Source organism: Aedes albopictus, chromosome 2 (genome assembly GCF_035046485.1).
Source record: "Aedes albopictus strain Foshan chromosome 2, AalbF5, whole genome shotgun sequence".
Classification (NCBI taxonomy): domain Eukaryota; kingdom Metazoa; phylum Arthropoda; class Insecta; order Diptera; family Culicidae; genus Aedes; species Aedes albopictus.
Window position 1 is genome coordinate 483,151,721 of NC_085137.1, and position 72,089 is coordinate 483,223,809.

The window sequence follows — 72,089 nt, forward strand, 5'->3', positions numbered from 1 at the left end:
CCCAAAACTATCGATTAAAAAGAACCTTCGATTTATTGATATAATTCAGCGGCGGGCGGTGATGTTTAGGGCGGCGCGGTAGTGGTGGTCATCTACCACAGGTGGCTGTAGAGGGACGCACAGACGGATGAGCCGGGTGACACACGTGAACGCCGGTTTCGAACCAGCTTCGGAGGGATGGGAATCCGTAGAGGTAAGTGCAGGCGAATGTGCCGGGCGACACAGGAAGGGGCCGGTTTCAAACTTCCATGGTTTGCGGGCTTACGGGTGAATGAGAGCTTGTGTTCGCTGGCTCGGACGACCGCCCAGGGGATTTCGGAATCCACTGGAATTACGGGCAGGAACGGGGTAACGCTCCGAGGGTTTAGCAGGAGCTACGTGGCCGGCTGGGTGTCTGGCTTGAGGCCCGGTCAACAAAAACGCCCGGGTCTCTGGGGTCAAGCCTTGATCATCGACGAGGATCACTGGGTTCTTAATAGTGATCGAAATACACGTCGGCGAAACAACCTCGAACAGTCTCAAGTCAAGTGGTCGGGCTGTCACACGTAGGACGGATATTTTCCAAGAAAATCACTTGGACACTTTGTTGGAGAATAAACTTCTGGGGATACTTCCTCGCGGTATGGTCGTCGGTTCTCTACTGCCCTCCTCTAAGCTGCCTCGCTGTTACATAGCCCCTACCAGCACTTAGTTTTTGATGGGCTGTGGGTGCTGCGTTTTCCTTCATCCGCCCAACTGACTGCCGTGATCGCTCAGCCACCCCATTCATTGCGAGGTGCGTTAGTAGCGTTAGCCCATCAGCCGCCCATCGATTCAATTTGGACGTTAACTTTTACAATACAATTGTCCCTACATGTCTACATCATTTTAAATAACACAAAATGTAACCGTACTGTAACATTGCATAAAATCTAAACACCAAAGAAATACAAAGTAGGTACGCAATACTACAGACTTGAAATTCACAAAGAAGTCACAGAAATTTCCATAAAGAAAAGTTTCTGGACCGACCGAGAATTAAACCCATTACTCTCAGAATGGTCATGTTGAATACCCACGTCTTTACATCTGTGGCTAAGTGTATGGGCCCTCCGGTGGAGCTGTAATGATGGTTCAACAAAATAAATCAATGCAATTCACATCACATCAATTTCTGAATTCCAGAAAGTGCCTTCTACGAAAAAACTCCATTAGAATCTCCAGAAAAAAAAAACAGCATTGTGTGATAAAATCAAAATCAAAATATAGTGCTTTTACCATCTACATCTACACTTTGTGATATTCAATACTATAAGGTACTCTCTCTTGATTGAAAAGCTGACTACGTCCTAGATTTTATTTGAAGTAGACTTTCGTATACAATTCACGAATAAGTTTGGAAGTTTCCAGCTATACCAGATAGAATATAGAAGAAAGAATTTTAAAATGGAAAAATAAAATCCAAGTTGGTAGTTAATAGAGGATTTTTCTATGGATTTCTCCCCTCTACTAGATGACATGGTATCGACGGGTGAACTTTTACTTTGTGGTACTGCGTCGGCAGTTTTACTTTTAACAAAAACATTCATCTGGAAACAGCACTTATGAAAGTTAAAGTATGAAAGGCTACACATAAACAATACATCTTTCAAACCACTTAAAATTTTAAGTTACAATGCAAATTTTACCAACAAAAAAATTCCTTTGCTTGATCTATTTCCCAGTCCACTCTAGTGCCTTCCGAAAGTGCTTCTTTTCTTTTTTTGTTTGTGTTTTTTTTGTTTTTTTTTTTTTTTTTTGTTTTTTTTTGTCTTTGTTCTTTTTTTTTGTTTTTTTTTTTTTTTGTTGTTTTTTTTAGCTTTTTTTTTTTTTTTTTATTTGTCTTTTTTTCCTGAGTTAGATTTCCCTGATTGATTGATTGAATCGTTGAACTCAACAGCCATCTCAAAATCCATCCGACAGGGTTTCGGGAGCCTGTTGCAATCAAAGCTATCCAAACCCCAACAGAGAAGAAAAAAAATCTTTGTATGCTATATCTACTATCCATGACCGGGGCGGTGCGGTGTGGCGGTTGTGTTGAATGGCCACTGACTGGCAGATCAAACGCCTTCCTCTCCTCACTCTGGGGGCCACCGCGCCGGGGTGGTGATGGCACTCTAGCCATATTGACATGCATAATCGCACCACCGTGTGAGCAGCAGCAATCTGGCCTGGCATTCACATCTATCCACAGTCCACACTTGGCACTCTCGCCCCAAGAGGAAGGAAGCTCTTCAAGAAGAAGCGTTTGATGATTATGTGCAACAGAGGGAAGAGTGGAGTAGCTTTAGAAATAAAAAAATAAAAAGCAAACACAAACACCGCACCATCATCGCCGATGATTCGCAAACTCGCGCCCTTTTCTTTGAGAATTTTTTTGCAAAGTTGAACTCTTCGGTGGATGCTCTCAACCTGTGGTCAGCGCTTGGCCTCACCATAAATAGAAAGTATTGCGTTGATGAGTTCAAACCGAGTAGTCAAACTATTTGCTACAGATTGAAACGTGGCTTCTCCGGAGGCAGAGGAGACGCTTCGCTTTGTGTCTCAAGTGGTGGTTGGGAATTTCAGCAATCCCTGGCAGTGCGGAAGCAAGCCGACCGAGTACAGGCTAGAGAGGCGGCAGAAAAGCTCTAATCGATTATCGTCATTAGATTGTTGCGTGAAATTAAAAATTCACTCTTCACCGCGGCCCTCGGCACTACGGTGGAAGAGGAGCAGCATATCGATGGTTGTCCGGGGAGTTTAATTACCTTAAAAGCTTTTGGCAAATCCAAGAGGTCGTCGGTCGAACGATCGGTCCAATTCTATTGACCGGGCTCATGTATCTATGATGGATTTTCGCATCGAACGTTTTCTCTGTTGATATGGTAATGGCGAGTGAGATGAACTTTGCGATATTGAAGCAAAGTTGCCGCCACTCATTTGATATAGGGTAGCCCGATGCAGTCAACAGTTCAACACCCTCGTTTTCACTGCGATCGCTTGTTGTCTGATGATTGATGGTTAGCGGTAAGAAGGCTGCAAATTTTCAGATATTTATATGCAAATTGAAAAACAAGAAAAGACGACAGAGAAGACAGAATAAAAACAGAGAAGACAGAGAAGATAGAGAAGATAGAGAAGATAGAGAAGACAGAGAAGATAGAGTAGATTGAGAAGACAGAGAAGATAGAGAAGATAGAGAAGATAAAGAAGACAGAGAAGACAGAGAAGACAGAGAAGACAAAGAAGACAGAGAAGACGAAGAAGACAGAGAAGACAGAGAAGACAGAAAAGACAGAGAAGACGAAGAAGACAGAAGACAGAGAAGACAGAGAAGACAGAGAAGAAAGAGAAGATAGAGAAGACGAAGAAGACAGAGAAGACAGAGAAGACAGAGAAGACAGAGAAGACAGAGAGGACAGAGAAGACAGAGAAGACAGAGAAGACAGAAAATACAGAGAAGACAGAGAAGACAGAAAATACAGAGAAGACAGAGAAGACAGAAAGACAGAGAAGACAGAGAAGACAGAGAAGACAGAGAAGACAGAGAAGACAGAGAAGACAGAGAAGACAGAGAAGACAGAGAAGACAGAGAAGACAGAGAAGACAGAGAAGACAGAGAAGACAGAGAAGACAGAGAAGACAGAGAAGACAGAGAAGACAGAGAAGACAGAGAAGACAGAGAAGACAGAGAAGACAGAGAAGACAGAGAAGACAGAGAAGACAGAGAAGACAGAGAAGTCAGAGAAGACAGAGAAGACAGAGAAGACAGAGAAGACAGAGAAGACAGAAAGACAGAGAAGACAGAGAAGACAGAGAAGACAGAGAAGACAGAGAAGACAGAGAAGACAGAGAAGACAGAGAAGACAGAGAAGACAGAGAAGACAGAGAAGACAGAGAAGACAGAGAAGACAGAGAAGACAGAGAAGACAGAGAAGACAGAGAAGACAGAGAAGACAGAGAAGACAGAGAAGACAGAGAAGACAGAGAAGACAGAGAAGACAGAGAAAGCAGAGAAGACAGAGAAAGCAGAGAAGACAGAGAAAGCAGAGAAGACAGAGAAGACAGAGAAGACAGAGAAGACAGAGAAGACAGAGAAGACAGAGAAGACAGAGAAGACAGAGAAGACAGAGAAGACAGAGAAGACAGAGAAGACAGAGAAGACAGAGAAGACAGAGAAGACAGAGAAGACAGAGAAGACAGAGAAGACAGAGAAGACAGAGAAGACAGAGAAGACAGAGAAGACAGAGAAAGCAGAGAAGACAGAGAAAGCAGAGAAGACAGAGAAGACAGAGAAGACAGAGAAGACAGAGAAGACAGGGAAGATAGGGAAGATAGGGAAGATAGGGAAGATAGAGAAGACAGAGAAGACAGAGAAGACAGAGAAGACAGAGAAGGCAGAGAAGACACAGAAGACAGAGAAGACAGAGAAGACAGAGAAGACAGAGAAGACAGAGAAGACAGAGAAGACAGAGAAGACAGAGAAGACAGAGAAGACAGAGAAGACAGAGAAGACAGAGAAGACAGAGAAGACAGAGAAAGCAGAGAAGACAGAGAAGACAGAGAAGACAGAGAAGACAGAGAAGACAGGGAAGACAGAGAAGACAGAAAAGACAGAGAAGACAGAGAAGACAGAGATGACAGAGAAGACAGAGAAGACAGAGAAGACAGAGAAGACAGAGAAGACAGAGAAGACAGAGAAGACAGAGAAGACAGAGAAGACAGAGAAGACAGAGAAGACAGAGAAGACAGAGAAAGCAGAGAAGACAGAGAAAGCAGAGAAGACAGAGAAGACAGAGAAGACAGAGAAGACAGAGAAGACAGAGAAGACAGAGAAGACAGGGAAGATAGGGAAGATAGGGAAGATAGGGAAGATAGAGAAGACAGAGAAGACAGAGAAGACAGAGAAGGCAGTGAAGACACAGAAGACAGAGAAGACAGAGAAGACAGAGAAAACAGAGAAAACAGAGAAGACAGAGAAGACAGAGAAGACAGAGAAGACAGAGAAGACAGAGAAGACAGAGAAGACAGAGAAGACAGAGAAGACAGAGAAGACAGAGAAGACAGAGAAGACAGAGAAGACAGAGAAGACAGAGAAGACAGAGAAGACAGAGAAGACAGAGAAGACAGAGAAGACAGAGAAGACAGAGAAGACAGAGAAGACAGAGAAGACAGAGAAGACAGAGAAGACAGAGAAGACAGAGAAGACAGAGAAGACAGAGAAGACAGAGAAGACAGAGAAGACAGAGAAGACAGAGAAGACAGAGAAGACAGAGAAGACAGAGAAGACAGAGAAGACAGGGAAGACAGAGAAGACAGAGAAGACAGAGAAGACAGAGAAGACAGAGAAGACAGAGAAGACAGAGAAGACAGAGAAGACAGAGAAGACAGAGAAGACAGAGAAGACAGAGAAGACAGAGAAGACAGAGAAGACAGAGAAGACAGAGAAGACAGAGAAGACAGAGAAGACAGAGAAGACAGAGAAGACAGAGAAGACAGGGAAGACAGAGAAGACAGAGAAGACAGAGAAGACAGAGAAGACAGAGAAGACAGAGAAGACAGAGAAGACAGAGAAGACAGAGAAGACAGAGAAGACAGAGAAGACAGAGAAGACAGAGAAGACAGAGAAGACAGAGAAGACAGAGAAGACAGGGAAGACAGAGAAGACAGAGAAGACAGAGAAGACAGAGAAGACAGAGAAGACAGAGAAGACAGAGAAGACAGAGAAGACAGAGAAGACAGAGAAGACAGAGAAGACAGAGAAGACAGAGAAGACAGAGAAGACAGAGAAGACAGAGAAGACAGAGAAGACAGAGAAGACAGAGAAGACAGAGAAGACAGAGAAGACAGAGAAGACAGAGAAGACAGAGAAGACAGAGAAGACAGAGAAGACAGAGAAGACAGAGAAGACAGAGAAGACAGAGAAGACAGAGAAGACAGAGAAGACAGAGAAGACAGAGAAGACAGAGAAGACAGAGAAGACAGAGAAGACAGAGAAGACAGAGAAGACAGAGAAGACAGAGAAGACAGAGAAGACAGAGAAGACAGAGAAGACAGAGAAGACAGAGAAGACAGAGAAGACAGAGAAGACAGAGAAGACAGAGAAGACAGAGAAGACAGAGAAGACAGAGAAGACAGAGAAGACAGAGAAGACAGAGAAGACAGAGAAGACAGAGAAGACAGAGAAGACAGAGAAAGCAGAGAAGACAGAGAAAGCAGAGAAGACAGAGAAGACAGAGAAGACAGAGAAGACAGAGAAGACAGAGAAGACAGGGAAGATAGGGAAGATAGGGAAGATAGGGAAGATAGAGAAGACAGAGAAGACAGAGAAGACAGAGAAGACAGAGAAGGCAGTGAAGACACAGAAGACAGAGAAGACAGAGAAGACAGAGAAAACAGAGAAGACAGAGAAGACAGAGAAGACAGAGAAGACAGAGAAGACAGAGAAGACAGAGAAGACAGAGAAGACAGAGAAGACAGAGAAGACAGAGAAGACAGAGAAGACAGAGAAGACAGAGAAGACAGAGAAGACAGAGAAGACAGAGAAGACAGAGAAGACAGAGAAGACAGAGAAGACAGAGAAGACAGAGAAGACAGAGAAGACAGAGAAGACAGAGAAGACAGAGAAGACAGAGAAGACAGAGAAGACAGAGAAGACAGAGAAGACAGAGAAGACAGAGAAGACAGAGAAGACAGAGAAGACAGAGAAGACAGAGAAGACAGAGAAGACAGAGAAGACAGAGAAGACAGAGAAGACAGAGAAGACAGAGAAGACAGAGAAGACAGAGAAGACAGAGAAGACAGAGAAGACAGAGAAGACAGAGAAGACAGAGAAGACAGAGAAGACAGAGAAGACAGAGAAGACAGAGAAGACAGAGAAGACAGGGAAGACAGAAAAGACAGAGAAGACAGAGAAGACAGAGAAGACAGAGAAGACAGAGAAGACAGAGAAGACAGAGAAGACAGAGAAGACAGAGAAGACAGAGAAGACAGAGAAGACAGAGAAGACAGGGAAGACAGAGAAGACAGAGAAGACAGAGAAGACAGAGAAGACAGAGAAGACAGAGAAGACAGAGAAGACAGAGAAGACAGAGAAGACAGAGAAGACAGAGAAGACAGAGAAGACAGAGAAGACAGAGAAGACAGAGAAGACAGAGAAGACAGAGAAGACAGAGAAGACAGGGAAGACAGAGAAGACAGAGAAGACAGAGAAGACAGAGAAGACAGAGAAGACAGAGAAGACAGAGAAGACAGAGAAGACAGAGAAGACAGAGAAGACAGAGAAGACAGAGAAGACAGAGAAGACAGAGAAGACAGAGAAGACAGAGAAGACAGAGAAGACAGAGAAGACAGAGAAGACAGAGAAGACAGAGAAGACAGAGAAGACAGAGAAGACAGAGAAGACAGAGAAGACAGAGAAGACAGAGAAGACAGCCCAAGCAACACACATGTTATATAAAAGTTACGAAAGCGCAAGTTTTGGTTGTTTAGAAGTTTATTTTACGTTATTAAAACACAATGTTAAAATTACGTCAAATAAACTTCTATACAACCAAAACTTGCGCTGTCGTAACTCTATTATAACATGTGTGTTGCTTGGGAGAGAAGACAGAGAAGACAGAGAAGACAGAGAAGACAGAGAAGACAGAGAAGACAGAGAAGACAGAGAAGACAGAGAAGACAGAGAAGACAGAGAAGACAGAGAAGACAGAGAAGACAGAGAAGACAGAGAAGACAGAGAAGACAGAGGAGACAGAGAAGACAAGGAAGATAGAGAAGACAAAGAAGAAAACGAAGACAGAAAAGACCAAATCCAATTCATATCCAGTCCAAGTACAATCCAAATCCAATCCAAATCCAGTAAAAATCCAGTCCAAATCTAATCCAAATCCAATCCAAATCCAATCCAAATGCAATCCTGCACTGCCACTGGAGGAGTTCTAGTGAATGAACTACATGGTTTCTATGACTCTTTAACTGTGTCAGACTAGTATTAAAATGTCATGATGATAAGCATTTTGCGTGTCATTCTTCGTATCGGTTCAATAATGAAAATCAGTATTATTAGACAAATGGGAACAACACAGAGATTAAAGATAGTTCAATTTCCGGATTTCTAATAGTCTCTACCATCAATGAGTTTGTCATTAAGAATCATGTCCCGAAGGAAACTTTATGTATCCAGATTGAGTGATAGCAAAGACTATCATTACCGAAAGTGGTTCAATGAGTTGCTGAATTTAACTGCTCTTTGTCTATGAGAAGCAAACACATGTCAACAGCAATCAACCGTACAATCGCAAACAAACGATCATCGCTCAGCTAATCGAACACAACTCGAATCAAAATAATTCATTTATAGCCATACTGATGGACCTCACAACAAATCGCCTCGTGCCGTGCGTTTAACGAACGCCGTCGTCGATGGTAATAATGTGTGTCATGCCGATTGAATCGAGCGCAATTAATGCGCAGAACATCGAAGTCGATCGCGTAGAGCGTTGAAGGTCCCTACCATCTGGATGTGCCGTCGTCACCCACAATCAGCAGCACAACCGGCTTACATAACGGCGTTCGACATTAAACTTCCACATAAACGCACTTATCCAGCAGCAGTAGCAGCAGCAACCGGTAGCATAAAACGGCAATCACACATAACCGATGAATGTTACCGATGCCTCTCCTCAACTCCCAGGCCCAGCGCAACGCAACGGTACTTTCGAAGGCAGTTTTTTCAGTGACACCACCCAGATCCCAGACAAATGGGAGAGGTCGCACTTCTGCAGCTTCTGCAGGCTTCTGGGCCGGCAACTAGCAGCAGCGGTTGGTTGGTCATGACATTGAGCCGAGCCGATTGCCAACGGGAAGGTTGATGAGGCCAAGTTCAGTTGCGCTGAAGCACCGAGCACCGAGCAGAAACAGTTAAATAATTTAGTCCGGAATATAAAATAAGCTGATTTGTCTGCGAGAGGCGGAGCAAGATTAATTTGCAAAACGAGTCGTTGTGGGAATGGCCGATAAATTTGCCACGATTCTCACCACGCCAGAAATCGAAGCAATTTGTACTGGAATGATACCCGCAATCGGGGGAAACAGGGAACGAGAAATTTGTCGTTCGATTCTTGATATAATCCCTATTGTTGCTTGAAAGTTGTTTCTGAAATGAGTTTGACATCAATTAAACTGATTTACAAAACGGAATAAACATGTATATGTTGCTATTTATTCAGCTTTGCTTCGTTGTTAGCCGAATCACAATCTTATATGTGGCTTGTTTGGTTAAGGCACTGGGCTAGAAAATACTGTGTCGTGGGTTCAAATCCCACCTCTTTGGCACCAAAGATTTTACCACTTTATTCTTCTTCTTCTTCTTGATAGCTGTACGTCCCCACTGTTTTTCTTGGCCTTCAACTTAGTGTTCTTTGAGCACTTCCACAGTTAGTAATTGAAGGGCTTTCTTTGCCTGCCATTGCATGAATTTGTATATTGTGAGGCAAGTACAATGATATTCTAGAGAATTTTCTCGACCAGCACGGGAACCGAACCCGCCGTCCGGATTGGCGATCCATAGCCTTAACCACTAGGCTAACTGGAGACCCTAAAACATTTGACGATACTAGGCTATTTGGAAATATTGAGACTTTTTGAAGGAATATAGATTAAAATTGAACATTTTTTCGTGTTTTGGGCTGGAAATGCTCAAAGACAATATATCGGAACAGAAAAAGTCGAATGGGAGGGACGAAAAGTCGAATGAAAAATAGGAACAATTAGACTTAGCAAATAAATTAGATTTTTGACTTCTGTCATTTTGACGATACCGTTTTCGACTTATCTCTAATCCGACTAATGGCTGGTGTATTAATCAAGTGTTATTTTTAGGCCACGTTGATGACTTGAAGATTTTTAGTCCTCTTAAAACGGTTGTTCATCTTATGATTTTTTCCTTTCCTGATGATCGTGAGGACGTAGCTGGCATGGATTGCCTTAACCCATTAGCACAGAGCGGTTGATATGGATTTCAGAGACACACTAACTACGGATCTATCCTACAGAGCATAACGCGAAATATTTATCAAATATTTGAAATTTATACGTAGGCACTTCGCAATCTTCTGTGATATAACATACACTGTGGTGCATAATTGATCGGCCGTTTTTCATACAAAATGGCCAAGTTTGGGATGCTATAACTTTGGTTTGCGTTGCTGGATTGAGCACAATTTTTGACATGGAACTACTAATATGCTAAATTTTACATATACGAAGTACAAAATGTTTTCGTTCACAGGTTTGGGCGTGGCAAGGCGTTCAAAATGTGCAAAAGTGATCGGACAGCGGCACGCATGTAAATCAAAGGGGTCCGATCACTTTTGCACATATTGAACGCCTTGCCACGTCCAAACCTGTGAACGAAATCATTTAGTACTGTATACGTAAAATTTAGCATATTAGTAGTTCCATGTCAAAAATTGAGCTCAATCCATCAACGCAAACCAAAGTTACAGTATCCCTAACTTGGCCATTTTGTACGAAAATCGGCGTTTGTCCGTTGAATTATGCATTATAGTGTACACTACCGCCATAAGTACGGACTCACTTAGAAAAGTATTGCAACACATAGTTGAATATTGCATCACCCCCCAAAAAGTTTAGCATCACCTGAAAACAGCTAAATTTGTGCTAGTTCTATCTCGTGATCCCGATGAGATAGAAAGTTCAAGCCTTCGGCAAAGTTGTTCGGAAGGTCATGGACATCATAACAAAAAGCAGTTTGCTTCGCAATTCCGCCGCTAGGTGACGCTAGTAAGCATGGAAAAATGAGCATTTTCAATTAGTTCTATCTCGTAATCCTGATGAGATAGAAAGTTCAAGTCTTCGACAAAGTTGTTCGGAAGATCATGGACATTATAATGACAAGCAGTTTTTTTTTTTCGCAATTCTGCCGCCAGGTGATGCTAGTGAGCATGGAAAAATGAGCGTTTTCAAAATCAAGGAAATTCGGAAAATACAGACGTACACTACCCGTCATAAGTACGGACTCACTTAAAAAAGTATTGCAACACTTAGTTGAATATTGCATCACCCCCAAAAAGTTTAGCATCACCTGAAAACAGCTAAATTTGTGCTAGTTCTATCTCGTGATCCCGATGAGATAGAAAGTTCAAGCCTTCGGCAAAGTTGTTCGGAAGGTCAAGGACATCATAACAAAAAGCAGTTTGGTTCGCAATTCCGCCGCTAGGTGACGCTAGTGAGCATGGAAAAATGAACATTTTCAACTAATTCTATTTTGTGATCCTGATGAGATAGAAAGTTCAAGTCTTCGGAAGGTCATGGGCATCATAATGACAAGCAGTTTGGTACACAATCCGGCCGCTAGATGGCGCTAGTGATCATGTAAAATTTATCGTTTTTATTGGAATATTTAGCAAGTTCTGTTACGTGATGCTTTAAGATATGAAGTGAATCCGACCTGATTCACTTGGATTAATATGACTCAGACTTGATTTACTTGAACATGAAGTGAATGAGCCCTGAATCACTTGGATTATAATGACTCAGACCTGAATCAATCGCGGCCGCGTAAATGAAAACCGCGTAAAAAAAGACCTGACTGTAAAATGAATCAGTTCTGAATCGCTTGAACATGAAGTAAATCTGTCCTGAATCATTTAAATATTAAGTGAATTAACCCTGAATCATTTGAATGTGAAATTAATCAGTCCTGAATCACTTGAATATGAAGTGAATGAGCCCTGAATCACTTGAACATGAAGTAAATCAGACCTGAATCATTTGATTTTGAAGTGAATCAGACCTGAATCACTTGAATATCAAGTGAATCAGATCTGAATCACTTGAATATGAAGTAAATTAGAACTGAATCACTTCAATATGAAGTTAATCAGATCTGAATCATTTGAATGTGAAGTCCTGAATCACTTGGATTAAAATGACTCAGACCTGAATCATTTAAACAATAAGTGAATCAGTTTTGAATCACTTGATTATGAAGTGAATAAGATCTGAATCACTTGAATATGAAGTGAATTAGACCTGAATCACTTGGCTTAAAACGACTCAGACCTGAATAATTTGAACATGAAGTGAATCAGACCTGAGTCACTTGAATATGAATTAAATGAACCCTGAATCACTTGAATATGAAGTGAATCAGTCCTAAATCACTTGGATTAAAATGTTTCAGTCCTAAATTATTTGAACATGAAGTGAATCACTTGAATATGAAGTGAATGAGCCTTGAATCACTTGAACATAAAGTGAATCGGACCTGAATCATTTGAACAGTAAGTGAATCACCTGAATCACTTGTATATGAAGTTAATGAGCCCTGATTCACTTGAACATGAAGCGAATCAGACCTGAATCACTTGATTATGAAGTGATTCAGACCTGAATCACTTGGATTACAATGACTCAGACCTGAATCATTTGAACATGAAGTGAATCAGACCTGAATCACTTGGATATGAAGTAAATGAACCCTGAATCATTTGATTATGAGGTTAATCAGTCCTTAATCACTTGGATTAAAATGACTCAGACCTGATTTTGAAGTAAATCAGACCTGAATCACTTCATATTCAAGTGAATCAGACCTGAATCACTTGAATATGAAGTGAATAAGACATGAATCACTTGGCTTAAAATGACTCAGACCTGAATAATTTGAACATGAAGTGAATCAGACCTGAGTCACTTGAATATGAATTAAATGAACCCTGAATCACTTGAATATGAAGTGAATCAGTCCTAAATCACTTGGATTAAAATGTTTCAGACCTAAATTATTTGAACATGAAGTGAATCACTTGATTATGAAGTGAATGAGCCCTGAATCACTTGAACATGAAGTGAATCAAACCTAAATCATTTGATGTTGAAGTGAATCAGACCTGAATCACTTAAATTCAAATGAATCAGACCTGAAACACTTGAATATGGAGTGAATCTGACCTGAATCTCTTGAATAGTAAGTGAATCAGACCTGAATAACTTGGAATAAAATGACTCAGACCTGAATCATTTGAACAAGAAGTGAATCAGACCTGAACCTATTGAATATTAAGTAAATCAGACATGAATTACTTGAATATGAAGTGAATCAGACCTGAATCATTCTGGCTAAAATGACTCAGATCTGAATCATTTGAATATGAAGTGAATCAGACCTGTGTCACTTGATTATGAAGTGAATCGGACCCGAATTATTTGAATATCAAGTGAATCAGACCTGAACCACATGAATTTGAAGAATCACTAGAATTTCAAGAGGATCAGTGTTTGGTCACTTGAACATAAAGTAAATTAAATTAAAGCCACTTGAATTAAAATGATTCACTCGTGATGCGAGGGAATTCAAACTATTTGTCATAATGATGCCAAAGAGATTCCGAATAACTTTCTTTCACGTCGGGATCGTTAGATAGAAGAAGTTGAAAATGTTCATTTTTCCATGCTTACTAGTGTCACCTTGCAGCAGAACTGCATGCGTTTATTGTGAACCAAACTTCTAGTAATTATGATTTTTTTTGTAGAGGCAATTAAGTCACTGCGTCCAATTAACTGAACTTTTGCTGTAATTATCACACTAACGACCTTCGGAACAACTTTGCCGACAGCTTGAACTTTCTATCTCATCGGGATCACGAGATAGAACTAGTTAAAAGTGCTCATTTTTCCATGCTTACTAGTGTCACCTAGCGGCAGAATCGCAAACTAAACTGCTTGTCATCATGATGTCCATGACCTTCCGAACAACTTTATCGAAGACTTGAACTTTCTATCTCATCAGGATCACGAGATAGAACTAGTTGAAAATGCTCATTTTTCCATGCTCACCTAGCGGCAGAATTGCGAACCAAACTGCTTGTCATTATAATGTCCATGACTTTCCGAACAACTTTGCCGAAGACTGGAACTATCTATCTTATTAGGATCACGAGATACAACTAGTTGAAAATGCTCATTTTCCCTTGCTCATTAGCGTCACCTAGCGGCAGAATTGTGAACCAAACTGCTTGTCATTATAATGTCCATGACCTTCCGAACAACTTTGCCGAAGACTTGAACTCTCTATCTTATTAGGATCACGAGATAGAACTAGTGAGGCGTTCCACGGAGTCATGTCAGTCGATCCTGAGCGACCATTTCAAAAATATCTGAAACTTTGCACAGTTTTCAATTTCATCTAAATCGCCATTTTTCGATATCAAATTTTTATTTTGAATCACGACTAACTTTTCAAAAGGGTGTATGCGAAAATAGTTCAAAAATATTCTAAAAGCTGCACAGCAAAAACGGATTGTTCGATTGTTATGAATTTTTCAGCAAAGTTAGATAACTAAATGATGATTCCTAACAAAATATACACTGTGAAAAATTTCTTTTTTTACTTTAAAAAAATATGATCTTTGTCACAAAAACTCAAATATCTCAAAACCCTATCTTTTTACCAACGTCAATTTTTTAGGGAAAATGGCCCATTATATCAGCTATCTACCATAAAATTTTGGTGATGGTAAACTGATAAACAAAAAAGTTATAACATTTCAAACATTTCACAGTTTTTACATTTAGTAACAAAAAAAATTTTTTTTTCTGTGTAAATTATTTCGAGAATTATATGTTGATGCTGATTTTATTGTAAAGGCTACCGCCTGAATTAAACAAGTTGTTTTCATGATATTTTTGTTTGATTATTCATAATTACTATAGTATCTATTTGAAACTTAGACGCGATCCAGTGTTGTGATCAAAAATATTGAGAGTGTCATACTTTTTATTGTACGTGACTGGTGAAAAGTTACCTTGATAGCGTTGAAAAGCTGTTGATCATAAGAAAAATGGAATCAAACTTATTTTTAAGACGAAAGCTGCATAATAAAAGTTTTATATATTCGCGTATACGTCTAGTTGATCTGCAAAAAAATTACCTCTTAGAGAACAGACTTTATGATCGGAAGAATGCGAGTAACTTCAACAACAACAAATGCATGAGAGGTACATACCACAGACAAACAGACGAAACGCCTAGAATAATATTCGTGAAAATCCATCGCCCAGTTCCCACTACCACCACCTGGTGGAAATGTTTCACGAAACACTGCGTTGTGCAATATCGTCATCAGAAGGCGCTAGTGTGAAACGTCAAACGCAAAGAAAAACGATGGGCACTCTTCTGGTTATGAAAGCCACAACCAAGATTCAAAATGATCGTTAAAGGCGTGGTCAATGAAAATTTCGTCAGTGTTACGTTTGTTTGTCTGTATACATACCATGACAATGCTCACGAAAAAGCAAAAAAAAATACTACCGCTATGGATATTAAAAATTTTATAGTAAATTTTTTCTTCAGCCAAGTAAACAACACCAAACTAGTCAGTTAAAACTAATAAGTGATTTTGTTTATTATAATCTAACGAACAACATGAACAATCGCTTTCTCAAAGGTCTTCAACTCAACGCTCTCTTGTAGACCGTTTGATGAAAAAAAATGTTCAAAAGAGTTACGAAATCTCACCGAAAGCACCATAGATAAACTGGTTATGCCCAAATTGAATACAAATTTACGCATTTGCACGTCCTGCCGTCTAGACTTTGACAGACGAGCCATCTGTATATCATCGGTAAAGCAGGGCGCAGGAAGTTCGAAAACGACAACAACTGAGAAATTGCCAGAAGTGCTAAGTGCAGAGAGTCATGCCACCATACCATCAGCGACATTTGTTTAAACAATATAATCACGCCCCTTTTCAAAAATGCTTTGAAATATACTTCAACATCTATACCCATTTCAATATTTTTAACGTTGCAAAACACGCTTTCAACATTCATCTTGAAGAAGAGGGAAAACACTTGTCCTCAAATGTAACAGCAAATTAATGAATAAACGACTAATGCGCGGAGGGCGTGATAAAATCGGAACATTACTGTACATATAATATACATAATACATAATAAAAACAGCTTGTTTTACTCACGCAAGGCCATTAACAATAAAATCAGCATCAAACTGCGATTTCCGGCCGAAATAATTTACACTAAAAAAAAATTATTACTAAATGTGAAAATTGTGAAATGTTTGAATTGTCAAAACTTTTTTGTTTATTAGTTTATTATCACCAAATTTTTATGGTAGATTGCTAATCTGCCGTAATTCTGCAAAGTGACGTAAGCGACATTGATAGTTTTGGCCCATTTTTTGGTTATTATGCATAAAACTCTTGCTCATCCTTTAAGTTTCTTTCCAAAGATGATAGATTACGATTAGATCTTGCATTCTAATACAGCAGGAATACCACAGTGTTATTCTCACCCCAGATATTATAAATAATATACCAAAATATATCGAAATTTTGAATGGCGCTTACGTCACTTTTCAGAATTACTGCAGTAATACAATGGACCGGTTTCCTTAAAAAATTACGTTGGTAAAAAGATAGGGTTTTGAGATATTTGAGTTTTTGTGACAAAAATGATATTTTTTAATGTTAAAAAAATATTTTTTTTCACAGTGTATATTTTCTTAGAAATCACCATTTAGTTATCTAACTTTGCTGAACAATAAAATCAGCATCAAACTGCGATTTCTGACCGAAATAATTTACACAGAAAAAAATATTTACCAAATGTGAAAATAGTGAAATGTTTGAAATGTTATAACTTTTTTGTTTATTAGTTTACCATCACCAAATTTTTATGGTAGATTGTTAATACAATGGACCGTCTTTCCCAAAAAAATTACGATGGTAAAAAGATAGGGTTTTGAGATATTTGAGTTTTTGTGACAAAAATGATATTTTTTAATATTAAAAAAGATGTTTTTTCACAGTGTATATTTTCTTAGGAATCACCATTTAGTTATCTAACTTTGCTGAAAAATTCATAGCAATCGAACGAACCATTTTGGCTGTGCAGATTTTTGAATATTTTTGAACCATTTTCACATACACCCTTTTAAAAAGTTAGTCGTGATTCAAAATAAAAATTTGATATCGAAAAATGGCGATTTAAATGGAACTGAAAAACTGTGCAAAGTTTCAGTTCAATAGAAAATCATGAATTAAAAAATTTCCTTAATTTTGATGCTGTTGCTTGGAATCGCTCTAGTTGAAAATGCTCATTTTTCCATGCTCACCTAGCGGCAGAATTGCGAACCAAACTGCTTGTCATTATAATGTCCATGACTTTCCGAACAACTTTGCCGAAGACTTGAACTATCTATCTTATTAGGATCACGAGATAGAACTAGTTGAAAATGCTCATTTTCCCATGCTCATTAGCGTCACCTAGCGGCAGAATTGTGAACCAAACTGCTTGTCATTATAATGTCCATGACCTTCCGAACAACTTTGCCGAAGACTTGAACTCTCTATCTTATTAGGATCACGAGATAGAACTAGTTGAAAATGCTCATTTTCCCACGCTCACTAGCGCACCCTAGCGGCAGAATTGCGAATCATACTACTTCCCATTGTGATGCCAACGACCTTCCGAACAACTTTGCTGAGTACTGTACCTTTGCAGATTTTCAGCATTTTGAGATATAGCAGCACATATGTAGTTGTTTTGATGTGCTGCTAAACTTTTCAAGGTGATGCAATATTTTTTCAAGTGAGTCCGTACTTATGACGGGTAGCATTCATTGGATAATCATTGGATAATCATAGGTCGTTACATTAAAAACACAGCGCAACATTTTTGTGCCTCAAAAGCAATCTTATGTGTCTCAAACAGATATCGGGCACTGTTGAAAATGCTTTGACATCCATGTGCACAAAAGAACATGTGCTCGATGAACAAATTGAGATTTGAATTATGAAAAGAAATCCACGTACTCCGATGAGACTCGAACTCACGACTCCCAATTCGCTAGACGGGCTACGGAGTCACTCGACTATCTCCGTCGCCAGCAGGCCTAGAACTGAACTCGATTCCACAGTCGCACATGGTTATCTTCTTTTCACAATCCAAACCTCCTTCGGATGGGATGAGATGAACATCTAACACATACACTGTTGTGCACATGTGTGTCAAAGCGGGAGAGGGATCCTTCAGGTATCCTGGAGAAAAAAGAAGGATCTCCCGAAGGATTTTCTAGGGTTCTTTCGAAAAAATCGTCGGAAGCTTTTCTCAATTCCTAACCGAGAATTACAGAGTATTAAATAAAAAAATATTCCGCGGAAATCCTTCTGGGTTCTGTTGGTATTTTATTCTGTAATTCCTCAAGCAGTTATTTCAAAAGTTGCTCCAAATGTGAGTCTAGAAATTGTTTGTTGAAGAAATTCTTGAAGAAATAGCTGAAAAAATTCTGACTGGACTGGAGAAAAAAGCATTTAAGGAGAAACTCTAGACTTAAATCCTGGAAGAAACCCATAATTAGTACCTAAAAATCACCATACAGATTTCTGGAAGGACGAAAAAGAACTCCCAAGAAATTGCTGTAAAATCCTAAAAATACAAATTCAGAAAGAATCCCATAGGATATCAGTTAAAATTGCGAGATGAGTTTCCTAGAGAACTTCTGGAGGAATTTTCGAAGTTGTTTCTGGAAAAATTCCCGAACAAAATCCTGTAAGAAGACTTATAGGAACTTTTGGAAGAAACACCTTGATATAATCCAAGCTGAATTTAAAGACATTCCTGGAAAAAAATCCAAATGGAATTCAAGGATGAATCCTAGAAAAAAGTTCTGAAAGAATGTCTGAATGAAATTCTTTAAAGACTATCAAAAGAACTCCTGCAAGAAATGTCTTAGAACTCCCAGGGGGAATTTTAAAAGGAAATCCTTGAGGAATCTCTGAAAAAATACCTAAAGAAATTCACGTTCAAAACCTTGAGATGCTTTCAAATAAACTCTCAAATTAATACTAAGAAGTTCCTGAAATAAAACAGATGGGAATCCAAGGGGAGTCCAAAAACTAAATTATGAAGGAATTTCTGAATATAGCACGGTAGATACTGCCGAAAGAACTCCTGCAAAAAAAAAATCCTTAGAATTCCCAGATGAAATTGTAAAAGAAATTCCAGGAGGAATTCTAAAGAAATGCATATAAGAATTCCAATAGGGATTCAACTAGAACACCTGGAGAAATTCTAGTGTAAATAATCGAAAGAAGGCCTTTCGGAATTCGAAGAAATGGCCAAACAACTACGGTTCTTAAGGAAGATTCTTCTGGATTTCTACAAGCGTTCGTTCAGGATTTTTTCAGATTTTTCTTCGGAAATTGCTCCGAAACATGATTTTAAAATTCTTCAAACAGTTTTTTTTTTAATTCTTCAGGAATTTTGTCTGCTTTCTCCTTTGGAAAATCTTTCAATGGCAGCTCCTCCAAGTGTTTCTTCAGAAAATTCTTCAGAAATTTCTCCTGAAGTTTCTTCAAATGTTTGTTTGGATTTTTTTTAGGAAAGTTCTACTTACAAGGATTCCAACATTAAATTCGAAAAAGATCCAAGCATCCTCGAGTTCTCCAAAGATGCCTTCTGGACTTGCAATATGATACAATTTAAAATACCTCCAGGCATTTCTATGTAAATTCTTCCATGAATTCCTTCTGGTTGCAGAAGTTTCTCCGTTATTTCGAAAACTCCTCTAGAAGTGTGTACGGAAATTGTATCAAGAATATCGCCGAGGATTGCAGCAGAAGTTCAAGAGTTCTTCAAGAGCATTCCTTTGGAAATATCTGGAAAGAAATATAAACAATTTTAAGGTAGTTGCAAAAAAAATCTGAGCATTTTTCTCTAAGAAAATTTTGAGAAACGAGGCATTTCAGGAGATATACTAGAAGAAAAATCCTGAAAGAAACCAACATGCATTCACTACCCGAGGAATTTCAGGTAGAATCCCACAAGGTATACCTAGAGAAATTCTTAACAATATTCCCTGAGCAATACTAGAACTAATTTTTGGAAAAATAAAACCTAGAAATAATTTCTGTAAGAATTCGATGGAATACTCGTACAAAATTCTAGACTTCTGGAAGAATTTTCCGAGTTACTTCCTGGAGGAATTCACGGAATAATTTCTGGAGGGGTTTCCTAATAAACTCTTGAAGAAATAACCTAGTTACGTCATAGAACAATCTCCGAAGTAATTTTCTTAAAAATTCCAGAAGATATTTGTTTTTTTAATTTCTTGTATTATCGTTCGAAGAAACTTCTTGAGAAATTTCCAATTGAACTCCTGGAAGAATTCCTTAAAAATTCTTGACCAACTCCAGAAGGAATTTCCAAAATAACTTCAGGAGGAGCTACAAAAAACTCCTAGAGCATCACCCAACTCATTTGTGTCATGGAGTTCCTACATCACAGAAGAGTTTTAGTAGCAGTATCAGAATTCTGCAAGAAAATCACTCAGTCACTTTTGGGAGAATTTTCAGATTAATTCATGGGAGGATTCAAAAAAAAAACGTGCTGAGAAAACATACGGAAGAACTTCTGAAAGAGGTATTCTACAATGTTTCTGAATTTCAAAGAGTACTTTAAAAGGATTTCCTGAAGGAATTCCCGAGAGACATATTGTGAGCTGCTGAGGAAACTTCTAGATGATGTTCCCAAAATTTTCCAAATAAGTTCCTGTGGCCGGATTCCCGTGTACAATTTCTTCGAAGAGAAGAAATTATCTTTCATTGCTCTCTTGTAAGAAAATCATCTTTTCTTCGAAGAAAAAATGCATCAACTGGAGAAGTTACCGTTAGGAATCCTAGAAGAATTTCATAGGAATCCCTTAAGAAATACTAGATATAATTTTCGCAACAACTGAATTATTTGAATAAAAACTCCTGGATTTCCAGAGGAACTCCTGGACAAAAATTGCTGGAGTATTACCCAGTCAACCAGTGGTCGTACAAGATGTTTAATAAGATGTTAAAGTGGAGGCGATATGCGTAATGTGCATGCGCCCAAATGGAGGCATGCACGCATATGGCCTCCGCTTTATCATCTTATGGAACAGCTTATACGATTACTGATTATCTGGGTGCCCCAGATTAATTCCTGCAACAATTTGGGATTCAACTTCTGGGGAATCTTTCGAAGGAACATAAATTGCTGAATTGCAGTCCTGGTGGAATATTCGTGAAAACTCTTGGAGGAACTGCCGAAGTAATTCATTAAGGAATTGACTACACGAGGATTTTTCGTACAAATTTCTAAATTTCGGAAAGTATACGAAAGATTTTTCAGACTTTACTCCTGCGAATCCAAAAATCTGGTTGAAACATAAAAGCATTTATATAGGAATCCCAGAATAAATTGCTTGGGGATTATCACGGCGAAATTTGAGAAAGAACTCCGAAAAAACGACGGAACTCCCGGAGGAATTCTCATAGAAATTTTTCATTTATTGAATAGATTTATGAAAGAATTCCTGGAGGAACTGCCAAAACTCTTGAAAAGATGAAACTACCAGAAACACAGTTTTAAAAAATCTCCAGAAGAAAAAAAATCCAAAAAACTCGTTTAGGAATTTTAAATTAACGCCTAGAGGTGTTTCAAACAGTTTTCCTGGAGAAATCCATAAGGGCTTTCTGAATAAAAAAAACAAAAACAATTGCAGAAAAATTTAGAGGAACCTCCGAAAGAAGTTCTGCAATAATTCTAGATGAACCTTTTTTCTGGAAATAGCCGAAGGAATTCTTAAAAAATTATTCGACGGAACTCTTGGAGAAATTTTCGAAGGATCGGTTAAAGTAGATTCCGAAGAAACTCTTGAAGAATTTTCCGAAAGAACTCATGAAGATATTTCTGAAGAAACTCCTGATGAAATTCTCGAACACATCAAGAAAGATCCGAAGAAGCTGTCAGAAAAATGTCTGGATACTGCCGAAATTCTCGAAGAAATAACCAAAAGAATAGCCAAAGGTGCTTTTGTAGACACTTTCTAAGGAACACTTGCAAAATTTTAAGGATGATTCCCTGTGGATATGGTTGAAAGGACTTAAACAATTTAAAGAAGATATTTACGTATTTGATCTTCTCCATGAATTTCTTAGAAACTCCCAGAGGAACTGATAAAAAAAACAGTTGAAGAAGTCTCCGAAAAAACTCTTGAAAATATTTTCGGAAAAAACTACCAGAATAATTTCTGGATATACTGTTGGAGAAATTTCTGCAGAAATACTCGAACAAACTACTGGTATTATTCCCGAACAACATTTGCCGAAACATTCGGAGAAACTTTTATAGGATTCTCCGAATGAATTCCTGCGGAAATGACCGGACGAAATCTTGAAGAAATTTAGGAATGATGTTCTGCATATTGTATCAAATTAGTACATGTATTAAATTTTAGTACCCTTGAAGATGACACAAAACCCCAGTGTCGAAACGTCGGGCAAATAATAAACCTCGTTTTCCCAAATTACAAGACTGCGTAGCCGTTTAAATCGTAGATTAAAACCCTCAGTCGATCCTCCAGAAGATTTATCACAATGGCAGCTAATCAGCAATCATTCTTTCGGTACATTGACGAAAACTTCGGACACAATACAACAGACGCAATGAAAGCATACGCATCCTACAACAGAAAATTGGCCAACCTACAAAATCAAAAATCGTTTCTAATCATGTGCAGACGGCAGGGAGTGTTTCCTGCACATATAGTGAACTCGTTCAAGTGCGTACACCAACTTCTGGTCGAAAACGGTCCGTACATCAACAAGGTTGACAGGACAATCAACAGGTTCAAAAAGGCAATCCTCAACCTTGAAATAAAACAGACGTTTTTCAAAATCAAGCAGACAACGACGGGCATGCAGACGTTGAAGTCCACCATCCACTCCATGACCAGCGAAAGAGTGGCAGAAGAGTTTGTAGTAACGCAAAGAGCGGCACACGACAAGTGGTTAAGCAGGAACAACAGACGAACGTCGAGAAAACTCACGAACATCGTGCAGGGCACCCCCCGTAACGACAACCAACTTCCGTCGTTCAACGAGCGCGCTATCCTCAACGCGACGCAATTGGAAATTCCACCCGCCACCCTACACCTGCTTAGTCTCGGTCCAAAATTTGCTCTCCCGACCACATCATTGTCGCAGGTACCTTTCTACCATTTCCTAGCTGATGCAGAACGAATCCTGCTCACGAATGGAGACAAAAAGGTGCAGGATAAGAACCGATGCCGAATTGTGAATGCGATGCAGAATTTCATTCACGGTTTCCATTCAATGGTGGATACAAGGGACAGCACAACGAAGTTCTGTGTAACGGCAGTCGGCGCAACTAAAATGTACCTACAGTCCCACCCCGAGATATGCGTCTTGTCTGCCGACAAGGGGAACAGAACCGTGATTATGATGAGGGAAGACTACGACCGGAAAATGCGAGCGCTGGTGAGTGACACAACCACGTACGAAAACGTCAAAACGGATCCCACGGCAAGGTACCAGAACGGAAACAACAGCATGGTCAGAAGGCTCAAAGATTTAAAACTAATCGACCACAGAACAGCGAAAGAACTATCCTCGACCAATGCAACATGCCCCAGGATCTACGGCCAACCAAAAGCGCACAAACCGGACCTCCCGCTCCGCCCCGTCATCCCCAACATCACAGCCCCTACGTACAAGCTGGCCAAATACATCGCTGATATTCTACAAAACTCATTCCATAGCCAGTACAGCACGACAAGCTCGTTTGAATTTTGTGGAGATGTCAACCAAGTTGTACTTCCGGAGGGATACATTATGATCTCCCTCGACGTCACCTCACTATTCACCAATGTACCGCGACACCTGGTCATCAGGAGCATCATCAATCGGTGGAACGAGGTCAAAACACAAATCAATCTTGACTTGTTCCTCGAGATTGTGGAATACTGTATGGAAGCTAGCTACTTCTGCTTCGAAGGACGGTATTTCAAGCAAACATACGGGACGGCCATGGGCAGCCCACTGTCGCCCATTGTGGCAGACATCGTGTTGGACTCGGTTATCAAAACAGCTATGAACTCTCTACCCTTTGAGATAACCATCTTTAGAAAATACGTGGATGATATCTTCATGGCTATCCCACGGGAATGCGTACAACAGGTCCTGGATGCCTTCAACAGGATTGAACCGAGGCTACAGTTCACCACCGAAGAAGAAAAAGAGAACCGCCTCCCATTCCTCGACATGACGGTCATTCGTAATGCAGACCAAACATTGACGACGGAATGGTACGCAAAACCAATAGCCTCAGGTAGAATGTTGAACTACAATTCATTCCACCAGCCTAAGTACAAGATCAATGTAGCAAATAACTTCATCCACCGAGTATGCTCGCTCACCCGCAACAAGCCGTTAGATGAAATAGCCAAAACGATTCACCAACATCTCCGCCAAAACAATTATCCGAAGTCGCTCATCAATAGACTGCTACACTTGTACATGAGCAAGCATCCAACACCCAACGAGAACCACCCACAACCCAACCGCCAACAGCAACATCAGCCGATTGAAACCATCCCTCATACCCCTCCGCAACTACCGCCAACCTTGCCAACCATCAGCGAGATCAACAACCAACTTCTGCATACAACACCCGGCCGACCATCCTGCCAGCCATCTCCCGTACCACCCACAGCAGCATCAAACACAAACAACCCTACCGATTTCGTCCAAAGCCAACCATCATGTCAGCCACCCACCCTCCCAGTCATCACAACACCAAATGACCTGCAACATCAGCAACCACTCTATGATCCCACGAGCGATAGAAGCGACCATCTCCAAATACACGCAATCACCGACGATCACCGAACAGCCAACAGCATCGAGCATCAAAACACCGTATGTCCATCCAACGAACCTGAAACAACAAGGAATGAAAAAGTGTACAGGTCGATTCCGTACATACCTGCACTCTCGCAACGCATAACCAAAATCCTGACCAAAGACTACCCAAACATCAACATCACGACTAGACAACACCGGACCATCAATCAACTGCATACCAAAGTTAAATACCCTGTAAGAAAAACCGAAATTAATAATGTAATCTATAAAATTCCATGTAACGACTGCGAGAGCTGTTACATAGGAATGACCAAAAACAACCTAGGCAAAAGACTCACTGGACACAAAAGCAATGTAAACAAACTTGATAAGTTGATGAACGATAGTCAGACAAACACTGAAGCAGCTAAAACTACACTAATAGAGACAACGACAGCCCTAATCCAACATTGTATTGAACACAACCACAGATTCAACCTTGACCAAACACAAATTATTGACCATAGTTATAAACAGACAACACTACCATTCCTCGAAATGTGTCACATCACAAACACAGACAAAACAGTGAATAAGCGAACAGACGTAGATAGACTTAGCACCACATACGCAGCTGTGTTGCACAGCATTAAAACTATACAGGAACGCAACAAACCGAATGTAGAACGACAAACCGACGATGAAACGTAGATTATTAGGATAGGGCACTTTTGCTACCAATGACCGTTCAATTATATGTGGGGGGTTGTTAGAAGTAGATTTGCGCCAAACGCGTACAGTCCGTTGCAAAACTAGATAAACCAAATAAGTGTAAGACAAAATTTATCATTAGACAAGGAACCCGACAATTTCAACTTTTAATAATGACTTTACAGCATGTACCAACAACAACTCGACAAGACAGTTACAGTTGGACGAAACATAAGACCAAAAACGAAAAATTAATGTAAGTAATCCAGACGAATTGTGTATCCGTAGATTGTATCAAATTAGTACATGTATTAAATTTTAGTACCCTTGAAGATGACACAAAACCCCAGTGTCGAAACGTCGGGCAAATAATAAACCTCGTTTTCCCAAATTACAAGACTGCGTAGCCGTTTAAATCGTAGATTAAAACCCTCAGTCGATCCTCCAGAAGAGGTTCTGCAAGAATTTTCTGAGCAACTCCCATAGGAATTCTTGAAAAACTTTCGAACAAACTATTAGAAAAAATAATCGTAGGAAAGAATCATGAAGAAACTCCGAGCGAATTTGGAAATCTTCATAAAACTCCTGCAGTAATTCTCAAAAAACCCCCTATAAAATTTTTCCGTAAAAACTTTTGAAGAAATTCTTGAGGTATCTCGTGTAAGATATTTCATGGGATCTTTTAAAGCTACTGCAAAAGGATTTCTTAAAGGCTTTCTCCAGGGATCAGTTTAAAAAAATCGAAAATTCATAGAGGAATTCCTGAAAAAAAGTATGAAATTTCCAAAAACAACTAGGGAAAACCTGGAATGGGTTTTCAAAGGAACATCCCAAAGTATTTCAGAAGAATCTGTTCAGTTCCATTCAAAAAATTGTATCATACATTGAGTAGTTGCTTACGAAACCAGCAATTTACTGAAGGAATGACTACGAGTCATCCGAATGTTTCAGTGTCTAAATCACTGACTTCTATATTGCTAACTACTTCCCGGAAACCCTTGCTTCCTTGATAATAATGATAACAAACTCAATAATCTAGTGAAACAAAAACCAGGTAACAAGTCGTGTTATCATTTTGTTATATTTCTGAGAACATCACAAAAAAAAATCTCCGCAAGTTCCATCCAAACTTCAACAAAGCACTATAAAATCTACGAGTATTTTTTGTAGTCCATCCAGAAGAGATTCTTCCAACGCTTTTTCAATACAATCAACTAAAGATTAACCCGGAGTTACCATGCAGTTTCCTTTTTTATTTTCCTCTTTCTTGCTGCTATGAGAAAATCATAGATGCTGTTTGGTGTTTGTCTTTGAAAGCATATTCATCTACTCCATTATTAAATCAGCAGCGGCTTTTCAACAGCTACTCAAACACAGCTCATTCATTTTTCGCTAATGAAGCGTCAATAAACATCTTCATCAAACTACGAAAGCGTGCCTATTCCTGTCGTTTACCTACTTCTCTTAAATTTGAAATTCCATATTTAACCCCCGACTGATACTGGTTCCAATTGAACTACCTTATTCAAACAGAGAAAATGCCACTTTGGGAAACTAACGCCAGTCGCTGTTACTATCATTAGCCGGATCAAACCCGAAAATTACTGCCCTCGCTAGCTGCGTTCAGCTCGGCACGGTACCGATAACCAGATATCCAGTAGATACGATTGGGACTTTCGAACAAAGCTGATCAGAGTGCAAGATTGATCGAAGATGCTGCTGGTGATGATGATCATAGTTACCCTAGATGCATCTTTGCTTCTGCTTCCTCTTCACCAGCTGGGACCGAGGAATTATAACTACGCTCGAAACAAGCCTCCGGAAGATGCTACTGCTGCTGCTTTGGCAATGCCGGTGAATGCAGGCTTTCCCTGTCGGATGTCGTCATTTGCAGCACACAACGCATCGCATCGTATAGTGGATGAGCCCAAATAAAGCGAAAATCCTCACCAAATTATACGGTGTGAAATGGCCCAGGTAAACAATTACCCGTTTGCTGGCTCATCAATTAAGTTATTAATCCGAGCCCCCGGTTCTTCAATCAGTGGGAATTTAAAATCAATCCATCGCATCGCGTTGCCAGTCCGTAGTGTGATGGCGATGATGGGTGGGTCCATATGTGTGCATATACAAAGTTTGTCGGGAAAAGTCGTTAATGGCGGTGTGGAAGAAAGGGAAATTCGGCAGGAATTGGGCATTTGTTGAGATTGATTTTTTTTACGGGGAGATTGCAAATTGGAAGCTGAAGCTAGCGCCAGCCAGCAGCGGCATCTTTTCTGGATTATTGGGAATACAAATTTAATAACACCTTTGGATGAAGTTCCGTTTCTGCTTGAGAGCAGTTAAACCATGCAGTGCTATTTACTCGCCCAATAAAAGCTTAATAGCATTGGGTTTAAACTTGTGTCAATGAACTTCAGTCTTCATTAAATTCACGTGCAAAAAAGTATCTCAGTTAGCCATCAAGGTGAATGACTCCGTATGTCATTATATATTTAGAGCTTTATAGCGTGAAATGTTTAATATAAAAAGCATGTTTACCGAGACTCGTGAATGGATCATTTTTTACACACTCACGTAAAAATTGTTGATATTTTTGTAGTTTGTCAACCCCTTCAAACAACCTACTGTACGACTTTGTTTCAATATTTTTTTTTTTCAATGAATGGCCTCTTTTTCGCGGTAGATCCATCATAGTAGATTCCAAATCTTGCCTTGAATTTCTTAACGAAGTGAGTTTTTAGAAACTGAAATCAATTTTGTAAATTTGGACATAAAAGGAGAGTGTCCAACAAAGTTCTGGTCCTCACAAGTTCCTACCTCATGCTTCCACGGGTCAAGCGATGACAAAGACCGCCAGCTAAGAGTTGTGTGCTTAGCTGGTAGTGCAGCCTGGGCACTGTTGTCCTTCTGACTTCAGCTTGATTGAGGAGGTACGGCTCGAGCGTCTGTTTATCAAGGAGGTGCGGCTCAAACAGCGTCTGTTCTGGCATCCAGCGGCTGAGTATGGAATGCTCCTCCACCGGAAGCTATACCTAAGGTGGCAGCCCCACCACGGTGGATAGGGGACCTTAGGCCAACAACCTACTGTTTTCTGAAACCCAAAAACCGTTACAGAACCCAAAAATGAAAGATTATGAACTGATTCAACTACAAAGACTTTTAGCGCGAAACAACGGACAAGAATTGGAACTTGGAATGTATTAACCCTAGTCCAGCAGGGTAAGCTGGCAACCAGCCAATGAGGCATGCCATATGAAGCTTGAGAGCCTAGGACTGAGCGAAGTCCGTTGGCGCAACTTTGGAGAAGACAGATTGGCGTCGGGTCAAATTCTGATATACTCTGGCCTACGAGGTGAACACGCTCCTCGCCACCATGGAGTTGGTTTCCTGCTCAGCGCTCACGCCCACGCTGCGCTCATGAAGTGGGAATCTATAAATGAGAGGATAATTGTAGCCAGATTCAGATCACGAATTCGAAACCTTACCATGATCCAATATTACGCGTCAACCGATGCTGCCGAATTGTAAGACAAAGTGAACTTTTACAGCCAACTGAATGCTGTCATGGACAAGATCCTCATGGGCGACTTCAACGCGAAGGTTGGTTCTGACAACTCGGACTATTTATGAGCACGTCATTAGAAGCAATGGTCTCGGAGAAATGAGCGAAAACGGAGAACTGTTTGCAGAGTTTTGTGACAACAATCGCTCTTTCCTCATCGACCAGTGCACACAGTGACATGGGTTTCCCGTGATGGCGTCATGGAAAATCCAATCGACTTCGACCATCATCTCCGAATCGGCGAGATCCGACTGCGCATTGCTAGGATTCATCGACAGGAGGAGGAAATCGGGCGCCGGTTCAACACACGGCGACTGGAAGATGCTGCGGTGAAAAGGCCCTTCGTCGAGGACTTAGAAAACCGTGCTGCGGATATTCCAGAAGGTGGAAACGTAGAATATCAGTGGAGCCGCATCAAGAACGCCTTCATCGCCACCGCCGAGAATAATTTGGGTGAGCTACGCACCCGGAAAAACAGTGACGCAGATGATACGTGGAGTAAGATAGAGGAGCGAAGGAACGCCACAGCCGCGATAGAGCGACCGAAAACACGAGAAGCCAAAGCCGTAGCCCGTCAGCGCTATTCGGCTCTCGAGAAGGAAGTGAAACGCTCATGAAGACGGGACAAAAGAGCGTGGGCGGACTCCGTAGCCGACGAAGGCGAGAAAGCCACAAACACCGGCGACATCCGTCTCTTCTACGCTGTTTCACGTCGCCTTAGTGGGATCAAGATGAATGATACGATGCCCGTGAAAGACAAGACACTTCTGGACAGTTACTGACCGACCCGATGACCAGTTGAAACGCTGGTTCGAGCACTTTGGAAACCTTTTTCAAGTGTCGGCCACGCCATCAACACCTCAGCATGATCCGCCAAGAGTTCGACGCATTACCCGTGTCAACACCGAAGCTCCATCAGTGCAGGAGATAGAAACAGCCATCCGTAGCTTGAAATCGAACAGGGCCGCAGGGGTCGATCGCATATCAGCTGAGATGCTCAAAGCTGACCCCGTAGTATCCGCACAACTACCGCATCAATTATTTTGCAACATATGGGAAACCGCAACATTTCCGGCCGACTGGATGCAAGGCGTCTTAGTAAAGGTACCCGAAAAGGGTGACCTGACTGTATGCGATAATTGGCGAGGCATCATGTTACTGTGTATCGTTCTCAAAGTCCTCTGCAAAGTGATCTTTAACCGGATACGGGAGAAGATTGACGCAACTCTCCGACGACAGCAAGCAGGATTCCGATCCTGTGTGAACCATATTATCACGCTCCGTATCATTCTGGAGCAAATCAATGAAGTCCAAAAGTCTTTCTACAGGTACCAAGCCTGGTGTTCATTGTTTACGAATAAGCTTTCGACCGTCTCAATCACGGAAACATGTGGGAAGCCCTCAGGCGCAAGGGTGTCCCTGAGAAAATCATCGGTCTCATTGAAGCACAGTACAGGGCATTTTCGTGCAGAGTACTGCACAACGGTGTTTTTTTTTTCGATCCCATCCGCTACTGTTCCTCATCGTAATCGACGAGATCCTGGTAGGTGCGACTGACCGTGAACCAAATCGTGGATTGCTTTGGCAGCCCATTACCATGGAACACCTAAATGACTTCGAAGTGGCAGATGACGTTGCTCTCCTAGCTCAACGGCGCTCTGTAAAGCAAGCTCGATGATCTTGCCAATCGTTCCTCAGTGGCAGGTCTTACCATCAACGTCAACAAGACCAAATCATTAGATGTAAACATGGTCAACCCTTCCAGCTTTACGGTGGTTGGGCAATCAGTGGAGAATGTTCAAAGCTTCCAATATCTTGGTAGTCAAATGGCGGCCGATGGCGGCACCAAGATCGACATAGGTGCACGGATCAAGAAGGTGAGGGCTACTTTTTAGAGATTAAGAAACGTATGGAAAAACAACCACATTAGTCGACGCACCAAACTCCGAATTTCCAACTCGAACGTGAAATCTGTGCTGCTATACGCCAGTGAAACCTGGTGTGTATCAGAGGAGAACACTCAACGGCTGCAGGTCTTCGTCAATAGATGCCTGCGGTATATAATTCGTGCATGGTGGCCTCACAATTGGATCTCCAACGTGGAGCTCTATTGTCGATGTCATCAAAAGCCGAGAGCGACAGAAATGCGGGAGCGAAAGTGGAGGTGGGTCGGCCACATTCTACGCAGGGGCGGAAACGAAATCTGCAAGCAAGCGTTAGATTGAAACCCAACAGAACATCACAGCAGAGAGGCAGACCCAGAGGCTCATGGTGGCGCAGCCTCAACAACGAAATCAAGCAAGTTTAAAGAAACTTGACCTAGAGACGAACCATCCAAAGGCTGAAAGTCTCTAAAATAAAGCTAAATCAATCAGAAATTTGACCTGGCCACAGGTCAAGGCGATGGCTGGCAATCACTCAGGATGGAAATCATTCAATTCGGCCCTCTGCACCACCGTGGGTGCCCAGGACTGAAAGTAAGTTAGTAAGTAGTTATTCGACAGGGATCAACTCAAGCCAGTGTTGATGTTCTCGCCAGAATTCCACTGAAAAGTTGCAACTTACCTGGCACAAATTTCACCAGAAACCAGGTTCTGGCTTTATTAGGCATTCGCAAAGAAATTTGTCTACAAAATTTAAGTATTGCAAAACAGTATCAAAAGCATATCTACGTGGGATTGCTTACACAAAGCTAGTTTTGGGACGCTTTTGATTGTCTTTGATTTTAATAAATTATCCGCAAGTTCTATAGCATTAGTGTCAAAGATTTTATTTTGTTTGGAGAACTTGTAGCAGACAAAGATATCTTTCAATTCGTGCTAAAAGAATTACTCTTCGTTAAGTTTGAGAGTAGCAAGGATTATTTAAAGTTCGAAAATAGTCGAAAGGCATACAGGGTAAATGTACCAATAGTGGTGCAATAAGTGCTCCTTGTAGGAAAATAATTGAATGAAATTGATAATACCACAAAATAAAAAGCCTAAAAACGTTAATCGGTAGTTTTTCACTTAAATTTGCTATGAAAAATGTAAAAACCATCGTTTATTTCAGTTTTTGCTAATAAATCACTTGCACCAACTATTGGTACGCGATTCCTGTTATGGTGGTAAAATTTAACTTTGGTTCCTATAGTGGCGCATCCCATTGAATTCTTATGGGACCCACCACAATAGGAACATTACCACCACTATAGGTGCAAAAGAGCAAAAAAATTAAGGAAAACAATTGTTTAAAATAGGTTTTTCAACAAATCCTAAATTCAAAACTTAATAATTGTAATTAATTAACCCTTATGTAGCCGGCAGGGTACCCGGGTACCCAGCACCCATTTAAAATACAAGGTGTAGAAAAAAGCGAAAAGTTTGCCGGCCACATAACGGTTAAGTATAATACATGGTGCTCCCCAGACCGTTATTTTAAAATAAAAATCTCCATTTAATCGGTGCCCACCATTGGTTTTCTATGACTATCCTGCATGTCTGGGCAAAATTTGAAAAAAATCGTAGGGCCCATTTTTGAGTTAGGCCCTTTTAAAGGGCGTAAACCCATATATTCAAAGTAAACATCAAAATATTTATGTGCTCAGTCATTTTTTAACGAATTTAAGAAATATTTTCACGAAGAATCGTTTTGTATTGAGTACCAGTAGTGTCAAACATAATTTTGACTGATTTCTACCTACATGTGAAAAGGGCGGAACAACCATTGCACGCCTCTGCTTCCTAGGCGCATTTCAATTTATTTATGAAAACATATACCGTTATCAGATACAGGGGAGTCTGCTCTACCTGATACTGGTCAGAGGTTGCAGAAATTTGCAATGGTTGTTACGCCATTTTCAAATGCTAGTGTAGATTTTTTGATGAAAATGAGAACATTTGAATGTTGTAATATGGATAAGTGAGTACTATTACGTGAATATCACAATAAATTCTAAACATCAATGTTTGCTTCAACTAAGAATAAAATGCGGACGAAATTACAAGAAAAGGAAAACATAAAGATATCTATAAACCTAATACATGATAAAAGTGATGAGGAAATTTAAATAGGACCAAATAGAAGAGGAAATTTAATAGAAATTGCAGTAAAAAGTTTGAGCCATGATATTTTATCCATATAAGTTCGTTTTCACACATGAATGTAACACAAAATAAATACCCAAGTATGAGGCAGAGCAGATCCCAAAAAAATATCTTATTCAAAGAAATGGGTTTTAAAATATTTGCTACAAGATACACAGCGCAACATTTTTTTATCTCAAGAGCAAACTTATGTGGGATTTTGGGCCGCTGAATCCGAATCCGGGCTCAGATTTGCTCTAACACGTCACAATTTTGAGCTATACCTCAAATTATACGGCAAAATATGCGATTTTGGGCTTTTTAGACTGCAAACCATTAAGCAAGGAAATATTTTTTTAAGCAATCAAAAGCTTAATTGGTCAACTAACATCTAAATCAACGACTCATGCAAAATATTTCATTTTACCTAATCAAATTTAATAGATTTAAGCATTTTATGTTAGTATGAAAACTTGCATGCAACTTTTGGAGGGTGACTTGTATGGGAAATTCGTACCTAACATAAATCGTTTAAAACTATCAAATTTGATTTGGTAAAACGAAATATTTTGCATGAGTCGTTAATTTAGATGTTAATTGACGAATTAACCTTTTGATTGCTTAAAAAAAATATTTCCTTGCTTAATGGTTTGCAGTCAAAAAAGCCCAAAATCGCATATTTTGCCGTATAAATTGAGGTATAGCTCAAAATTGTGACGTGTTAGAGCAAATCTGAGCCCGGACTCGGATTCAGCGGCCCAAAATCCTTCGGAGACACATAAGTTTTCTCTTGAGACAGACAAAAAGTTAATTTTTGTTACGCTGTGATATCAATCGTTTTTCCAGTGTTTTATGTCTCTCGAGTCTATTAACATTTAATCATTCTCAAGAGTTGATGGTGTGATATCCATCACGATGTTTGGACATTCTAGTGTGAAGCACATGTGCTTTAAGACTGGGGCCTGAATCTCACTTCTAATGTAAAGTAGAAGTAGGAAAGTAAGCCATTTCGACTAGAAATCTTATTGGGCTTAAAGCTAGTTAAAACAGATAAATAGTTATTTTCAGAATATGATGTCAATACATCTGATACATTTATACAAAAAGTTTTTAAATTCGTTAAAAAAAATAGGATTAATAAATAAACCATCTGAAGAAAAGAAGGCCAATATTTCGGTCCCTTAAATCAAAGACCACTTTATCAAAAACACTTGCAGCACTTCCGAAGATCGGGAGTCACTGTTACCAGCGCCACCACGGATGAAGGTGGAACTTTTTATGATAGTGTGTGTAAATCTTCATACTCGCACCAATACACTCTTACACTTTTATACAAAGGTACCACCTTAACTCAACAGGCGGCAGTGCCGTCGGTGACGATTGCCATTAGTATGGGAAAATATCAGAGTTGCATGTCTTCTTGATGAAGTAGTCTTCGCTTAAATGTTGAAAATATTGTGTGGACAAAAGGGGGGAGGGGGTTAAGATGGCCACCGATTGATTCCTTTCTTGTTGTTATCATATATTCTCACTTCTTACAAAAAACAACAAAAATAATACAAGAACAAACCAGAACAGATAGCTTACGTTGATTATGGACAGCGCCAGTTGAAATGAGCCGCGAAAATTATTGAAGAAACTACTCACTCACATAAAATATACAGATGTCTCTGTAAAAGTAGATATATACAAGCTTGTTTTGGCATTAGAGTCTTTTAATTTGCAATACGCGTCCACATAGTGTCAGCGATTTGGCATTTATCATACTCATACGCTTGAATCCGCTTGTAGATAGTATTACTATTCTGCAGAATTGAACCTAACACTCAACGCCATTGAATTTGAGGGGACTGCGTTTCGTTTCACTTCAACGATTAACATCAACTCAATTTCACCATGGCATGGTATCTTTTCACACTTAAAATAAAGATTCTGCGGCCAATCAGTTGCGAACAAAGCACCTTGTGATTATCGAATTAGATGATAAAAGATGACAAATCTCTGTCAAGAGGCACTTTTGGTGTGATGATCATGTTTTCTCATAGTAAATTCAAACACATTTTTGTGGTCTTCACTGCAAAGCGGCTTTCAGTGTTGGTATTATTATTATTTATATTACACTACTTTCGTATTTAAGATATTACTTTTTTAAATACAATACATACTTTATTAAATGTAATTGCCAATCGAAATTTATAAATAATCACATATTGGTGTTCCTGATTTTATACAGAATTTATTCGTTTTTTTTTAATTCTTCTGCAAATAAAACTAGTCTGTTAAGGACTTAAAACAATTTCAACTCTTCTTCTACGCTAGCAAGATGCGATACGCTCCGGGTAGAACCTTTGGTTAAATTCTTACCCTGTCCGTCCCTCAAAATGTGACCTTCTAACCTTGAGCTGCCACGAGTATTGTCACTTCCTCCCATAACTAACAGATATGATTGAAAGTTGTCATCGTGAGTATATTGTATATTTTTAGTTCAAAAAGAACTTCGGCTCCGTAAAGCGTTATACGTGATTGAGCCCCGAATAAATGAACTAGATAAAAAAAACTCTTCTTCCTTTTATGCTTACGCACATATTGTGCATTCCCTTCATTTATTTTTTTGTTTATTCACGATTTTCTTAACGTAGTTGACTTAAGAAGTTACAAACATTATTGAAATATTTTCATATAAATCCACATTTGTTTATGTCAACTAATAAAAATGTTCATATTTTCTTCAAAAAGTTCAACAAAAACTATGCTTAACATATCTAATATTCAATGCAATACAATTCTTCTTGAACATATTTCATCAAAATCGTTCAAAAATGGCTGAGTACATAAATATTTTGATTTTTTCTTTGAAAATATGGCTTTACGCCCTTTGAAAGGGCCTAAACTCAAAAATGGGCCCTACGATTTTTTAAAATTTTGCCCAGACATGCAGGATAGTCATAGAAAACGAATGGTGGGCACCGATTAAATGGAGATTTTTATTTTATAATAACGGTCTGGGGAGCACCGTGATAATGCATCTATTAAAAATGGTATTTGAGAGCTTTTTGGTAGAAAAAGTACTAAATTGCCAGTACCACCACTATTGGTACTAAGTTGGTCTGGACTATTGGTCCACTAAGGGAGCTTTTACCCCATTTGATTTTATGCACCTCTTGATTTTAATGGATTTGGCTGTATTCTTTATTGGTGACTTCTTTTCCGATGTTGATCAAAATATGGGTGAGGAGAGGTCTAGTATTGACGCCCGCAAACACATCGCTGCAAAACACTTGATTTGTCTTAGTGTAAATTGTCATTTGATTACCTTAAATAGTCATCAATAACGATTCCTAGAGTATCATTGATAAAGCATTATAGATGATACACACCTTGCTCTGGGAAGTATTACAACTTCATAATCGTCATGACACAAATAGAAATTGTTTTTTAATAAAGTTTCCCACATCAAAACAGAAATGGGAATAGGACAGTCACTTTGCACCTAAATACCCGATGACACAAACCACCCACTTTTCTGCCTGTTTTCATAAACCACTGGAAAGATTTCTAAAATTCCCTCTTACGTATAGGGTTTCATATCTCCCCGAACCTGACCTTATTCGACTGACAGTAATCAATCGTGTATCGACACATATCAATGGGCCAAACCACAAACCGTTCTTTGAAAGCAATTCGACCCAATAAATCCGCATCGGTCGACGAACGCCAATTGTAGGGATCTCTCTTCCCAGTCCAATCGATCATCATCAACCGCAGTTTGTTTTCCCCTTCAGTCAGTGTTGGCTTCTTTTCCCAGCTTCACGCCCATTCTACCGCTCATTATCTCTTACCTTCACGCGGCGCTTCCCCAACAAAGGGATCAAAAATTCGCGATTCGTCCAATTTGTTTGTTCTTTCTTTTCAATTTTATTCTTTTGCAAATTTGATCCAAGCAGTGATTACACAAGTTTACAAAATAAAACGAAAGTCGTGAACTTCTGTGAACGACCAAAGTTTTTGAAGCACAATTTAGTGCTGATTTCGAAACCGACCTTCAAAAAATTTAAAGTAGAACAGTTTTTGAGTTTTAGATCAATATCGAGTTTTGTAACTTTTCAAAATATGTAATTTACTAAAATTCAAATATAATGCGTTTTGTTCAACCAATTTTAAATCTTTTTCCATAAATTAAAAGCTGAATACAATACCATTCGATCATCTGAATACAGGATTTGCATCAGATTGATGAAATTCAAGATATTGGCGAGTTTTAGGGACAATCTTCTTAAATTTTAGCAAAATTCCCAAAAAATTTGGAAGAAATGTTTTTTTTTCAATAAGAAAAAACTAACTGAAAAATTCTTTCTCGACGTTTATTTGACATATCATATGTAGGCGAGTTACAGTAAAAGTTTTAGCTCAATCGGAGCTTTGAATACGGAGAATGAGATGTTTGAAGTGAGCTACTTTGCTTAAAAATAGAACAAAAATCGATTTCAAATCATCAACCTTGTATGGAAAGTCGAAAAAATTTCCGCTCTACTGTATTTTTTTTCCTTCGCGTTTTCGAACTCAGGGCATGATTCTACACCAAAAATGATCATCAGCTTACCGAGTTCAAAAATGCTGTAAACTAGTGTTATCAAGAAGAAACCATATATCTTTCAGCGATACCTCATTCGCATGGCAAAAACAAGTTCCCGCGATGAGGCGACCGGTGACCACACGAGTAGTCAAATTATCGGTCAGTGTGAAACTGGGTTATCATTATGCGGGCTGCTAGCTGCTTGGAGCATCGTTGGGTTTGAGACCGCGGGATAGGATGCCTGCTGAACTGGTGCTACGACGACGGTCGATATCAAACAGCTTCGATACAAAACTCACATCCTCTCCGTCACAGACCGGGGACGCACTAATGGATTTTTTCTGGCCAAAAGATAATTTCTTCTCTGTACTCTATAATGTCTCCGTTTTCTCTGTCTTCTCTGTCTTCTCTGTCTTCTCTGTCTTCTCTGTCTTCTCTGTCTTTTCTGTCTTCTCTGTCTTCTCTGTCTTCTCTGTCTTCTCTGTCTTCTCTGTCTTCTCTGTTTTCTCTGTCTTCTCTGTCTTCTCTGTCTTCTCTGTCTTCTCTGTCTTCTCTGTCTTCTCTGTCTTCTCTGTCTTCTCTGTCTTCTCTGTCTTCTCTGTCTTCTCTGTCTTCTCTGTCTTCTCTGTCTTCTCTGTCTTCTCTGTCTTCTCTGTCTTCTCTGTCTTCTCTGTCTTCTCTGTCTTCTCTGTCTTCTCTGTCTTCTCTGTCTTCTCTGTCTTCTCTGTCTTCTCTGTCTTCTCTGTCTTCTCTGTCTTCTCTGTCTTCTCTGTCTTCTCTGTCTTCTCTGTCTTCTCTGTCTTCTCTGTCTTCTCTGTCTTCTCTGTCTTCTCTGTCTTCTCTGTCTTCTCTGTCTTCTCTGTCTTCTCTGTCTTCTCTGTCTTCTCTGTCTTCTCTGTCTTCTCTGTCTTCTCTGTCTTCTCTGTCTTCTCTGTCTTCTCTGTCTTCTCTGTCTTCTCTGTCACGTTCACCCATTGATTAGAAAAGAGAAACCGTTTGTCCTCAAAATAATAATTACCTGAAGACGTAACATGGTGGATTATTCCTTCACCACACTTTCTTTTTTTAGTTTTGGCCAACTAATTTCTTGACATAACCCACAGTACAGCGCTCGCGCAAGATAGGTCACCATCGCCATCGCCCCAACAACGGCTGACTGGATGATTGAAAAATTACATCCTGTCAAACCGAGCCAAAGCGTGTGTTTTATTAGCGACTTCAATGCGTCCGCTATCGATGGCGGCGAACCCGATTTGGCGCGTGTCAGCCAGCTGCGTACCACCAACGAACGCCGCCGGATACATCCCCGGTGCTTTTTTCTCCAGGAACTTTCTCCGATTTGGAAAGGTGCCAATTAGACGGTCATATAGAATGGAACCTATTCGAGTGATTTCGTATTGTTCACATGAAACATTTGCCGACATTAGTCGCACCGAAGTCAAAATATTTGGCAAATCCTTTTGGGTAAATAACACCCCCGTCGAAGGTGAGTATAGGTCATGCATTCAGTGCGTGGTTGAATCGCCTTTCGGTATCACGCTGATTAATCCGGGTTTTCTGGCGTAGGTGCCCTCCTTCAATGTATAAATCAAAAGTCACGATTCCCCCCGAAAAAAAATTGACCCCTGCAGCTGTAACGAGAGATCGCGAAAGATGCGAAAGCACAACCAATTGCACCCACTTGGTGCCAAACTGCTCTGGGCTCGGTCGGACTCCGGCTCGAATTTTTTTTATTAATCGTCCATTTGCAACTCAACGGGGAGTTCTTTGAACTGGATTTGGACGGTTGGATCATCACAAAACGAGATGTGATTGAGAGAAAGCATGGCCAATTTCTGTCAGTAGTATGTATTGCCCTGTGCCTTCAAATGCTTTTCAATTTTTACAAGCACCGATACCTTCTACTATACAGGGGTCATACAAAAGGGAGTCAACCGTTTGCCTAACGAAAGTGATAAACAGTCGAAAAATGCGGTAGGAAAGCTGTTAATGGGATAATGAAGTGTTACTTCCTCCGGGGGCGTTGACCGGTTTCGATGGGATACACTGCCTACCTCAATACGACAATGTAGAAGGGATTGGAATTTCATTTTAGGGCTTTGATTTGTCAGAAAAAAAAAAGCTGTTTAGCATGCTTCCGATCATTTGGTTAGTTTCATTTATCGGTTCGTTTGCAGTACCAAAAAACGGAGCACCATTGATAGTCGAGGCAGCATTGACCGATTTAACCTTCCTCATGAAATGTTCAATTAAATGTTTCACATTAATAAGTTTCTGTTATCGAATGGTGTTTCGTTAAGCTGAACACCAGCTACGGAAATTTATGGAGTTTATGAAAATAGAGTTTCAAAAACATACACTAAAATGTCACATATAGCCTACATATTTTTATGCACTTTGATTTTTGCATCTTTTTATAGTCTGCATTAGGGTGGCTCAAGCTTGTATGGCAAAACCACATGTCAAAAAGTTCGATGGGCCCCCTTCTCATTTCGTTCTATATGACACCACGATGCTCTGGTCAAATTTTCAGCTAAATCCGTTAACATTAGGGCGGTGCTAAACTCGTTTGAAGTTTGTATAGGCGTTTATATAGGAAAACATCGTTTTTTGCAGTTTTCTTCTGAGGGGCTCAAATTTCCCTTAAAACACATAATCGATTCTATAAAAATATAGCCTGGGATATGCCGAAAAACTTTGTCGAAGACCGCAACGTGATCAGACACTTGCGAAAAAAGCTATAGTCTAGACAGTACGGGCCCATTCAATGAGATTTTATTGCTATTGTTATTCCTTTACATGTTAAATGTTAAGCACCACCAGATGGTCGGCATGTAATATCTTTTCTTACAAGCTTCGGATGACTTTGCGGTCTTCGACAAAGTTTTTCAGCACACGTGAGACTATAGTTCTATATAATCGGTTATGTGTTTTTAGTAAAAATAATGCCCCTCATTAGAAAAATGCTAAAAACGATGTTTTTACATATAAACTCCCATACAAACTTCAAATGAGTTTAGCACCGCCCAAATGTTAACGGATTTAGCTGAAAATTTGACCAGAGCATCGTGGCGTCATATAGAATGAAATAAAAAGGGGGCCCATTGAACTTTTTGACATGTGGTATTTTGAGCCACGCTAGTCTGCATAAAACTAAGAAGGCTACATACATACATACATTTATTTGTTCATCATCACATTTAAGACAAAACATAATCAACAATAGTACGCCACAATACTCGGTTTCTGGCTGCCGCTCTCCATCCTCGGTCGCGCCCAATGCTCGCCAGGTCACTCTCCACCTGGTCCGACCATTGTGCTCTTTGTGCTCCACGCCTTCTTGTGCCAACCGAATCAGTTGCAAACACCAGCTTTGCAGGATTGTTGTCCGGCATTCTTGCAACATGTCCTGCCCACCGTATCCTTCCGGCTTCGGCCACCTTCCAGATGCTGGGTTCGCCGTAAAGTGCAGCGAGCCCTAAGAAGGCTATTCTGAACCTATATTGTGGGTATAAAATTTTTTATGGGTGGTAAATATGGCAACTGTGGCCAGAGGGCGTTAATAGATAAAACCAAAGGTAGGTTGCAGGGGAGCTTCAAGGGGTATCAGAAGGACCTAGGAAGTCGTTTAAGGGGATCACAATGGTGTGTCAGGGGATCTCATGTGTGTTACAGGAGGTGCAGGAGCGTATCAAGGCATCTCAAGGGGCATCAAGGGAGTTCCAAAGTTTGAGCCATTTCAGGGGGCCTCAGGGGGTACCAGGATATCTCAGTGACATTCCTAAGGAGTCCCAGGCGGTCTCCGTGGCAATTCAGGGGATCACAAGGAGTCTCAGGGGGGGTCTAAGAGGTCTGAGGGAGGCATCAAGGGGTCCCAGAGGAGTTTCAGGAGGTCTCAGGGGAGTTTCAGGGGAATTCAAGAGATCTCAGGGGCACTTCAGGGAGTCGTAGTCGGGTTCCAGTTGGTTTCAGATGCAACCAGGATATCCCAGGAGGGTTCTATAAAATTTACCCGGAAACAATTTACCCGAAAGACATTTACCCGAATGTAACATATACCTGAATGCCAAATACCCGAACGCGACATTTACCCGAATGCGACATTTACCCAAATAGTTTATCACTCTGCACAAATTATATTTTTTTCTGAACAAAGTTCATTTATTTTGTTCAATGTAAAAAGTACATGTATTATTTTGGATTGTAGCTCAGACAAGTATTTTGAATGTTATGTTTCTAAAGAACACATTGTATTAAATTTTCTGTTAAATGATCCGCTATAGGAATTCACAGCCAAGGCAAATACCTGAATAAAATTAATCACTGCAGATTACTATTTTTTGTATTAACGTTGTTAGCATTCTCTCTAGAGATCTACCCATCTTTGATTCATAAGCAGTTCTTTCGATAAGCAAAGAACGGTTTACAATTTAAAGAAGGGACCCAGCCAACACACGATCGCATTTGATGTTGAATAGGATGCAAAAGTGGAGGCGATATGCGTACTCTTTACACGCAGGTAAATGGAAGCATGTACGCATATGGCCTCCACTTTAGCATCCTATTCTATATCATATGCGACTTCGTGGTGGCTGGGGAAAATCTCTGCAGGCCGAATGGTGATAAGATAGAATCGATTATAGAACAGCCCTTGGACAATCACCATATCATTAGAAAAAAAAATCTTAAATAGAAAAGTGTGCAGTTTGTTCACGAATCAGAACATCCTGTAAGCAAAAGAAGGAAAAAATCTAAAATGTAGACTTGGAATCCATCAGTCAATCCTGTGAAAGTGTAATTCAAAAGAACATTCAATGATCGAAAGAAGGACAAAAGTTATATACAGTTATAGTTCGATCGCCAATAATATATGCAGCAGTGCAACTCGAAAGAACAGCCTTTGAAGAGAAGAAGGAAAAATCTCCGAAGGATAGGTAATAGTTTGGCCACCAAACAACTATTTCTGTAATAGAAACTCTACCCCATTACCCCGGATGCCCGGATGTTCGATGTTCGTCTGCAAATAAACTACATAACATTCCAACTCGAATAAGTAGCCTCTAATGATGAGAAGAAAGAAATTCAATGGCGAAATTACCAGTTTGGCCGACCAACTCAGTACGCGGATGGACAATGCAAATTCGAAAGAACAGCCTATTTTAAAAAGTAGTCAAATATTAGAAGAAGTGGAGAATACTTGCAGTATGGCTGCTAATTTGTGGCCGAATATATAGGTGTATATAAGGGTTCTATAACATTTACCCGAAAACCATTTACCCGAATGACATTTACCCGAACGTCATTTACCCGAATGCGACAAATACCCGAATGCGACATCTACCCGAATGCGACATTTACCCGAATACGACATTTACCCGAATACGACATTTACCCGAATGCGATACTTACCCGAAAAATAAAAAAAAATGTACTTGATCCCCAAATGATTTGTCAATAATGAATATGTTATGGCCCGGTATCATATAGCAGGCTTTAGTTAGACCTAATAATCATCAGACTGAGTGATCATCAAGCACTCTGGTACAGGACTAACTGGCAGTCACAATGCTATTTTAATCAAAGGATTTTTGTTGATAGTCTGTTCTTTTACGGCTCCATCCAATTAGCCCGAACGCCAATCCGAATCAATCAGGAGATCGCCCAAAAAATGCAAAATGAGCTACTTATACATATACACTTATATACACGGTCACAAACTGGCAGCCATACCGCAAGTATTATCCACTTCTTCTAAGATTTGCCTTCTTTTTAAAATAGGCTGTTCTTTCGAATTTACATTGTCCACCCGTGAACTGTTGATGAGTTGGTCGGCTGGTACTGACTAAACTGATAATTTCTACATAGAATTTATTCCTTCTTTTCATAAGAGGCTACTTTTTCGAGTTGGGGACGAACTACTAACTCCATAGGATACCCGTGAATCCATCTTTCTACCTATATCCTTTAGGGAACTATTATACTTATCTATCGGGGTGATGACCCATTCGGGGAAATGGCTTTTGGAATAATGTCCTATTCGAGGTTATGACGGCATTCGGGCCATGGCATTCGGGGTAAGGGGGTAGAGTTTCTTCTACTCTACAGACATAGTATCACTGTGTTGTTTGGTGGTCAAACTATTACCTATCCTTCGGAGATTTTCCCTTCTTCTCTTCAAAGGCTGTTCTTTCGAGTTGCACTGCTTCATACTTTGTTGGTGTTTGAACTACTAACTGCACAACAAACATTGTTGCTGTTCAATAGAAGAATAAGCCATGCATAAGCTTAATTTTTGAAATTTTGATTGAATAAGCTGTTATTCAACTACCTTTGTTAGTTGGGATGCAAATATGTTTTGTCCCTCTTTCGATTATATGATGTTTTTTTTTTTTAAATTAAACTCTTACATGATTGAGTGATGAATTCCAAGTCTACATCTAAGATTTTTTCCTTCTTTTAATAATGGGATGTTCTGTTTGGTGAACAATCTGTAAACTTCTCTGTCAAATTTTTTTTTCTAATGATATGTTGATTTTCCGAGGGCTGTTTTCTAATCGTTTCGAGCTAATGACCATTAGACCTACAAACAGAGATTTCCCTTCTTTAAATCATAAACTGTTCTTTGCTTATCAAAAGAACAGCTTATGAATCAAGAAGGGTAAATATCTAGAGTGAACGGTAACAGCGTTAACACAACAAATGTAAGCTGCAGTGATGAGTTTTATTCAAGCATATGCCCTGTGAATTCCAATCGCGGATCATTTCAGAGAAAATTTGATAAAATGGGTTCTTGAGGAACTTGATATTCAAAATGCTTTTCTGATCCACGATACAAAAAAATACATGAACTTTTTAAACTGAACAAAATAAGTGAACTTTATTCACAAAATCATAATTTGTGCATAGTAATGCACTATTCGGGTGAATGTCGCATTCGGGTAAGTGTCGCATTCGGGTAAGTGTCGCATTCGGGTAAATGTCGCGTTCGGGTATATGTCGCATTCGGGTATATGTTACATTCGGGTGAATGGTTTTCGGGTAAATGTCTTTCGGGTAAATGGTTTTCGGGTAAATGTTATAGAACCGTATATAAGATGCTCAAAGCAGCCTGTGTTGATAAAATGTAATAGCTTGGCAAATAAAAAGGCATCACATTTGAATGTCCAGTTGTGGTGAAAACAGTTCAATTTATCTCAAACTTCTGAATGGTTTTTGGTCGATTGGCTGGATGTCTTTTCGGTCATTCTCACTCATCAAAAAGCCAGCCAAGCATTCGGTACCAAATTAATTGAGATGAAAACAAACTTTGTACGGGTATGGTTATAAGATTGTCTACTTGAAAAAACAGTCAACATTTGAAAGAAGGGAACATTTCAGATTAAAATACTAATAGTTTTCATAGCAATAACTATAACTTCGAAAAAACAGCCATAGCTTGAAAGAAGAAGAATTCTTAAAAAAAAACTTCAACAGCTTTATTGAAACAGCATTTTACAGCACCAAAGAACAGCCAATAATAAAAAGAAGGAAAAATTAATTATTACAACATGATTTGGGGTCAGCGCTAACAGCAAATGTTCAAGCAAATTTTAAAAGAACACCTTAGTTTCAAAAATGACCGATTAGATAAGCATACTGAGCTCTCCAGGATCCATATTTGAATAGACAAGTACATTATATTAGGCCATCGCATAAGCGCACTGTATATCAGGGAGAATGTTTGAATCTGCAACCTCCCCTTCGTTACATTTGCATTGCATTTGTTTCTTACGTTTCCGCAAACCTTTCTTGTGCATAAAACACAACGTTGTTACATATTACCCCAAGGATTACCCTTCTCTAACTGATTAAGTTTCATCAAAATACATTTTGATCACCAATTAGCCCTGTACTAGAGTGCTTGATGATCACTTGGCCTGATGATTATTAGGTCTAACGAAAGCGTGCTGAATGACACCGGGCCATAACATATTTATTATTGACAAACCATATCCACTTTTTTTCGAATTTTTCGGGTAAGTGTCGCATTCGAGTAAATGTCGTATTCGGGTAAATGTCGCATTCGGTTATTTGTCGCATTCGGGTAAATAAAGTTCGGGTAAATCATTCGGGTAAATGTCTTTCGGGTAAATGGTTTTCGGGTAAATGATATAGAGCCACCAAGAGGGGGATTCCAAAGGGTCCCATTTGGTCTCAAGAGGGTGTAGCGCCATTTCAGGGAGTCTCATAGGGCTCCAGAGAGTCTCGAGGGCATTTCAGGATATCGCAAGAGGGGGTTCGAGAGGGCTTCAGGAATATATTTTCATTGGATCTTAGGGAGTTCTAGGGGGTCTCAGGGTCTCAGAGGCGCTTTAGAGGGTTTCCAGGAGTTTCAGGAGTCTCTGAGGCGCTCCATATAATATGGTAAAAAAAATCTCGATTTTGTTGTATTACTAGATGAGGCATGCTATTCTGACCACAAGAGCAATTTTTCAAAACCTAAACAATGGCAGAATAGTTAATGAACTCCAATATAAAATCATGGTTAACAGTTCTCGTTTGAGATTCGAAGTCAATCTTGACGTAACGAAACATATCACTTTACTGTTTGACGGTCTAAACATTGTTGTTCCGGAGAATATAAAGGGCGTTACAAATGGTTTGAGGGTCGTTTCAAAGCATTTCAAAGCCATTTCAGAGGTATTTTAGAAGGTTTAAGGGAGAGTTACCAGTTTCACGGGTGGGTGGGTGTGGTGCACCAGTGTTGCCAGTTTCATATACATGCTTTATCACCACAACAGGGAGTTTCAGGAAGGGTTTAAAGGCGTTTCGAGAGGTTTGAAGGGCGTATGATAGCATTCAGAGGCGCTAAAGGGGTATTCAGGGAATTTCTTGAACCTTTAAAAGCATTCCAAGGGGCATTTCAAACTGATTACAAGGATTCCAAGGGCGTTTTCGTGAGAATATTGAGGTTTTCAGGTCCGTTTCAAGGCAGTTTAGTGGCGTTTCAGGTATTTTAGGGGTTTCAAGGGTTTTTTCTAGAAGGGTCGAAATACGCACATCGGAGAGAAATATGCATTCGAAAATATGCATTGATGTTGCCTATAATGGACCCCACCAGGATTATTTACAAATATCTTGGCGCCTATAGAGGACCCCCCATTTCATTTCCATATTATCTGCCTCGCAGCCGACGGTGCCTATAGTGGACCCTCCTGAACGTGCCTAAAGTGGACCTTTTTGAGTATGCATGTAAAGCATTAAATAGTTAAAATAACCTATTTGTGTGGCCACTGGACAATCCGTTTGCCAGAAACTGCTGTATAGCAATGTAATTGATGTTCCCCGGTGAAAGTTGCCTAGAATACTTGATTTTGGGTATTTATATTTGGGGTTTTCTGTAGGGGGTATATACTAGCGTGGGTCATCGGAACCGTTTTCTCCGATCAAGCTTTTTTGTTTCCATTCCGGGTACTGAGTAGCTGTGCAAAATTTAAACACGGTTGCGTCTACACTTTGCGCTTTGCAATTGAAATTTGTATGGGAATTGTATGGGAAAACATACTTTTATGCAGTTCTGTATCATAATTTATATTTTATTTAACTCATTTTGGTATCATAATCAGCATTTTTTCCGAACTGGTTTATTATGCAACTGAAATGAGTTGCATAATGAAAAGTAGTTGTATAATGTTCATAATGCAACTCATTTGAGTCGCATTATGAACATTATGCAACTCAAATAAGTTGCATTATGAAAAAATCATTGCATAAAATTTTATCACATAAATAACTATTTTGCAATTTTCTCATAAGTTGAAAAAGTTTGTCTGAAATTTTTAACCGAAAATGTAAAATAAAACCTAGGATGTTCTGAAAAACTTTGTCGAAGACCGCAAAGCGATCCGATGCTTTGATAAAAAAGTTATATTCAACATGTGTTTTGGCTAGCAATGTCAACGCTATAACTTTTTTCATATGCATCAAATCACTTCGTGTTCTTCGACAAAGTTTTTAAGGACACCCTAGGCTTTGTTTTCACACTATCGGTTACATGGTTTAAAAAAATCGAGCTTCTCATGAGAGAAATGGGAAAACTGTGTTTTCTCATGTAAAATTCCATACAAACTTCAAACGCGATGCGCAAAACGTAGACATAACCGATCGTGCCCAAATTTTGCACAGTTATTTAGGTCCTGAAATGGGACCTAAAAAGCTTAGATCTGATGGGATGTCATAAAAATATCATTTTTTCATATAACGAATGGCCCACTCTAGTATATACTAGGGGAATCACAATAGGCGCAGGGTCCATTACTAGCACCCAACCCCTATACCATGGTTGGTATACTAGGTCCATGATCATTGGCGTATCTAGGATTTTTTCCCAGGGGGTGCCTAGGGGGTGCCAGTTTCAGTGGCTTCTAGGTTATTTTGCTTATTTTTGTAAAAGGAAGTACCGATCCACCCTCAATTTCTGCGTCGCGGAAAAAAAAATAGAACGTAAATTTAAACGCGCTATATTTTAAAGAACAGTTTTTTTTTTTTTGGAAAATCCAAACCGTTGTACTGTTGTGAGGTTTGGAAACTTGATAACTTGATTGCGTATAATACATGGAATTTGTATTTTAGAAATTGTTTTGCAATTTATTTCAATTAAGACTTCTTTTGCAAATCTCTCAGAAATTCCTTTGGATTTGGCAAATTTCTTCGGAAATCTTTGGATCCCCGGAAATATCTTTGGATCCCCTTCGGCAATTTTTTTAAGAATTTGTTTGGTAATATGTTTAGAAATTGACACTAAACACCTTTCACACATCTTTTGAAAATTTTATCAGCAACAACAAAAATTTATTCGGAAATTCTTTTATAAATCGCTACAATAATTGTAATGAAAATTCTTTAGAAAATTTCTTCTAGATTTCTTCTGTAATTATTTAGGGAATTCCTGCAGCAGATAGTTTTGGAATACCTTCGGCAATCCCGATATTACTTGCATTGAAAATTTATTTGGGAATTTTATCAGCAATTTCCTTGGAAATTTTGGTAACTTCGATTATTACTGTAGGAACTTCTTCGGTAATTCATTTGGAAATTGATTCGGTAAGTTCCTTAAAGATTTCCTTGTTTGAAAAAAAAAATCTCTGGTGGTTCTTTAAAAATTCTGTCACGGTGATACTACGACAATTACTTTTGGAATTCTCTCAAAATTTTATTCAGGAACTCCTTTGATGATTTCGGAAAATTCTTTGAGGATCTATTCGAAATTTTTTTGTGAATGTTTGTGAAAATCTTTAAAGAATATATTTCGGCAATTTATTTTGAGATTGCATTTAGCCAATTAAAAAAAAGCCTTGATGTTTTCTTTAGGAATTCTACCGGTAATGAATTCCTTTGCAACTACTTTGAAAGATTTTTTTTACCTGTATTAACGAGATTTTTAGCCCTAGGCTAGATGGGCTAGATCACGCCCGAAACCGGTCGACGTAAAGGTAATTTTAATGTTTTCTTGACGATTGTAAGAACAATAAGTGTTATGTCTTGTCTCATGTCGCGTCTCGTGTGTGTCGTGAAGTTCTTACGTTAGCATAAACTGTAAAAGTTAATAGTTCCTTCAGCATGTTTTTTTTTTAATTTCTGTGGTAGTTTTATTGGAATTTAATTTATTCAATTTCTTTAGTTTTTGTTTTATAATTTCAATAGCTATTCTTCTGAAATTATTTTAGCATTTTTTTCCAGTTGCTTTGCAAATTTTTCAGGCAATTTCATCGTGATTACTTTTGCAATTCTTTATGATTTAATTATATCAATTGCTTCCGAAAATTGCTGAATTGAAAAATCAGAAATTCTAAACTGGGCTTGCTTGAAGAAAATCCTATGAAATTCACGGAAAACTTCCCGACAAATTCCAAAAGAAATTACTGGAAAAATTTCCATCAAAATTACCTTAGAACTTTCGAAGTTGTGGAGTGGACCTGGTGTGATGGTTAGATCACTTGACTATCACGCCGAGGACCTGGGATCGAATCCCACTCCCGACAAATTCACAAAACAATGTGAGTTCTTCCTTCAGAAGGGAAGTAAAGCGTAGGTCCCGAGATGAACTCTTCGTTTTTGGACGTGTACGAACAACGTACGAAAATCAACGCAGTCAATCAGACATTGTCCTGTAGATGGGCTAGATCACGCCCGAAACCGGCAATTTTAATCTTTTCTTGATGATTGTAAGAACGATAAGTGTTATGTTTTGTCTCATGTCGCGTCTCGTGTGTGATGCTGAAGGAACTTGCAAATAAATGGCCATACTGCCATACTGCCTTCTAACTAATTATAAGTTTTTATAATTAATTATAAGTTCCTTGAAGAAGACAAAGAGGAGTTCCAGGAGTAATATCATGATTAATTTCTAGAGAAATCCATGAATAAAAACTCTAGAGGATCTCCTGGATGAGTCTTAAGAAAAATCCCAGGAAGAATCAAAGGCATTTCTGAAAGTATCCAAGGAAAATTGCCTAGAAGAATCCCAGCAAGAATACCAGAAGAAATCCCTAGAGGGATTCCTGCAGGTGTCACAATAAGAATTTCTGGAGGAGACCTAGGAGGCATTGCTGACACATTAGAGGCAGCAGGAATCGCATGTGGAATCCCGGGAGGAGTTCCTGGATGAAAGTCAAGATGGGTTCCTGGAGGAATCCAATGATAAATATTTGCATAAATCCCAGGAAAAAAATCCTTTAAGATTTCCAGGAAGAAACACTGAAGGCAATGCTCCTATGAAGATTGCCTTGAATAATCCCAGCAAGTTTTTGGAGGAATCCCTGGAGAAATTCTTAGAATAATCCCCAGAAGAATTCCGTGAGGTATTTCAGTAAGTATTTCAGGAGGAGTCCTAGGAGGAATTGCTGGAAGAACCACAGCAGGAATATCTTGAGAAATCCAGCTCAAATTCCTGGAGGAAGAGCTTATGAGAGATTCCTGGGTAAAAAATCCTGGAGGAATCACCGGAGAGCTTCTGAAGAAATCACAGGAAAAATCTCAAGAGGTATTATTTGCAAGATTCTGGGATGTATCATTGTAGAAATATCAGCATAAATCCTAGGAGTAATTGCTGGAGGAAACTACATAGGAAATGCCTGGGAGAACCCAAAGAAAAAATCCTTGGAATACCTAGAGAAGTCCCTGCAAAAACCGGTAAAGGTATTTTAAAAGAATTTATAACGAAGGCCCTGATTGAATCGCAGAAGGAATTTCTGAAGGAATCTCAGGAAGATTTTCCGGAAGAATTTCAGCCACAATGCTAGGATAAATTCGTATAGGAATCACTAGAAGAATTTCTGGACGTATTGTAGTAAGAATTTATGGAGGAATTGCTGGAAGAACCGCAGGAAAACTTGTTTGAGGCATCCTTGAAGGAAGGCCAAAAGGAGTTTATGCAGGAATTTCTGGAGGAATCTTTGGATAAAATCTCTGAAGGAATTTCTGGATGAGTGCTTGGAGAAATCCGTGGTAGAACAATCAAAGAAATTTCTGCAAGAATTCCAGGAAGTTTTCCTGGAAAGATCCAAGCAAAAAAGCCAGGAGAAAGCTCTAGAAGATTCCGTAGCATAATTTCTAAAGTTCCACAGTTAGAATTTCTGGAGGAAGAATAGCTGGAATAACCGCAGGAATAGCTTGAGGAATCCCAGCTGGAATATCTGGAGGAATTCTTAGAATCAGGAATACTGGGGGTATCCTAAAAGTAGTTCCCCTAAAAATGCCTGGAAATCTCAGGAGGATTTCCCGAAAGTATTGCAGCAAGTAAGTATGCCAGGAGAATTCCCTAGAAGTATTTCTGAAGGAGTTCTAATAGGGATTGCTTGAAGAATTCCAGCTGGAATTTATGGAGGAATGGCAATCGAAGTTCTTGGAGAAGTCTTCTGTGGAATTTCTGGAAGAAACTCTGGAGGAAGTCTTGGATAAATCCTTGAAAAAATCTCTGGAAGAATCAGCGAAGGGATTTTTAGAAAAATCCAAGGGAGATTTTCCGGAAGAATTTCTGGAACTTCCCTAGTAGAATACCTGAAGGTACCATATTGAGAATTTTTGGAGGAGTTCTAAGAGAAATTGCTGCAAGAATCGCAGCAGGAGTTGCTTGAGGAATCCTAGCCACAATTCCCGGGGGAATGCCAATATAAGCTCCTGGAAGAATTCCATGAGAAATTTCTGGAAGAATCTCTAAATAAAATCTCTGAAGGAATTCCTGAAAGAATCACCGGAGAAACTTCTGAAAGGATCCCAGGAAGATTGTCTTGAATAATCCCACCAGCAATTCCTGAAGGAATCCCAATAGAATTTTTTAGAGGAATCCCTAGAAGAATTCCGAGAATTTCCTAAGAAATCGTAGGAGAAAATGCTGGACCAATATCTGCAGAAATTTCTAGTATGTACAAAGGGTGGCCAAAATGTTTGGGATAGGCAACTTTTTTTTCTCTCACAATAAAGTTCTACATGCTATAATTTTTCATAGAGTGCATCGAAAAAACTCAAAATTTTGACTGTTTGTCAACCTATTATATGTGCATCATTGGTACAAATTTGGGCTCAATTGATCAATCCTCCGCAAAGTAAGAACCGTTCCGGTAAAACACTATTTTTAAGATAACTAATTTTTGAGCTGTTATATCTCGGAAACCAGTGAACCGAATTAAATGAAATTTTGAACCCTCTGTACAACCCCATCAGGACTGCCTGGAGAATCCTAAGGGAAGTTTATTGAAAGAAAAAACCGGTAGGAATCCATAAGAAAACCTAGAGAAATCACTGTATAAATAGATAGAGGTATTTCTGGAGAAATCCATAGAGAGTCTGTTGATTCTGACCCATAGGCGACAAACACATCTAAAGGTCCAATCTGCAAAAGAGAGGCTCTCTTTGTTCCGGTTCTCTTTAAATTATTACGATGTCACTGTGAACATTTTGACAACTTGTGATGTAAAGATCGGAAAAGGATTGTTTAATCTACCTTCCGATGCAAGAAGTAAATCAATTTTTATAAATACAAGCACGTTGTAATCGAAAGAGTGGTGACTTAAAAAGAGCCTCTCATCTGCACTTAGGACCTATAGAAATGTTTGGCCTGAATATCCTAAACGCCAAAACGTATAACAAGTATTTAAGTAATTCTGGGTGTGCTTAAGTTTTGTTGAAATGTGTCATTAATAAATATTAGAATTATTGTGTTAAGTTTTAAATATTAGGTGTCTGTCAAGAGAAGATTCTAGGGGGTGCCAGGCACCCCTGGAACCCCCCCTAGCTACACCAGTGTCCATGATACTCGTATCGTAAACACTCAAGAATTGTGAAACACACAGCTATGAGAAACTGAGAACAAGAGATATGTGCAGCTAATAGGGCGATAAGTCTAGAATTGATTAGCGACTAAACATCAATTTGGTCGCTAACGGTCGCAAATGGATTTGCGAATAATTCCATGATTGAGGTTACAAACAAATTGTAGAATCATTCAGCATAATTTCTGCAGACAAAAAAGAACAAAAATAATGAAACTGGGTCAGTAATGAGAGCATACATATACAAGCAACGGATTTTGAAGGAAAATCCCTACATGGCCACGCAGCACATTAAGGGTCGAATCTCCGTTCTAATAAAGTATAATCATCGACGCAATTTCAAATGTATGGTTTGGTGGCTCCTAGCCCTATCCCAAATGCATGTTATAGTAACGGACAAACATTCTCATTAGTTTGATCATAACGTTAAACCGCTTTACCTCTATGCGTGTGAGGCTTGTAGTAAAGCAGTGTTTGCCGATTCAAAAACGTCATAAAGCTTTTAGCGTTCTCCAACCAGCCTTTCCAGATGTCTAAACGATTCAATACTTAACAGTGCATACCCCTGTTTACGTTCTTTCGTCAGCAAACCGAACGCAATATAATGGTCGACAACACATCCTACCGAGCCGAGCCAAAACGGAGAAAGAAAGGTGTGGCCGGCTGATCACCAGCAAGTGTTTTGGCGAAGAAAGTTTCTTTCTCCAGCCAGGCACAAGAACCGTTTATTGTGCGCAAATCGTCCGAAAGTGAATCGAACGTTTTCTACCGCTTGGTCTGGCCCGGCTCGGTCCGTCCGTACCAAGGGAAATTCCACGCTTGGCTATATTCATTCTTCGATTGCGGCGGAAAACGTCTGCCAAAACATCCCGGGCCAGGCCACAGCTATAGGCAAATTGCGTTGCTTCTTTTTCAATTATGTGACTGCTGCTGCTGCTGCCGTGGAGTTTCTTCATTCATCGTGCTTACTCACAAAAGAGCTGGCTGAGCAGAGGCTTCAGCCCGAGGTGAGAAAGTCATTAATCAATTTAAGACCTCCGTTTTCAGTATCGCTCAACTCCCCCAGCCACAGCCAGCCAGCCAGTCAGCACTACTGATGGGGCTGCGGTTGGACAGCAGCAGAGCCACTCGATATCGGTTGAAGTTGAACGTTAAGGGGATGTGGAGTTGAACTTTTAAAATTAAACACATTTAACATTTCTTTAAACCCTAGAAAGATGATGGGGTCAATATGATCCAAAAAAGCACGCCGAACGTGCACTTCTTTAGCATGGCGTGACGAGCCTATCCTTACATCCAAGGACGGGAAAATATAAGTTGATTAGTTAATTATAGAAATCTTTCTACATAGGTTACTTTCTAGACAGAAGTTAAGGGAAACTCTAGATAAACATCCTGCAAAACTTCTTACAGATATTCTAGAAACCTCTTCGCAGAGTTTCCAGAAATCTTTCGTCAGAGGTTCCTCTTCCGAGATTCGCAAAATTTCCTCAAAGTGAGTTTCCCACAATAGCTACCGGGAAGTTCACAAAACTGCCGTCTTGAGAGTCCTCCATGATCCCATCTGAGAGAACTGACTACTGACCTGAAGACCTCAAGCCAAAAACCAACAAAATCAAACTATTCCCAAAGTTAGAATATCATTTAAATAAATCTTAGAATCTCATCCATGGAATTCAAGAAGCCTCTTCCTCCTAGGGATTTGTAGAGCTTACTCCAAGGGTCTTGATTTTTTTTTTCGATAAATACCCACAATCTCTTTCAAAAGATTTGCAAAGTGTTTCATGGGGCGTTCATAAAGCTTTTTTTCGAAAGAGAATTTCTCAGAATCTCCGTCAGAAGATATGTAGAACATCCGCCAAAGACATATGAAGATCTTTCAAAATGAGTCTTTGTCGAGTAATTCTCAAAATATTTCACAGGAGATCATCAGAGTTCTTTCAATTATCAATTCACCCCGCTCAAGATATTCTCATCAGCTGAATATCTATCAAGAGATTCCCATATACTCTCAAAGGAGTCTCAGACTGTCTGTGGAGATTCCCAGAATCTCCCCGAGGATCTTCTTCGATGGTTTCGTAGAATTATCTTCGAAGTAATTCATGCCAAAATTTCACCACTGACTTATTTTCTAGTTCCTATACCTTCAGAAATTTCTTTTACAATTGCTTTGTCTATTTCTTCAGAAAGTATTTCAAATTTGTTAACCAATTTCAGCATAACGATCAAAAACGATCAATTCTGACTATACATGTCAATGGTTGCTCCTCCGTGATTGATCTGAACTGGTACCAGTTGCACTGTGATCCAACTGAATAAGGGGCTGGGACATTCCACTTATTCTCAAAGTGCAATTTCAGCAGCTCATGCATATTTGATCAATAACGGCGCCGGCCAAGTCCTTATAGTCAGCTGGGAAGGGAAAGGAATGTTAGAGTGTACTGGTTGTTGCTACTAGAGACCGAGAGCACTCTGCGTCCCCACAACCCGCACGGACTGGGGTATTTGTTAGACGGAAAGGATGGGAGATCTGGGAGTCACCGTTGGGTCGGTGATGCGATCCATGGATAGGGTTATTTATAGTGTTCGTGATAGATTGTGTGGTGAATAAGGTCAAGCGGCACAGCACGCTTTGGTTGCATAACTTATAGGCGTTATATATACACTGTGCTGTGAGTGGAAGTTGGAAGGGAGGGAAACGACTTTTTTTTCAATTCGTTTCTGGTTCTAGCGATGGCTATGAACATATGAATATACATGAGTTGTATATGTAGAGAAGAGAGAGTGAGAGAAAGTGGATAGAAAGATACAAAGTAGGATGAAAAGGACGGGCCAGGGATTGAACCCATGACCTTCTGCATACGAATCAGAAGCGGTAGCCACAAGACCACCAAGCCCGTTTGTTAACCAATTTCAGCATAGCCGAAAAACTAGAAATTAGTAATACTATTAGGATTTTTTCAATTTCTTCATCTTTTTTTAAGAATTTCTTAAAGAAATTCCTTAGAATATTGCTTCTGCAATTTTTTTGAAAACTTTTTTGGCAAATTTTCTTGAGAATTACAACAGTGGTTGAATTTGTCTAGCAATTCCTCTGAAATCCCATCAGCCATTTCATGAGTAATTTTTACGGTAATCCCATTGTTCAATCCCTCGACAATTTTTTTGAGAATTCTTTTTGTTATTTAAGATTATTAAGATTATTTTAATATTTTCTTTGCATTTAACTGTATTAAAATTGATTTCTCTTGAATCTTCTTCCGCAATCCTTTTGTGAATTGTTTCAGTAATTCTTTCAAACAAATCAGTAATTCCTTTGCAATTTTTTCTGGCATTTTCTATGGCAGCTTTTTCAACAATTCTTCGGAAATTCCTTCGGCCATACGTTTGAAGATTTCTCAGCCAATTATTTTATTGATCCCTTTCACAATTTCGTCAACATATTCTTTGTGGTTTTTTTTTTGTCATTCCTTTGGAAATTTCTCACACAGAAATACAGAAACATCTCATTGGAATTGCCGAAGAAATTTTTGGAGAAAGTGCAGAAAAATTCACAATGGAATTTCAGAATGAATTGTTATTTCCAAAAAAAATAACTGAAGGAATTCGAAAACTAATTTTCGAAGAAACTCTCAAAGGAATTCTCCACGAAAACGCCGAAAAAATCTGGAAAACCGTCTGAGCAAACTCTTCGAAGAGCTGGCAAAAGAATGTTTATAGAAGTTACCTAAGAAGTTCCTGCAGGAATTTCGGACGAAGTTGTTGAAAAAAGAAAAAAATAAATGTTCATAAAATTCTTCCTCAAGAAATTGCGGAAGTATTTCCAATGGAAACGGTCAAATCAATTCCGAAGAAATGCTGAAAAATATTCTCAAGAAGATGTTGAAGTAATTTCCATGGAAATTCCAGGAAGAAGGTACAAAGTGTGGCTTGAAGAATTTCTGAACGAATGAACGATTTTTTTTTCTTTTCAACACACATATTGATTCTTAAGAAATTCCCAAAAGAATTTACGAAGGAATTCCTAGAAATAAAAGAAGACATTTCAAAAGAATTGCTAAAGAAATTTTCAAACAAACTATCGAAAAATTCGCCAAAAACTGCCGAAAGAACTCCCAAAGGCATTGATAAAGAAAATCCCAAAGAAATTTTTCATCGGGAGGTAGAAGCTCAAGTAAAATATCATCTCCTGAGTGCTCATTAAAAACACCAGCCCCGGCGAAGACTGGCGCTTCAGCCTAGCATTTAAGCACAAAACAGATGTGTATCTTCGAACAAATGTGAAGTTTCAAGGTGGAAGTAGTAAATTTTCACTTGAAAAACTATATTGGAATGAATTTCCATGGGAAAATAAAAAATCATCAAAGCGTGCTACGCCGCCTCCCTATGCTCGCTGCAGGCTAAAGCTTGACTTCCACCACCAGGTTCGCTAGTGTTGAGCTATCAAACGGGCATTGCTTTTCGTGACGAAGATTCACCCCCGTGATTTAAGCACTGTAGTTGGAAGAAATGCCAATGCAGAACCCGTAGTTTCCGGGAAGGTAAGCCCAGCTCCCTAGGGTAAAAAGACTAGCACCGAAAAATCATCAAGAGAAGAATGCGAACCGATACTAATGGCGACGACCACAGCGACGAAAAGAGACTTGCGATTCTCTACTTCATCGGGAGCACCCACATACTCGCTGATATACTGAAGGACCTCGGGTTCGGAATTGTAGCGCTGCAGGAGGTGTGTTGGACAGGATCTATGGTGCGAACATTTAAAAGTAAACATACCTTCTACCAACGTTGTGGCAACACACGTGAGCTGGGAACAGCTTTTATAGTGATAGGCAGCATGCAGAGATGCGTAATCGGTTGGTAGCCGATCGACGAAAGAATGTTCAGGTTGAGGATCAAGGGCCGATTCTTCAACATCAGCCACCGCATACGCGCAGAATCTCGAGACGGCGTTGCCAGTCGAGGGTGTGCCTCTCTGGAGGATTGCTGGAGTACAATCAAAGCAACCATCAACAACGCAGCCGAGACCACCATCGGGTATGTAGAACGGAGTCGACGGAACGATTGGTTCGACGAGCGGTTTTAGAGAAGGACACAGTGCGAGCGGTAATGCTGCAGCATGGAACCCGACAGAATGTGGACCGATACAGACAGGAGTGGAAGCAGCAGACCCGCCTCTTTCGGGAGAAAAAGCGCCACCTGGAAGAAACGGAGTGCGAGGAAATGGAACTGCTGTGCCGTTCACAAGAAACACGAAAGTTCTACCAGAAGCTCAACGCATCCCGCAAAGGCTTCGTACCACATCTGCACATCTGTAGGGATAAGGACGGGATACTCCTGACAGACAAACGTGAGGTGATGGAAAGGTGGAAGCAGCACTTCGACGAGCACCTGAATGGTGACGAAAATGTAGGCACGGGGGATCAGCGAAGGAAATGACTATGTGGGTGCAGTAGATGACGGGAACGTACCAACTCCCATGCTGAGGGAAGTTAAGGATGTCATCCACCAGCTCAGAAACAACAAAGCGGTTGGTAAGGATGGTATCGCAGCAGAACTCTTTAAGATGGGCCCGGAAAAGTTGGCCACCTGTCTGCACTGGTTAGTAGTCACGATCTGGGAAATCGAACAGCTACCGGAGGAGTGAAAGGATGGGGTAATCTGTCCCTTTCCCAAGAAAAGCGACTACTTGAAATGTAAGAACTGTGAGAGCGATCACTATTTTGAATGCTGCCTACAAAGTTAGGGTGGGGCTAATTTCAAAAAATCTCCCCGATATATGATTTCTCAAGTGGAAAGTGATCTACTAGTCGAAATAAGTCAGCTGTACAAAAAAGGGGGATTTCGGTTGATATTTAGGGGTGGCGCAAAGGGTTCAAGTGAAATTTTTGCTAGAACAAACTTTCAAAAATCATTTCAAATTTAATTTTCAAACTTATTTTTTCTAGACTAAATCGGTGATTCTAGAACCCAATTGGGCCAAATTTGTGCTCAAAATTGCGATATCTCCACTGGTTTCTGAGATATTTGAAAAAAAATGTCGTTTTTCAGTATTTTTTGGGTTGGGTACCAAAATATGACATTTTTTTAAATATCTCGGAAACCAGTGGAGATATCGCAATTTTGAGCACAAATTTGGTCCAATTGGGTTCTAGAATCACCGATTTAGTCTAGAAAAAATAAGCTTGAAAATTAAATTTGAAATGATTTTTGAAAGTTTGTTCTTGCAAAAATTTCACTTGAACTTTTTGCGCCACCCCTAAATATCAACCGAAATCGCTCATTTTTGTACAACTGACTTATTTCGACTAGTAGATCACTTTCCACTTGGGAAATCATATATCGGAGAGATTTTTTGAAATAAGCCCCACCCTACTACAAAGTGCTATCTCAGATCATCTTCCGTCGTCTGTCACCTAAAACGAATGAGTTTGTAGGAAGTTATGAGGCCGGTTTCATCGACGGCCGGTCGACAACTGACCAGATCTTCACCTTACGGCAAATCCTCCAGAAATGTCATGAATACCAGGTCCGAAGCATCACCTGTACGTCGACTTCAAAGCGGCTTACGGCAGTATCGACCCCACAAAGCTATGGAAAATCATGGACGAAAACGGCTTCCCTGGGAAGCCGACTAGACTACTGAAGCAACGATGGACGGTGTGCAAAACTGCGTAAGAGTTTCTGGTGAACTATCAAGTTCATTCGACGAGGACTGCGGCAAGGTGATGGACTCTCCTGCTTACTGCTATTCATCATCGCCCTGTAGGTGTTATGCGACGAGCCGCGCTCAACAGCCGGAGTACGCTCTTTACGAAATCCGGCCAATTTGTCTGTTTTGTGGATGGCATGGATATTATTACTAGTACATTTGGAACGGTGGCAGAACTGTACACCCGCCTGAAACGAGAAGTAGCAAAGGTCGGACTGGTAGTGAGTGCGGCTAAAACAAATTACAGAATATCCCTCTTAAAAGGTCAACTATTGTTAATAAATAATTCCACATGATTCTGTTCGTTCACTCTACTCCGTAGAATCCTTCACACCGAATCATTCAGAATACCGCATACCTTTACCAGCAGCACGCACGCTGTTATTACCAAAATGCATTATATCAATTCAACTCAACATATCGTATCGCATCGCCCGGGACGGGGGCCGTGTTTTCGCTTTTCGGCACGTTTCGATTTCATTCAAATTCGGCTCCTACCCTGCTGAGGAGGTGAAGAGTGTTGTTTAATGCTTCTCCTAGCTTTCAAAACGCTGCTGCTGCTGCTGTTGAGCATAATGGCCCCGCTATTCTTGAAGCCGCATTATCAGAAGCGAACGACGACGACCCTGCGACGCAGAAAAGGCAATTAAGTTATGCGCGCAGTGTCACGGTGGCGGCGTTGACCACTGTTAATACCTTACGCATTGGTGCTCGCCATCATTCAGGTGGACGAACATCATCAACTCAACTGTTTGTTTGCGGTTATTAAAATTGCAAACGCATAGTTTCGGTCCTTATCGGTTGCGGTGGTGACTCCCTTTTGGCTTTCTTTCCATTGTATTTCAGCAGCGAATCCAGGTCACCAGTTCAAATTGTGTAACAGTTCCGTTTATTACCTTATTCAACCGAAGTTAGAGGGCCGGTGCGGTGGACGTCACGTCACACTCGCCATAACTTGGCTCGTTCCTCATTCAGAACCGTTGGAGTCGGTGGCGTTCAGCTGTGGGAGTGATCCGTTGTAGCGCAGGTCACACAACCAATCGGGAACGATCATGGGGAGAAGATCGAAATGCCGCACTATGTCGTCGGATCCATTACTGGACTCACTAGGGGATGAATCGTTGCGTCTGGCATTTCTGAGCCAGGATGGCGGAATCTCCGGTCCTAGACCCCACCAACAGGGCCAACGACGAGAGATGACTCGGCTTTCTACTGGGGGAGATAAGTAGCATATTGCTAGGACTGCGAAAAAAGTTACCACTGTCAGCGAGAGCTTCATCGTGACGACGATATACGAGGTGTAATTTTGAAATGAAAACAGGTGGCTCGAGAAATTTATAGTTGAGCAAAACTAATATAATTGAACAGATGCTTGAATAAATTAATATGCATACGCCAATAACCTAACGTTTGCTACTTGACATACAATGATGTTTATGGAATTGGGCAAATATGGATGGACTAATGTTAACTCCATACCGTGGCATCCCATGACGTTCACAAGGTCGATCTTGCGAGATCTTTCCCACTACGGCATTCAGCGAGTAAATGTGAGTAGAGCAGATTGGTCCTGTATTACACTGACGTAGATGTTTCTTCTATTACCCTGATCTGCCATGCCTACGTTCTTCCTGCCATTCAGGTGCACATTGAAGTGTTCCTTCCTCCTTTCAATCGTCTCAGTTACAGGCTGCGTTGAGCTTCTGGTATAGAATCTCGAACCTCGAAAAGCGTTCTCCTCCAGAACCTCTGCACTCCCCGTTGAAACTAGACCTATGCGCCGCCGCGCCACGCCGCCGCCGCCGACACTTTTTAGCCCACGCCGACGTCACAGTGACTTCTGTGCAACCCTTACATACGCTGCCGTCACTGCTTTGTAACCATGTGTGTTGCTTGAGACGCCGACCGAGGCCAGACTACAAGTTCTGTTGATCTAACGTGTAAAAATCAACAATTATTGGATCCTAACGATCAAAATGCAAACTAAAAATTTACGGTTCATCCAAGTAAATCTTCATCACGCAAAGGGAGCAACAGCTGTACTTTGCAAAAGATTTGCTGAGAGTAAACTGGATATAGCTTTTATCCAGGAACCATGGACGAACAATTGTAGGATAATGGGAATCCATACAGATTCCACCAAATTAATATATAAAGTAGGGCAGTTACCACCAAGATCTGCAATTTTAGTGAATGGGACTGTGAATGCAGTTCCAATTACACAATTTATTAATCGTGACATTGTTGCAATTATGATGGAAGTACCAACAATCCACGGGAAAACGGAAATTTGTGTAGCTTCGGCATACTTTCCGGGAGATGTGGATGATGTACCCCCACCAGAAGTAGCAGCTTTTGTCTCTTATTGCAGAAAGCTAAATAAAGCTTTCATCATTGGTTGTGATGCAAATGCTCATCATACGATATGGGCTAGCACAGACATTAATAGTAGGGGAGAACACCTCTAAGATTTCATTTCAAGAAATGAAATCGATTTATGTAACAGAGGCGATAAACCTACCTTTACAAATGCTATTAGGCAGGAAGTTTTGGATTTGACATTGTGTAGCCCTACACTCTCGGAAAAAATCAAAAATTGGCATGTGTCAGATGAAATTTCTTTATCTGATCACAAGCATATACTGTTTGAATATGAGGCTGGCTGTCAACTCATAGAAACTACTAGAAATCCCAGGAAGACTAACTGGGAGATCTACACCTCAAAACTTTTATCGGGAATGGATAACTTAAATGCCATTCAAAATTCTCGTCATGGGCTTGAAGAAAGCGCTTCGACACTTTCGAGCATAATTAAACAGGCTTTTCATGACAGTTGTGCACCAAAGAAACGCTCTTCAAAGAGAGATGTTCCTTGGTGGAATAGTAACTTGCAAAAACTGCGACAGAAAACCCGGAAGTTATTTAACCGGGCTAAAAGAACACAACAGTGGGAACAATACAAAGAGTCCCTCACAATTTATAACAGAGAAATTCGAAGATCGAAGAGGATAAATTGGAGGCACACATGTGAAAACATTGAAAGTACTCCGATTGTTGCTAGATTGCAAAAAGTCCTCGCTAAAGATCATTCTATAGGTCTTGGAACTCTAACAAAAGAAGATGGTTCTTTTACAAAGAGCTCCGAAGAAATCTTAGAAACAATGATGAAAACACACTTTCCGTGTTCCATTGTTGCTTTCACTGAAGACCAGAATACATCTGTATCGCAAACTGAGGCCAATGAAACCAGGAGATATATTCATGAAGATGATGAATCAACTGTGTTAGAAGGCACCAGGAGTGATGCATGCATTCTGGGCGATCAAATTATTACTGAACAAAAGGTTAAATGGGCAATTGATTCCTTTGAACCCTTCAAAGCGCCGGGTAGGGATGGAATTTTTCCTGTACTACTCCAGAAGGGTAAAGAAATCTTAACACCTATTTTAACCAGGTTGTTCCGATTAAGCTTATCACTAAGCCATATCCCTACAGCTTGGAGAGAAGTGCGAGTCACTTTTATCCCAAAGGCAAATAAGAAGGATAAATCATCACCAAAATCCTTCAGACCCATAAGTTTATCATCCATTATGTTGAAAATAATGGAAAAAATACTAGGCGAGTATATCAAATCGTCATATTTAACAAAAAGCCCATTGAGCCAAAATCAATTTGCATATCAAGAGGGCAAATCTTCAGTAACAGCACTTCATAAGCTGGTTACAAAATTGGAAAGATCCTTTGAAGCAAAGGAGATTTCACTTGCTACGTTTCTTGATATTGAAGGAGCGTTCGATAACACATCTTACGATTCAATGAGGAATGCTATGTCAAGAAGTGGTTTCGATAGATGCATTGTTGATTGGATTGGAGAAATGTTATCAAAAAGAGAGATATCATCTAACCTTGGCAATTCATTTATTACCGTTAGAGCAGTAAAAGGGTGCCCACAAGGAGGCGTACTATCACCTCTATTGTGGTCTTTGATAGTTGATGATCTTCTAAAAAAACTGGAAGCACAGGGCTTCGAAATAATTGGCTTCGCTGATGACATAGTCATACTAGTTCGTGGTAAATATGACAATGTTATCACTAACAGAATGCAAACTGCCTTAAATTTAGTCTCCTCGTGGTGCGATAAGGAAGGATTGAACATAAATCCTTCTAAAACCACGATCGTACCATTTACACGACGGAGAAAAATAGCAATTACTAACTTAAAACTGAAAGGAACTCTTTTGGAACTTTCCAATACCGTCAAGTATCTTGGAGTTTATCTTGACAGCAAACTAAATTGGAATTTACATCTTGAGCATGTAGTTGGTAAAGCTACAAGTGCTCTATGGATCAGTAAAAAGAGTTTTGGTAAAAAGTGGGGATTGAAACCGAAATGATCCACTGGATTTATTCGGCAATTGTGAGACCCAGAGTTACCTATGCGTCACTGGTCTGGTGGCCTAAAGCAAATGAAAGATTAGCACAGAAGAAACTGGAAAAACTTCAAAGATTAGCTACTCTTTCAATTACTGGTGCAATGCGAAGTACACCGTCTAAAGCGCTTGACACTTTACTTCACCTACTTCCGCTGCATCAATTTGTTCAATCAGAAGCTGCAAAGAGTGCATTGAAGCTCAAAAGAACTACACAACTCTTTGATGGTGACCTGAGAGGGCATCTTAGTATTCTGAAAACAATTAGTATCGGCTCTCTCGTCGTAAATAATAGTGATTGAATGAGCAAAAGGTACAATTTTGAACGCTCTTTTGAAGTGATTAATCCAGGGCGAAATCTGTGGACAAATGGTGGCCCAGAACTACACCCAGGATCAATCGTATTTTACACTGATGGTTCAAAATTGAACGATCAAGTAGGGGCAGGCGTGACTGGCCCCGGGATTAACATATCAATTCCTATGGGCAAGTGGCCTACAGTTTTTCAAGCTTAAGTCCAGGCGATTTTGGAATGCAGTAATATTTGCTTACGCAGAAACTACAGACATTCAACAATTTGCATGATGTCTGATAGCCAAGCAGCTCTAAATGCGTTGAAATCAGCAACATGCTCTTCTAAACTTGTATGGGAGTGTATTCAGTCACTTCAACAGTTAGCTTGCCGTAATCAGGTGAAGCTATTTTGGGTTCCAGGGCACTGTGGAATTGAAGGAAATGAACAAGCCGATATGTTAGCAAGACTTGGATCGTCTCATCAATTCATAGGGCCTGAACCATTTTGTGGTGTGTCTGGTTGTTTTCTCAGAATGGAGTTTAAAGCATGGGAACATGAGAAAATAAAATCCAACTGGGAAAACACCACTATTGCGAGGCAGTCGAAACGTTTCATAAAGCCGGACGTTTCAAGTACTCGTAAAATTCTAGAACTTTCTAAAAAAGATCTTAGTTCTTTTACTGGCCTTCTAAGAGGTCATTGTCCGAGCCGGTATCATCTGAAGCTAATTGGAAAACTTCAAGATGATGTATGTCGCTTTTGCGGCATAGATACAGAAGACTCGGAGCGTTTGTTGTGCCGTTGCCCGGCAATTGCAGCTAAAAGAATTAGGTTCTTCGACAAGGGGCTGATAGAACCCCTTGATGTCTGGAGAACAAACGCCAATGCGGTAGTACAGTTCATCCGAACTGTGGCACCGTGTTGGGATCATGCTTACAGTCAAGGTTTGATTATTGCTAACTCCAATGGTGATACGTCAACTTGACATAGCTAAACTAAACTGGGGCATTTGTCACAATAGATCTAAAAACAGGTCGCAGTGACTTGTATACCCAACAAGGAATTAAAAAAAAAAATTGGTGGCGCGCCATACGCCATACGATTTTCATTTTTCGCGCCGGTGAACAAAATTGTGCATGATCAAAATTAAGTTAATATAAAGTTGAGATTAACAATTCTCACGATCACTATCACAAGAGTTTGACTGCAGTGCAATAGTTGATTTCTCATCATCGATTTTCCCGTCTGTAAATATAATACGGTCATTAGCAAAAGAGAAAATTGATGATTCATATTCGGTTACTTTTGCAGTTATAGACGCCAGTCAAAACCATTTTCTAGCGGATTACAATGAAATTATCAAAAAAAATAAACGTAGCGTATTTTGGAAATAATACTATTAAGATAATATCATTAAAAAATTAAAAACAGTTCATTCTAACAATTTGAAGTCTGGTCATTGGAACTTTGATCTGTCTGTATTTTGTCTTTCTTTTGTTTTAGACAAACTCTGCAGAAGACTCTTATTAACAACTTCTGAAGAAATTCAAATGGAATTTCAGAGTGTCCGCTCAAGTACGAAACTCTTAAAGCTTTTTTTTTTCATTCTTCTCGTCACGGATTCCCATAGAAGGTTCTTCAGAGACTAGTCTGAGAGTTCCTTCAGGAATTCCTACAGGAGTTTCTTTGGGAACTTGTTAAGGAGTTTCCTCAAAGATTCCTCCAGGAGATCCTTCAAAAATTCCTCTATAACTCCAACAAGGGATTTCTGTAGGCATCGCTCAGGGGAATCCTTCAGCGATCACTCCGTGAGTTTCATCAAGGGTTCCTACAGGAACTCCTTCTAGCATCCCTCCTGTAATTTCTTCAAGAATCGCTCCTGAAACTCCTTCGGGGATTCCTCTTGAAATTACTTCGGGATGCCTCCTGAATTTTTATCGGAGATTCTTACAGGAGGTCTTTCAAGGATTGCTCTAGAAGTTCCTTCGGTTATCTCTCCAGGAGTTCGTTCAGGGATCTCCCTAATAGCTCCTGGAGGATGCAGAGATACCTCCAGGTATTCTTTAGGAATTCCTTCAGAAGATCCCTAAGCTATTTCAATGGGAGTTCCCTCAGGTATTCTTCCAGGTGCCTCTTCAGAGATTCTTTTAGGAGGATTCATAAATACCTCTTGGATATCCATCAAGAATTCTGTAAAAAAAATATTCTTGAATTCCTGCAGCAGGTCCTTAGTAATTAGTCTAGGGATTCTTTTGGAAGTTTCTTTAGAAATTCCTACAGGAGTTTTTGGAGGGATTCCTATAGAGGAGTTCCTTCTAAGATTCCTTCAAGATATCCTTAGGGGATTCCTCGAGAAGTTCCTTTAGAGATTCTTCCAGAAGTTCTTCCAGGGATCGATCCTGGAGTCCTTTCAGATTGTAGATTGAGGTTAAGATTGTTCTAGGAGGACTCATGAATACCTCCAGGAGATTCATCAGGAATTTATCCAGAAGCTCATTCATTGTACAGGAGTTTCTTCAGTCTCGTAAAAGTTCCTTCAATAATTACCTTAGGATTATAATCAGGCATATCTCCAGGATATTCTTGAGGGATCTTTCATGGAGTTGCTACAAGTATGCATCCAGGATTTCCTTTAGGAACTCGTACAGGAACTCTTTAGGGGATATCTCCCGAAAATCCTTCCCCTTACCCGGAATGATTCCCTTTGGCAGATTCCGCTGAAACCTGGAAATCCATCGGAGATTCCTACCGGAATTCCATCTGGAATTCATGCAGGGATTTCTCCTGTAATTTCTAAGGAGATTCCTCCTGGACTTTCTTCGAGGATTCCGATATTCCTTCGGGGATTCCTACTGGAATTCTTTCGGGGATTCTAACTAGATTTTCTTTCAGGGTTTCCTCCTGGAATTCCCTTGGTGATTCCTATTAGAATTCCTTCGGAGATTCTTCCTGGAATTCATTTAGGGATTCTTTCTGGATTACCTTCGAGGACTCCTCCTGGAATTCTTTCGGAAATTACTTCTGAAATTCGTTCGTAGATTCCTCCTAGAATTCGTTCTGAAATTTCCCCTGGAATACTTTTAGGGATTCTTCCAGGTATTCCTTCAGAGATTTCCCCAGGACTTTCTTCATGGATTCTTTCGGGAAATTCTCCTGATATTCTTTCGTGGATTTCCCATGAAATTCCTTCGGGTTACCTGCTGGAATTTCTTTGATGATTCCCTCTTAGAATTTCTTTGGAAATTCATCCTGGATTTCCTTCAGGCATTCCTTAAGAAATTGCTCTAGGAATTCTCCTGGAATTCCTTCGGGGTTTCCTTCTGGAATTCCTTTGAGGATCCTCCTAAAATTCCTTCGGAGATTTCTCCTGCAATTTCTTCAGGGAATCCTTCTGGGCTTCCTTCGAAAATTGCTTTTGAAATTTCTCCGGGGATTCCTCCTGATTTTTTACGGGAATTCCTCCTGAAATTTCGGAGATTCCTCTTGGATTTTCTCCTAGATTTCCTTCGGAGTTTCCTCTTGGAGTTTCTTTGGTGATTCCTCTTCGAATTTCTTCAGAGATTCCTCATAGAATTTCTTCGGAAATTCCTTATGGAATTCGTCAGAGGATTTCTTCCAGAATTACTTCGGGCTTCCCATCTGGAATTCCTCCAATGATTCCTCCTAAAATTCCTTCGTTGATTTCTTGCGGAATTCTTTCGGTGATTCTTCTGAATATGTTTTGTTGATTCCTCCAAGAATTCCTTTGAGCAATCATTCTCGAATTCTCTTGAAAACTCCCACTGGAATTCTTTTCGGGATTTCTGGAAATTCTTTGTGTATTACTCTGGGTTTCCTTTGAGATTTGTGCTGGAATGCCTTTGGGGATTTCCTCTTGGATTTTTTGCAGGGATTTCTCCTAGAAATATTTCAGGGGTTCTCAATGGAATTCCTACGAGGATTCCACCTGGATCTACCTCGGGCATTTCTCCTAAAATGGCTTCGGCGATTCTTACTAAAATTCCTTCGGGGATTCCTCTTGAAATTCATCCAGGGGTTTCTCATGGAATTCCTGCATGGATTTCTTCTGGAGTTTCTTTGAGGATTTTTCCTGGATATGTTTTGATGGATCCTCCTAGAAATCCTTTGTAGATTACTTCTCGATTTCTTTGGATAATTCTTTCTGGAATTCCTTTGGAGATTCCTCCTGGGCTTCCTTCATGGATTATTCCTGATTTTTTTTTCCTCTTAATATTCCGTCGAAGATTTCTCCTGGAATTCCTTCAGAGTTTCCACTTGGAATTCCCTTGGTGATTCTTCTTCAAACTCCTTCGGAGATCCCTCCTGAAATTCCTTCAAAAATTCCTCATGGAATTCCTCCAGGGGGATTTCCTTCTTGATTTTTTAGCGGTAATTTCTCCTAGAATTCCCTCAAAAAATCCTCCTGGAATTCGGGGATTCTTCATAGAGATCAATCTGGGATTTCTTCTTGAATTGCTTCGGGGATTCCTACTAGACGTCCTATGGGGATTCATCTCAAAATTCGTTTGGAGTTTCCCAAGAAACAGAAGTACCTGAATAACAGTTTCTTAAGCTAAAGTTTGCTTAAGAGTGGTTTGTTCCACTCTTATACAGCAAAAATGTTTGTTGGGTTGCCCTTGAAAAACCTTTGAGGGAGATTCCTCCCGGAATTCCTTTGGTGATTCATTCTAGAATTCTTCCGGGGATTCCTTTTGGAATTCCTTCGGAGATTCCTCGTAGAGTTCCTTCGGGGATTGCTCCTGGAATTTCTTCGTGGATTTCTCCAGGAGTTCCTTCGAGGTTACTTTCTGGACTTTCTTCGAGGATTCCTCATGAATTTCCTTCGGGGATTCCTCTTGATATTCCGTCGGGGATTTCTATTGAAATTTCTTCGAGATTTCCTCTTGGAATTCCTTTGGTGATTCCTCTTTGAACTTCTTCGGAGATTCCTCCTGAAATTCCTTCGGGATTCTTCACGGAATTCCTACGGGAATTCCTCATCGAATACCACCGGGTATTCTTCCTAGAATTCCTTCGGGGTTTCTTCCTGGAGTTCCTTTGAAAATTCCTTCGGAGGTTTATCATGGCGGGTTCTTCCTTCGAGGATTGCTCCTGAAATTCCTTCGGTGATAACTCCTGATATTCCGTCGAGGATTCCTCCTGAACTTACCTCTTGGAATTCCTTCGGAGATACTTTCTAGAATTCCTTTGCGGATTCCCGCTGGATTTTTTTCAGTAGTTCCTCGTGGAATTGTTTCAGGAATTCTTCCTAAAATTCTCTCAAGCATTTCTCCTGGAATTCCATCAGAGATTCTTCCTGGATATTTTTCGTCGATTCCTTCTCGAAATCCTTACGGGGTTCCTTCTTGAATTCCTTCAGAAATTCCCACTGGAATTCGGGGATTCCTGCTGTAATTCCCATGGGATCCCTACTTGAATTATTTAGTGTAATCCTCCTGGATTTCCTTCTGGATTTAATTTATTCTATTTTTGTGTAGTCTACAAAAGTTTGAGTCTCGCGCGAGGTGACAGGTGTAAATGACTTTTTTGTATTTATTTATCTGATTTTTCATGATCACTAGTAATGCTTGCAAACATCTGTAGTTGAGAGCATCAGTGTTTTAAAATTTATGTTTTTGCTGTATAGTGGCAAATTATAATAGTTATTTATGTAACGAGTTGCAAAAAGTTGATTTTTTCAGCACGAGTCGTACATTTATCCAACGAGGCTTGCCGAGTTGGATAAATACGAAGAGTGCTGAAAAAAATCGAGTTTTGCAACGAGTTCCATACTAGTTATTTATGTAACGAGTTGCAAAAAGTTGATTTTTTCAGCACGAGTCGTACATTTATCCAACGAGGCTTGCCGAGTTAGATAAATACGAAGTGTGCTGAAAAAATCGAGTTTTGCAACGAGTTCCATACAAAATTTTATGCAATGATTTTTTTCATAATGCAATTCATTTGAGTTGCATAATGTTCATAATGCAACTCAAATGAGTTGCATTATGAACATTATACAACTATTTTTCATTATGCAACTCATTTCAGTTGCATAATGAACCGGTACGGAAAAGTAGGTCATTATGATACTGAAATGGGTAGTATTAAATAGAAATTATGATACTGAATTGCATAAAAAATTGTATGCAATGATTTTTTTCATTACACAACTCATTTGAGTTGCATAATGTTCATAATGCAACCCAAATGAGTTGCATTATGAACATTATGCAACTATTTTTCATTATGCATCTCATTGCAGTTGCATAATGAACCAGTTCGGAAAAATTGGCCATTATGATACCGAAATGAGTCCTATAAAATGGATATTATGATACTGAATTGCATAAGGTTGTTTATACCTGTGAAAGTAATCAGACCGTATCAAGTTTGCAAATCTGATTACATTATTTTAGATATATCGTCTAGCTCAAACCTTTGTAGGAGTATGTGGCGGAACCATCATCATCATCATCATCATTTCCTCGAAAATTTTAATAACTGATTTCTGCAGAAATTTCTGAAGAGATCTCTCTAATAGATATTTATTGAACCACCAGAGATTCCTTCAGGATTTCATACAGTAGTTCCTGAAGAGATTAGTCCAGAAGTTTCTTCATGGATACCTCCAGGAGTTTCTTCAATGCTTCTCCAGAAATTCCTTCTCGAATTCCTCTTTGAAATCATTCGGGGATTCCTTAGTGTAAATAATGCGACCGCCACACAAAATTAAGTCGGCGCACAGGTCTAGTTGAAACTATTTTTGCTTCGACTACCTCTTTTTGGCAACTCTCATATTTATACTTCTGGGGACCACCACAATGATCGTTTATCTAATGTTCCAAATGAACAACTCTTCCCTTTCTTTGAGAAAATCTAAATCTATTCGAGTGATAGTAATGTGACTTCCAAGGCGTGTTTCCTGTCACCCGCCTACGTTCCCAAAGAAGATATGGATTCCCATTTGGGCTGCACCGCCAGAAAAAAAGGTCAACCAACCGAAATTCGGCGAAAGGAAACTCCCGTATCGAATTGTACCATCTTTCTTCAACCACCCACTACAAATGCGTCAGAGCTCGGTGACCAGGTCAATCAGCGATCGCCGCGCTCACTCCTGGCTGGATCGCACCCCAGCCAGCACCAACAACGCCTTGGATCATCCTCTTTTCCTCGACCAGTCAGTCGGTCGACCATCCGCAGAAATAAATTTCAATTTATCATCCGCAGAGCAGAGAGTCATTTTGGCAAACTCTCTCGCTGCATGTACGTTTATCCTGGCCCCTACCTGGGGGCTTGGGGCTCGACGCCGTGGGGAATCTTGACGCGCCACAGGAAAAGAGTGGGTCAGTCGGGAATTAAGTCATTGCCAGTCAGTCAGCCAGTCAGCCGGCCAACCAGGCTCGAGTGCAGAGCATGTAATTTTTCTTTCTCTTAACTCAATTGGCACCGCCGCGGTGCACGCGACTTCATAGATTGGACGATCGATTTGGCGGTGGCGGCGTGGTAAGTCGGCATTCGAACTCAAACGCCCGTTCATTTGGGGAGCGATTGACGACGGCCTGTTGCCGCCTCTACGCGGAGGGGACCGCTCTTCGGGTGAGAAAGATGCCGTCCGAATTTAAGATCGGTAATCGCTGTTGTGAGGATCCCCCGCTGGCTGCTGGGAAAATGGAAATAATTGCATCAAAGTTTTCTAATTGGCTAAT

At 39.9% G+C, this 72,089-nt stretch overlaps 2 protein-coding genes across 2 annotated transcripts; one reads left to right on the forward strand and one right to left on the reverse strand.

Annotated features, from left to right (window-relative positions):
- The first annotated feature begins 22,454 nt into the window (after window positions 1–22,454).
- Window positions 22,455–54,098, forward strand: LOC134286954 (uncharacterized). Its single transcript, XM_062848665.1, has 2 exons — window positions 22,455–24,977; window positions 53,991–54,098. Exons 1-2 carry the CDS (start codon window positions 22,455–22,457, stop codon window positions 54,096–54,098), a joined length of 2,631 nt encoding a protein of 876 aa, XP_062704649.1.
- A 6,423-nt stretch (window positions 54,099–60,521) lies between these two features.
- LOC109399273 (uncharacterized) lies at window positions 60,522–60,971 on the reverse strand. Its single transcript, XM_019671712.3, has one exon. It carries the CDS (start codon window positions 60,932–60,934, stop codon window positions 60,623–60,625), a length of 312 nt encoding a protein of 103 aa, XP_019527257.3. The 5' UTR covers window positions 60,935–60,971; the 3' UTR covers window positions 60,522–60,622.
- Between the last annotated feature and the right edge of the window lie 11,118 nt (window positions 60,972–72,089).

Excerpts from the sequence above, each read along its gene's own strand:
- LOC134286954 (XM_062848665.1), top strand. The coding sequence starts at position 22,455 with ATGGCAGCTAATCAGCAATCATTCTTTCGGTACATTGACGAAAACTTC. Across the intron at positions 24,978-53,990 it reads ATACCAAAGTTAAATACCCT|TATCGCTCAACTCCCCCAGC; the intron begins GTAAGAAAAACC and ends CTCCGTTTTCAG.
- LOC109399273 (XM_019671712.3), bottom strand. The coding sequence starts at position 60,934 with ATGAAGCTCTCGCTGACAGTGGTAACTTTTTTCGCAGTCCTAGCAATA.